At 46.7% G+C, this 72,089-nt stretch overlaps 1 protein-coding gene across 3 annotated transcripts; it reads left to right on the forward strand.

Moving 5' to 3' along the window:
- Window positions 1-27,773: 27,773 nt before the first annotated feature.
- On the forward strand, window positions 27,774-58,269 carry LOC122941392 (zona pellucida sperm-binding protein 1-like). Of its 3 annotated transcripts, XM_044298613.1 has the most exons (7): window positions 27,774-27,974; window positions 28,954-29,011; window positions 29,717-29,906; window positions 32,314-32,431; window positions 53,374-53,455; window positions 57,381-57,461; window positions 57,535-58,269. In XM_044298613.1, exons 1-7 carry the CDS (start codon window positions 27,789-27,791, stop codon window positions 57,660-57,662), a joined length of 843 nt encoding a protein of 280 aa, XP_044154548.1. In that variant the 5' UTR covers window positions 27,774-27,788; the 3' UTR covers window positions 57,663-58,269. The 3 variants fall into 3 exon arrangements, with proteins under 3 accessions (XP_044154548.1, XP_044154546.1, XP_044154547.1); XM_044298611.1 differs by having other exon boundaries at window positions 57,381-57,661; XM_044298612.1 differs by having other exon boundaries at window positions 27,848-27,974; window positions 28,890-29,011; window positions 57,381-57,661.
- The last annotated feature ends 13,820 nt before the right edge of the window (window positions 58,270-72,089 follow it).

Here is a 72,089-nt window from a genome sequence, read left to right on the forward strand (position 1 = left end):
ATAATAGTGAGGGGACACAACCACCTACTCCCTACACTTGATACGGAGGGAGTCAGGGTCACCTGGGATCCAGCAAACAAGAAAACACAAATGAATGAACAAAACTTATCTGTAGAAGACTCAGTAGTAGCATCCAGCATGCATACACTCCAGGAAGTTGTATAAACCGCAAAGTAATGCAGTATGGGAAGGGATTTAAAGGGATGCAATCAGTGCAACTACATGACAGCTGAGAGAGGCTAACGAGATGAGAAAACTAAAGCAAAACAAAAGGAACCTCAAGGAGGAGGTTCTGAAGAACGTCTGTCAGAGCTTTTCAGATGTCTGGTGGTGACAATACCATACGATCATAGATGTGAATAGACTTGCTAGGAAAATGACATTAAAAAAACACTTTTCTTCCATTAATGAGGACACAAATACTGAAGTAAATTGTGTGTTAGAGTCACAGGAACATAACACACCTCATAATGACGTGGTAGAAAATGCATATCCTTGCTTTGCTTTTGCTGATTTAGCACAGATCTCCTCACTCCAGGAGGCGTGCAGGGACTCGGACAGGGATTTTGTATGTAATAGATCTGTTACATATAAAACCTCTAATAAGATTTTCTACCCCATACAGTTCCGGTCCGAGGTCCTCAACAGATTCCAGGAGTTGGATCAGAAGGATCTCTGCGCTTTAAAAATTAACACAGATGAAAAAATGTTTAAAAATAATCCCACAAGGGATGAATATAAAGCTTTTGAGGGGTTACAAAATATGCAGGATGTTGTAATACGCAGAGCTGACAAGGGAGGAGCGGTGGTGATCCTAGATAGTAAGTTATATAAAAACCAGATTTTGAACATGCTGAATGATCACAGTACCTATCTTGTATTGGATTGCAGTCCTCTCCTCCCTTGTCAGAGAATGCTTTGTGAAATCCTAGACAAAGGTTATTCCCTGGGTATTTTATCTAAAAAGGAAACTGAACTCATATATGTAGAGCATGCAATTACACCTGTATTCCATGCACTTCCTAAAGTTCATAAACCAGGTTTTCCTCCTCCATTACGTCCGATTGTGGCAGGCATCGGCTCTTACTCCGAAAATTTATCTGAGTGGGCAGATTCCCTGCTACAGCCACTTGTGCCATTAATACCAGGATATCTGAGGGACACAGGCACAGTATTAGAAAATTTATTTTCTTTTGATTGGCATATGAATTTTACCTGGGTAACAGCAGATATCACTGCATTATATACGAATATACCACATCAGTCAGCTATTGCTGCTCTAAACTGGTTCCTAGAGTGTTATAGAAATTATACTCCAGAGTTGCATGACTTTCTATGTTTATGTATAGATTTCTTGATGAGACATCATTTTTTTATGTTTAACAAAAAATACTATCTCCAGCAATCTGGAATCCCTATGGGAGCGAAATACTCACCATCGATCGCAAATATATACATGGCGTGGTGGGAAAGCAGGTATCTCTTCTCTGACAATAACCCGTATAGAGAGGATTTTAAATGGTATGGTCGATTTATCGACGATATGCTGTGGGTATGGCAGGGGGACAAAGAGAGAATAGTAAAATGTATAGAGTACTTAAATAATTGTACCACATCTATAAAATTAACCTTTTCCAGCGATCCGGACAAAATTGTTTTTTTGGATCTATTTTTGGAAGTGAACAAGGGCAATAATAAGGTGGTCACATATACCCACAGAAAGCCCACAGCTGGTAATACGATTCTCTCTGCCTCCTCCTGCCATCCACCACATGTTATTAACAACATCCCTAAGGGGGAAATGATAAGGGGGAAATGATAAGGGCGAAAAGAAACTGCTCCACCAAGGAATTATTTGAAAGAGAAGTCCAAAATATTGCAGCTAGACTCAAAATGAGAGGATATACTCAAACCAGCATAAATAGAGGTATACATTTTGCTAGATTAAAAGACAGAAAGACCCTTATTTATAAAGGAAATAATAAAAAGAATGAGAATAAAAAATGAAAAGAAAAGAAAAGGGAATAAACATAAAAATAAAATAAAAAATAGGAATAACAATGATCTGAATAACGATGAACCTATCACTTTTACTCCCAATTACAGTAGAGACTATTTTAGGATATGTAAAATTATACGGAAACATCTTCCGGTTCTGAACTTCAATGAGGAATAGAGAAATATAGCATCTACAGGGATAAGGTGTGTAGTGGAAAGAGCCCCCACAGTGGGTCAAAAAATCAGTCCCAGTCTGTGGAAAAAAATCCTAAAATATGTACTTGGCCTAAAACTAACGGAAACTACAAATGTGGTAGCAAAAAGTGTATCTGTTGTCGATATATGTTTATCGCAAAAGAGGTCACATCTACGGCTAATAATAAAAAACATGTGTTGAAACAGTATATTAACTGCAATACAGACCACGTAGTATATGTCATAACATGTGAAATATGTAGGCTGCAATACGTGGGCTGTACCACAAATGATTTAAAAGTACGAATAAGGAAGCATTTAAGTGATGTCCCTCATTTTATGTCCCGGAATGTTTCAGCGGCAACAATGCATTTTGCCACTGTTCACAAGGGCGATGTCTCTGCGTTTTCTGTGCAGGGCGTGGAGGTTGTATCCGCACCAACAGGGGCGTAGCTAGAAATGACTGGGCCCCATAGCAAAAAAAATTATGGGCCCCCCGGTGGTGACCTCTATGAACCTTGTAAAGAAACCAAGACAATGGGGACATAGCTTTCTGTAGCAGTTACATCTGACTCCGGTCCCCGAGGGGCCCAAAGGCACCAGCATTATAAATGGCACATGGTAGGCGGCGGTAGAGAGTTTACATTGGTGCTCGAGGCTGTGCTTATGTAAGGCTACTTTCACACTTGCGTCAGAGGATTCCGTCAATCTGGACGCAAACGGATGCATTTGTCAGGCGGATCCGTCTGACAAATGCATTGAAATACCAGATCTGTGTCTCCGGTGTCATCTGGAAAAACGGATCCGGTGTTTATTTTTTTCACAGATTTAAAGGTCTGCGCATGCGCAGATCGGAAGAACGGATCTGTCAATGCAGCAATTTTAATGCCGGATCCGGCACTAATACATTTCAATATAAGTTTAAAGCTGGATCCGGCAAGTGTTCAGGATTTTTGGCTGGAGAGAAAACTGCTGCATGCTGCGGTATTCTCTCCGGTCAAAAAACGTAAGAGGAACTGAACTGATGCCTCCTGAACGGATTGCTCTCCATTCAGAATGCATTAGGATAAAACTGATCAGTTCTTTTCCGGTATTGAGCTCCTAGGATGGAACTCTATGCCGGAAAAGAAAAATGCTAGTGTGAAAGAACCTGAGAGACCATCAGTATGTTAGTCCTGGAGGTTTCAGGTTGATAGATCCTGTGTATGCTACATTGTATCCACAATAACCATCCTCTCAGTAGGGACTGATACACGTGTGAAGGGGCTCTGATGGTGCAGGATCAGTAACTGTCAGTAAATCTGACACCCCAGCAGTTTCAGATCCCTGCCCTTAGCTGAGAGTTGTCAGTGTGGATCACCTCCTGCTGGGAGCAATCTCCTGAATAGTGTGAGATAAATGTAGACATTCCCAGACTGGCCACTAGGGGCCGCTGTTTGACAGCCTTTCATAGACCCGGAACCTAAAGTTCCGTCCACTGTAGACGGAGGGGAAGAATAAGAAGAGAAGAGACACAACCGGAAAAATAAAGAAGAAACATGGCGCGGGCAGGCAAAGGTATGAGAAGCGGCAATATGAGCTGTGTAGGTGGCAGGCGGTAGGTGTATATGCTGTGTAGGTGGCAGGCGCTTTGGAGGTAGATATTACATAGGTGACAAAACTCACCTCGCCGCCAGCCACCGCATGTCCGCACTGCCGTCTGCTTCTGAGTGTCTGACTGGGAGCCGGAGATGCGCGGAAACCACGCCTCCGGCTCCTCCTCACTCAGTCAGACCTGGCTCACTCAATGTTGCGGCCACCCCCTCTGACATGACAGACACGTGAGCGGCCAACAGCCTGCGCTGCGCCGTGCGCACTGCCCCCGGGGCGGGCCCTGGTCTGGATTTTGAATAGGAGGCGGTGGGGGCGCCGCGGGCCCCCCTGGCTCAGGGGCCCGGTCGCAATTGCGACCGCTGCGACCCCTGTAGCTACGCCACTGCGCACCAATTAGAGGAGGTGATCGCAAACAGAAGCTCCTAAGTAGAGAAACATATTGGATGTTCATTTTGGAAACCTGTATACCGAAGGGTTTAAACAGAAAACATGATCTAACATTGCAGTATATGTAGTTTATCAGATTGTGATTTCAAATACATGATGTTAAACTGTTGTCTCCCCTCCCATATGTTTTTGGCTGGACTTCTCACCTAATCCAGGAACACCTGGGCTTGGGGTGTGATCTCCAGCCAATTAAAAAAGGAGGAGGGACTTACCTGTGTTGTATATAAGTACTTGTTTTTAGTGCACTATGTATTGTCTTGATGAAGGGCTCAATACTATAGCCCAAAACGCGTCACAGTCACATTTTGCCTCTCCATGTGATGTATGTCGGATCTTAAACTTTGCAAGCCAAATAAAGAACAAACCATTTTTATACGTCAGAAGCTGGAATTGATCCTTTGTTTTCTAGTAGTAGAGACATTACACCACTCTGTCATTCTTAACTTGATACGTGTGTTACAACACCTTAAAGGGCCCTGTGACATTACCCTGCGCACACTGCAATTGGCGTCACAAACAAAACTATAGACTATTATACCCATATCCTGACCCACTGCATAATTTGGCATCCGTGTAACTTTACCCACGGTCCAGCTCATTAGTGGCGTCACGAACAGGACTATAGACTATTATACCCATATCCTGACCCACTGCATAATTTGGCATCCGTGTAACTGTACCACGGTTCTGCTCATTACACGTACAGGACAAACGCAGTGTGTCCGTTTCACTTTCAGCCCCCCATTCATGCCCAGAGCTTCAGGTAGATCAACTTCACAAAGCTGTTTCAGTGCCTGCGGTTTTACATGCTCTGGGACGCATATAAGACGTACATTATTACGGCGTGATCTGTTCTCTAGATCTTCAGTCCTTTCCATTAAGATCACTTTGTCTTTGAAAAGGTTCTTTTGTCCTCAATGAAATACACTCACTGTTCCACCTCATCCAGCCTCTGTCCTTGCAAAGATACTTCTTCTTGTATCTGGTGGAGTGCAGACCACACTGTATTCACTAGGGTGTCCTTTATATCTAGAGACAGATGAGTGCTAACTTTAATCTCCAGCTTCCTATAATCAAACAGGTTCCCCGATTTAGTTTAACTCTCAGAAGGCTGTGATATTGGAGGGCTGGGTGGGTCATTGCGCTGTGGAGAGCTGGATCGGGAGCCACCATCTTGCTCAACATGTATGCCGTCTCCTTCCCAGCACGCCTCGTGGTCTTACAGGAGCCGCTTTGGACACAGGGCTGATAGCTACAAGACAATCCCCATTCAAGCAGGTTGATGTCAACTGTGGAGTGGCGTCTATATGCAGGCTCAGCGCCGGAATCAGATATTTTGTTCATTCATTTGTATGGGTCCACCAAAAAAAAAAACAGACTGCACATGGATGACATCCATGTCTTTCTACGTACGTGTCTCCATTCCTCAAAATTATAGAGCATTTGGTCAGTATTTCAAAGCGAAAACGAGAAGTAGGTCCAAAACACAGAGGGTTCCAAGGATCACATTTATCAAGCTCACCTATTTTTAGTCATAAAATTAGGCGTATGTGCTTGTCCCAAAGCACTTCCTGAATTACACTAGGCGTATTGCTATTAGTCTGACCTCTGGTGGTTCTTTTTCAGTATGACAGATTCATATTCTCTAAGACTGGTCTAATTAGTATGCGCATGAAAATGTTACCAAGTGAGCTGAAAGTAGGTGCGCGTCTCCATGAAAGTATGACTTCGTAGGTAAAATGTGGCGCAAATCATCACTCAAAACAGACAAAGAAAAGTATGCCAGCTCTGGACTGGAGTAGAAATTAGATTGTTTTTGTGACTAAGGCCTCATCTTTGGGTCCGCATTTGAGCCACATTTTTTGCGGCTGGGATGCAGACCCATTCACTTCAATGGGGACGCAAAAGATGTGGACAGCACTCCATTCCGTGTCCAATTGTTGTCCGTTTTGCTTACCGCAAAATGCGGAACGGAACAAATACGGACCCAAACAACGGTCGTGTACATAAGGCCTAAGGGCTCATGCACACGGCCGTTTCCCTGCTGTAGTCGTATTGCGGCCCGGTTACAGCAGGTTCGCACTACACAGGGCACCGGTTGTGTGCACCCCGCATTACGGATGTGGACCCATTCACTTGAATGGGTCCGCAAACCCGGAGACGAGGTGCAGAACCACGGTTCGGAACGCCACGGAAGCACTACGGAGTGCTTCCGTGGTGTTTCTGGCTGTGCCTCCACACCGCAAAAAAGTTGTGCATGCACTACTTTTTTGCGGTGCGGACCGTCGGATATGGATCGCGGAACCTATTCAAGTGAATGGGTCAGCGATCTGCATGCAGCTGCCCCATGGTCGGTGCCCGTGCATTTCTGGTCCACAACACGGGTCTGGCCAGCACATGTTCGTGTGCATGAGCCCTAAGCAGGGCCGGACTGGGGATAAAAACAGCCCTGGAAAAAGTTGCATACCAGCCCCACAGAGGGGGGGGGGGGGGTGTCTTTACTATTTGGTGGAATAGAGGGGGGCCTGTACTATATGGCGGCACAGAGGGAGAGCTTGTACTATATGGTGGCACAAAGGGGAAGTCTGTACTATCTGGGGGCACAAAGGGGGAGTCTGTACTATCTGGGGGCACAGAGGGGGGGGCTGTACTATATGGGGGCACATGCGGGGGGGCTGTACTATATGGGGGCACAGAGGAGGGAAATTTTAATAAATGTAGTATGACAGACTTGTATGACTTTAAAGGAGTTATCCAGTAATTAAAAATGTATCCCCTATCCACAGGATGGGACTCCCCCAGCGATCTCCAGAATGGGGCCCGTATTTGTCTTGGCAGACAGTGGTGGACCACTCAGCGCTGTCCCGCTATAGCCGGTGATTGGCTGAGCGGACTCCACACGGATTGGCACTGTAAGATTCATGAAGTCACTATAAACACATTATGCAAGCAAGATGCAGCGTGTCTGAGCCTCTGCTACATAACGCACAAACATACAGCGCAGCCGGTTCCTACAGCCCTGACACAGCCGGTATTCTGCCAGATTCCTATACCTTAGCAGAATGCTATACCCGGAAGTGACGCAGCCGCACCGGAAGTGACGAGGCCGCACCGGAATCAGTTGGAGGAGGGCGTGTGTGGATTCGTAAAAATAATTGCACCACCGCGGGAGAAGCACCTACTTCATTTGCATGCGCAAAACCGTACTCCGCGCGTGCGCACTCAGCTCTGCTATGTGGTGATCCCACCACCCCAATATCCTGCAATCACCTCTGCTATGTGGTGAGGCTGAACTGCTCCAGATGATGTGTCCGCGCATGCGCACTCAGGGGTAGGGAGATCTGATAGAACATTTTGCACTGAAAAATCTACCTACCCCTGAGTGCGCACGCGCGGTATACAGTTTTGCGCATGCAAATGAAGTAGGTGCTTCTCCCACGGCGGTGCAATTATTTTTACGAATCCAGTGGATCTGCGCTTGCGCAGATCCACACACACCCTCCTCTAGCTGATCCCGATGCGGCCGCGTCACTTCCGGGTATAGCATTCTGCCAGGTATAGGAATCTGGCAGAACCCCGGGCCCAGTCATCAATCTTTTAAAGCTGTTGATAATTTTGGCTGGCTAGGGTTGAGAATTTATATGTGATCAGGATCATTTGTGATCAATGATAGAAAACTGTTGTCTGCCAAAAGTTTGATCTCTCAGGTTGGATTTGGCATTGTCAGTATGGCAAGACTGCTGAATGTGGCTGATCATTTGATTATATAATTGTGCCTCTAGCCTGAGACTGTGCATCCTCGATGCTGCTATTGAAGTATTTTCATTAGAAGCATCAGTGTGGCTACTAGACCTCAAGACCTCGTCAGCAAAAAACGGATCCGCAAAAAATACGGATGACGTCCATGTGCATTCCGTTTTTTGCGGAATAGAACAGCTGGCCCCTGATAGAACAGTATTATCCTTGTCTGTTATGCGGACAATATTAGGACATGTTCTATCTTTGAACGAAACGGAAATACGGAAATGGAAGGCATACGGAGTACCTTCAGTTTTTTTACCGGATCCATTGAAATGAATGGTTCCATATACAGTCCATATACAGAACGCAAAAAAAACGGAACGGAAACAGAAAAAAATTACGTTCGTGTGCAAGAGGCCTAAGGCCTCATGCACACGACAGTATTTTTTCACTGTCCGCAAAACGGGGTTCCGTTGGTCCGTGATCCGTGACCATTTTTTCATCCGTCTTCTTTGATTTTTGGAGGATCCACGGTGTCCGCCTGGCCGTGCAGAGCCAAACGGATCCGTCCTGAATTACAATGCAAGTCAATGGGGACGGATCCGTTTGACGTTGACACAATATGGTGCAATTGCAAACGGATCCGTCCCCATTGACTTTCAATGTAAAGTCTGGAGTCCCTTTTATACCATCGGATCTGAGTTTTCTCCAATCCGATGGTATATTTTAACTTGAAGCGTCCCCATCACCATGGGAACGCCTCTATGTTAGAATATACTGTCGGATATGAGTTACATCGTGAAAACTCATATTCGACAGTATATTCTAACACAGAGGCGTTCCCATGGTGATGGGGACGCTTCTAGTTAGAATATACCACAAACTGTGTACATGACTGCCCCCTGCTGCCTGGCAGCACCCGATCTCTTACAGGGGGCCGTGATCAGCACAATTAACCCCTCAGGTTCCGCACCTGAAGGGGTTAATTGTGCGTATCATAGCCCCCTGTATGAGATCAGGGCTGCCAGGCAGCAGGGGGCAGACCCCCCTCCCCAGTTTGAATATCATTGGCGGCCAGTGCGGCCCCCCTCCCTCCCTCTATTGTATTAATAACATTGGTGGCAGTGTGCGGCCTCCCCCGGCCCCCCTCCCTCCGTCTATTGTAATAAGAACATTGGTGGCAGCGTGCGGCCTCCCCCGGCCCCCCCCCCCCTACTGCAGTCCTGGTTGCCATGGTTACTTAGCAATAGTAGAAGCATCATAGTTACCTGCTGGCTGCTGCGATGTCTGTGTCCGGTCGGGAGCTCCTCCTACTGGTAAGTGACAGGTCTGTGCGGCGCATTGCCAAATGAACTGTCACTTACCAGTAGGAGGAGCTCCCGGCCGGACACAGACATCGCAGCAGCCAGCAGGTAAGTATGATGCTTCTACTATTGCTAAGTAACCATGGCAACCAGGACTGCAGTAGCGTCCTGGTTGCCATGGTTACCGATCGGAGACTCCGATCGGCACTCCGCTGCCACCAATGATCGGGGGGGGGGGCCGGGGGAGGCCGCTCACTGCCACCAATGTTCTTATTACAATAGAGGGAGGGAGGGGGGGCCGGGGGAGGCTGCACACTGCCACCAATGTTCTAATTACAATAGAGGGAGGAAGGGGGTGGCCGGGGGAGGCCGCACACTGCACCAATGTTCTAATTACAATAGAGGGAGGGAGGGGGGGCCGGGGGAGGCACACACTGCCACCAATGTTCTAATTACAATAGAGGGAGGGAGGGGGGGCCGGGGGAGGCCGCACACTGCCACCAATGTTCTAATTGCAATAGAGGGAGGAAGGGGGGGCCAGGGGAGGCCACACACTGCCACCAATGTTCTTATTACAATAGAGGGAGGGAGGGGAGGGGAGGAAGGGGGGGCCAGGGGAGGCCACACACTGCCACCAATGTTCTTATTACAATAGAGGGAGGAAGGGGAGGAGGGGCGCACACTGTGCTACCAATGTTATTAATACAATAGAGGGAGGGCCGCACTGGCCACCAATGAAATTTAAACTGGGGACGGAGGGGGTCTGCCCCCTGCTGCCTGGCAACCCCGAATCTCTTACAGGGGGCTATGATACGCACAATTAACCCCTTCAGGTGCAGCACCTGAGGGGTTAATTGTACGGATCACAGCCCCCTGTAAGAGATCGGGTGCTGCCAGGCAGCAGGGGGCAGTCATGTACACAGTTCGTTGTATATTCTAACTAGAAGCGTCGCCATCACTATGGGAACGCTTCTGTGTTAGAATATACTGTCGGATCTGAGTTTTCACGAAAACTCAGCTCTGAAAAATCTTTTATGCAGACGGATCTTCGGATCCGTCTGTATGAAAGTAACCTACGGCCATGGATCACGGACACGGATGCCAATCTTCTGTGCATCCGTGTTCTTTCACGGACCCATTGACTTGAATGGGTCCGTGAACCGTTGTCCGTCAAAAAAATAGGACAGGTCATATTTTTTGGACGGACAGGATACACGGATCATGGAGGCGGATGACAAACGGTGCATTTTCCGAGTTTTCAACGGACCCATTGAAAGTCAATGGGTCCGCAGAAAATCACGGAAAACGGAACAACGGCCACGGGTGCACACAATGGTCGTGTGCAAGAGGCCTAAGGCTGAGTTCACACGTCAGTTATTTGGTCAGTTATTTCCATCAGTGATTGTGAGCCAATACCAGGTGCGGGTCAAAAACACAGAACAGGAGCAGATCTTTTCATTATACCTTATCTCTGAGTAGATTTCACTGCTGGCTCACAATAAGGGCTCATGAACATGACCGTGTGCCAGCCGGGCCCATGCTGCGGACTGCAAAATGCGGTCCGCAATGCACGGGGACCGACCGTAGGGCCTCCGCATGCGGATGCAGACCCATTCACCTGAAAGGGGTTTGTGATCCTCATCTGTCTGCACCGCAAATATAGTAGTGCATGCACTACTTTTTTGCGGTGCAGAGGCACGGACAAAAACCCCACAGAAGCACTCCGTAGGTAATCCAGCTCAATACGCAGACGGTTCAACTGTACTTTATTTAAGCGGTTAAAAATCAAGCATCCAGTTAAACAAAATCCTCGGCATTCAAATGAATGGGTCCGCATCTGTGATGTGGTGCAAAAGTGTCCGGGGCCTGTATTTTGTGGACACGCTGTTTGCGTAAAATCTGGTGCAAAAAAAGGTGTACCTTCTTAATTAGGTTGGAAAATAGGCTCAAAAGTTCGAAAACATCTGAATTAGGCCTCTTTCACACTGGCGTGTGCGGCCCGTTGCCATATTGCGGCCCGAAAAATGCGGGCCACAATACACAGGCGCCATTCCGTGGGCATTCCGCATCACTGATGCGAATCCATTCACTTGAATGGGTCCGCAAATCCGGAGATGCGGAATGGTGAATGGATCCGCAATCCGCTGCGGCTGCCCCGCGGACTGTGCTCGTGCATTGCGGCCCGCAAACGCCAGTGTGAAAGAGGCCTTAGAAGCACTTCAGGGCCAAAATAGGCGAACGAGACACAAATGCCTCAAAAACAGGCGTGTTTGCAGTAAATGCGACAAAAAAAATAAGACAGTCTAAAGACTTATTCACACGTCAGTGTTTCATGGACGTGTGCTGTACGTCTTCTCCACGGACAGCTTTTTAATGGGTGTATTCAGACATCAGAGTTTTAGCACGGTCCGTGGGTCCGTGTTTTTAGCACAGATACAAGCTCTATTTTGTCCATGTTCACGGATCCATCACACCCATTATAGTCTATGGGTCCGTGAAAACCACGGATGTAACACTTATGCCATGCATGTTGCATCCGTGTTTCACGGATCATTAGGAAGAGATGCTTTGAAAAGAATTTTTCAGCTGTTCAAGGTCAGTAATACACGGATGGCACACGGACAGCACAAAATGGACACACAGACCACACACGGATGCATCACTGACCACCTTCTCACAGATTTGAGTACGGACACGGAATGGGAATTCACTTGAATGGGTCCGCAAATGCGGAGATGCGGTGCGGAACGGAACCAATACAGAGTGCTTCCGTTCCACACAAAAAATATTGCAGACGGATCGCAGACCCCATTCAAGTGAATGGGTCCTCGATCCACATGCGGCTGCCCTACTGTCGGTGCATTGCGGTCCGCAGCACGGGCATAGTTGTGTGCAAGAGGCCTAAAACCACTATTTACCTGGAAAACATGGAATCATTAACAATCAATATGAAAACCACATTGACCTGGTTTTTGTCTACTTGCAGTACCTCAAGGCAGCCACAAGGGTCCTGCCAGTTCTCCATCTGATTAACTGCAGGTGAGTTAAAGACTGGGGCATGTGATCAGGCTAATTGAGATTGTGATAATTGATTATCTTCCCTGCTGCAGACCTGGTGGGCACTAACCCTGTGACAGCCTATTCTATATCTATGACCCATAGTTGGGAGTCATTCCTCTAATACACAAGCATTTTTCAGGGATACGTGGTACCCCCTCCCAAACTATAGAAACCCCCTTTGAGGACAGCTGTGCCCCTCCCTCCACAGAATGGTGGCCTTGCAGTTTTTAGATGGTTTATGGTTGCTCCTCTTCTCTATGTGGCCCCTGTTTGGATCTTGTAGTAACTCCACTGGCGCAGACTATAAGTGTGGGGAGGAGGGGGTACAACTTTGGGTGGCCCCAGGTTACTTAGGCGGAGAGATCTCTTTCCAAATTCGAGGTGAGTTTTTGCATATCTTTATTAGGTGGTTGTGGAATTATTTTTTTGACTTGATGGTTGTTTTCCATAGAAGTCAATGGGAAGTAGAAAAACCTCACTCAAAGACAATTGTAAAAAAACATAAGGCTCCTTTGTAGAAGAGCGCATGTCCCAGCACTGAAGGGGTCACATAGCATTATATTGATTTATGATGCGATGTAACCCTTACAGTTCCGGAATGTATTAGATGACACTGACCTAATGCTGTTGGCGTTATCCAATACATTCCAGAACTGTAAGGGTTACATCGCATCATAAATCAATATAATGCTGTGACCCCTTCAGTGCTGGGAGGTCAGGCCGGGAGCGGCGCTGCGGACTCAGTGTGACACGCTCTGTTCAAGTTCTATTTTTATAGCTGCAGATTTTGCCATGTGAACAGTCTTGGGGCTCATGCACACAACTGCTGGATGTTTTGAGGTCTGCTAAACACAGACACCGGCCATGTGTGTTCCGCATTTTAAGAAGGGACCTGCCGGCCCCTTATAGAACAGTCCTATTCTTGTCTGTAATGCGGGCAGTAATAGGACATGTTCTATTTGTTTTGTGGCACGGACACGAGATGCACATGGGGTCATTGTTTATTTTATTTTTTTGCTGCCCCATTGAAGTGAATGGTTCTGCATATGGGCTGCAAAAAAAACTGGAATGGGGGGGGGGGGGGGAGTTTGCATGCATGAGCACATAGGGTACCTGTGCACAGTGCAGATTTTTTATGCTGAAATCTGTATGAAATCTGCACTATTTATTGCCGTTTTTATGCGGTTTTTGTTGTGGATTATTTAGCGGATTTTCTCTGTTAACAATTGACATTGAGCAGGTTTTAAAATCTATACAAAAGGTCAGTTTCTACAAAGAAGAAAAAAATCCGGTATACATGAGAAACGTGGCTTTTCCACACACGGAAAAACCTCACGTAATCTGCATCACTTGCAGGTACCCTTGGGGTGCGGCCGCCTCATGGCAGAGTACCATGCGCCTGTATAAGCCGCAGCGGGCTGAAATTAACCAGTTAGGACTGCATTATTATTCTGTCTACATTAAGGGCTTGTGCATGCAAATGTATTTTTGGTCCGCATCCGTTACGCATTTTTTGTGTGTCAAATGCGGACCCATTCACGTCAATGGGTACACCCATATGTCCGTTTCGCTGCCCCGCAAAAATATAGAGCATGTCCAATTCTTGTCCGTTTTAGGCCGAATGCACACGGCCGTGTTTCACAGCCGTGAGCGGTCCGTGGAACAGCGGCCTGGATTCCTGCTGACGTGGGGTTTTGTTCCGTACTTCGGTTCCGCAAAAAGATAGGACATGTTCTATCTTTTTGCGGAACGGCCGGATCGTGGACCCATTAAAGTGAATGGGTCCGTGATCCACTGCGGCTGCCCCACGGACTGCGTTTGTGCATTGTGGGCTGCAGCATGACCACAGGGTGCACACGTTCGTGTGCAGGGGGTCTAAAACAGGATTTTACCCCTAAAAACAGGTGCAGACACTAAGTAAATGTGTCCCAATATCTGGTGTAGATCTTAAAAGACATGTTATAAGATGTTCCAGGTAGTGTTGAAGGTGTGGTAAATGGCGCATCAGAAAAATCACATGGGGTCGCATTTACTAAAGTGTCGCCACCTGTTTTCAAAAGCCTGTTTACGACTCTTACTTTTTTAAGTCTCATTTACCAACTGTTTTTGCACCTGTTTTTGAGTTTTAAGACAAATTCTGAAGTTTTCTAAGTTTTGTGCCTTATTTTGTGCCAGATTTTGTCTTAAAAACACTCTAGTTTCTGAACCACCCCAGGTCTGGCATTCTGTCTGTTTTGAGTGGTGAGTTGCGCCACAATTTTCCTACATTAATACTTTCATTGAGATGTGCGCCAAAATTCAGCTCGCTTGCACCACATTTTCATGTGCATACTAATTAGACCAGTTTAGTGAATTTGAATCTGTCTTAGGTCACCTAGGTGTTTGGCATCTAGATGGCAATGCTAGCGGTTATAATCCCAGGCAGAGGCTTTGTACAGTAGTTAGGACACCTTGATGGCATGGTTATACTCACGCTTATGACACAGACGGCAATGTCGGAAAATGCTTGCTATTTGGGAGACCTTGATGGTAATGTTCTGTATTTGACATTTAGAATAGGATGTCCAGAAATAAACGCTAGGTGCCCTAAATAGAAGGTTGTGGATATGCTCTCCATTAAGGACGCCTAATTGGCAATATTGTCATAAATGCTTGCCATTTAGTACATCTAAATGGTAACGTTGGGGATATGTTCTGTATTTGATATTAAGAAATTTTTAGGAATTCTGTCCATTTAGGACCACTTAATGGCAGTGGATATGCTCTCCATTTTGGGCACCTAGGTGCCAATTGTAGGAATATTTTCCTTTAGGACAGCTAGATGGTAATGTCAGGGATATGTGTTATAAATTGTAATGTCAGGTGATATGCTTCTTTTAGGACACTTAGATGGCAGTCGGGATATGCTGTCCATTAAAGGGGTTCTCCGGGAATTAAGAAAATGAAAATTCTTAGATATTATTCATTATAAATATATTCCGAAATACCTTACATTAGTTATAAAGACTCGTTGTGTCTGGGGAGCAATCATTAGGAGAAACAAAATGGCCCCTGTCCTATTAGTACACACAAAACCTGTCCTAATCACAGAGGAGGACAAGTTACTTCACAACACTGAGGTAAAGAGCTGCCTCATCCTCCTCTCTGCTTGTCAGGGATTATGATCCTGAAGACAGATATCTTTAGCTGAATCTCTGTTGGAATTGAGTTAATGAGCAGCAGCACTTGTATGCAGTCTCTATTACCACAGTCTGTCCTGTCAGTCCCCTCTATACTTTGTCTCCTCATGAACTCCATTCCCACAAAGATTCATCTAAATATCATATTAAACTGTATTCAGGATCATAATTGCTGATAAGTAGAGCAGAGAGGAGGGTGAGACAGCTTTTTACCTCAGTGTTGAGAAGTAACTTGTCCTCCTGTGTGATTAGGACAGGTTTTGTGTGTACTGATAGGACAGGGGCCATTTTGTTTCTCCTAATCATTGCTCCCCAGACAAAACGAGCCATTATAACTAATGAAAGGTATTTATAATAAAGTAATATTTACTAATTTTAATTTTCTTAATTCCCGGAGAACCCCTTTAAGGCTACCTAGATGGCATTGTTGTAGAATATGCTCTCCATTTTGGATACCTAGATAGTAATATAAGGGTTATGCTCTGCATGTAGGACATTTAGATGGGAATGTCTAGGGATATGCTCTCCTTTAAGGACACCTAGACAGTAACGCCCTGTATATGCATTCTGTTACCTACATATTTTTCTTTTCTCTGCAGATGAGTTTGGTATGGGGTATGATCTACATGGTTGTCTGTCGAAATGTCTTCTCTCAACCCAAGGTCCAAATGGAGAGAGTTTTTTTTACTCTCCTTACACAATATGCTTATCTGTCCAGAAGGTGGGTTAAACCGTAATGGCCCGCTAAACAAATAAATCTTCTGTTAAACGCTCCCTCTGTCCACTAATCCATACCTACAGGAATGCTGATTAGGTCCATGATCAGCCATGGAGATGCTCATTCAAATCTTATTGCAATCTACATTAAAGCCTTAGGCCTCATTCACATTTCAGTGTCAGTTGCACATCCGTGAAAAAAGTGTCCGTGTTTCGTCTTTGAAGGATCCATGTTTGGTCCATGTCTGTTTTTACCCTCCGTGTGTCTGTGCTCAGCTGAAAATGTATTTCCGAAGCATCTATCAGTCTTTAGTGAAAAATGGATGCAACAAGGATGTCATCCGTGTTGTGTCCATGATTTTTATGGACCCATAGACTTCAATGGGCATGTTTGGTCTGCATTACTAACAAGTAGGGCATGTCTTTGCAATCATGTATTTTTTTTAATCAGACCCACGGACAGTACAAAAAAATATATATTATATATGCACAGACACATTAAAATAAATGGAGTATGTGTGCTGCCTGTCGAAAACAGACAGCACACGCCAATGGAAAACAAATGTGAATGAGGCCTTATTCAAACGTCAGTGTTTTGGTCAGTGATTTCAGTGATCAGAGATAGGCCTCATGCCCCCTTGCCGTTTTTGGGGGTCCTCAAACCGTTGTAGAAACACCTATTCTTGTCTGCAAAACGGACAAGAATAGGACATGCAATATTTTTTTTGCGGGGCCACGGAACGGTGAAACGGATGCGGACAGCACACGGAGTGCTGTCAGCATCTTTTGCGGCCCCATTGAAGTGAATGGGTCCACATTGGAGCCGTAAAAAATGCAGCTCGGATGTGGACCACAAAAACGGTTGTGTGCATGAGGCCATAGTAAATCAAAACCAGGATTGTAGCCTACACAGGGATAAGGTATAATAGAGATATCTGCACCTGTTTCTGACCCACATCTGGTTTTGGCTCAGTCAACAATGGTAATCACTAACCAAACACTGAGGCCTTGTTCACACGTCGGTGATTTCAATCAGTGATCGTTGGCCAAAACCAGAAGTGGAGCCTACAGAGTCAGACATGAGGTATAATGGAAAGATCTGCTGCTGTTCTAGGTTTCTGACCTGTGCTTTCTTTTGGCTCACAATCACTGACCAAATCACTGAAGTGTGAATTGGGGTCCATTCACACGCCTGTGGTGTATTGTGGATCCGCAATACACACGGCCAGCACCCCCCATAGAGTTGCCTATTCCTGTCCGCAAGTTGTACAAAAGTAAGTTGCAGACAAAGTAATACATGCTATTGGTCTCTGTATAGCCCCAGCCTAAAAACCAGCAAAATTTTAGAAAAGTAACAGGCAGTCACATGAGACTTGCTCTGTGGTCAGTGATGGCAAAGTGTTGGTTTTCTCGCAACTGTCCAGTGTCTTATTGTGACCCTGATCTTTGTCACACTACACGTCACCATGTAGTCCCAGCCTTAGTCCTCTTGCACACGACCGTACGGCTTAAGTATTTTGCAGTCCGTCTTCAACAGATCCATTCCGTTTTTTGTTACCGTTCCATAGTTCAGCGAAAAAGGCGGATCGCAAACGGAAACATAACATTTTTAATTTATTAATGTAATGTGTCTTAACAGTATACACATGGGGAAAGTGGGCATGAATCCGCAAAAAAAATGTTCCATATGCATTCTGGATTTTTTGCGGACCCATTAACTTGAATGGAGCCACAGATCATTGTTTGCGGGTAATAGGACAAGGTCTAGCTTTCAGCGGAACGGATATACGGAATGCATATGGAGTACATTCCTTCTTTTTGAAAACCATTAAAATGAATGGGACCGCAAACAGAATCCGCAAGAACGGAATGGAAAAAATAAGTGTGCGCAAGAGGCCTTATTCTTGTATACAAAACCTTATGTAACCACTGGTGGAGGCAGATATATTCTGTAGGTACTGGTGTATCAATGTTCTTACTTTCTAAAAGTATGAATAACTAAAAAGTCCTCTAAACAGAGGTGTGTTTTTTTGTTTCGTAAGAAAATAGGTTCAACAACCTTTGGCTTTTTCTTACCTTGTAGAAAGACGAGTGGCTTCTTCGTGTCAGAATTGTTGGTCGTACAAAATCTGAAAACATGGATTTAATTTGCCCAAAGCCAAAAAAGAAACGTCCAAGAGGAATGCATCATACGCCCAGACCCCGTAGTACAAAATCGTCTACACTTACTAGTCACTATTCTTGGAAAATCACACAGTATGGAACAGTTGAAAGTACAACCGTTCCAACATTGCTGTTAGACGCCCCTACAATTACAACTCAGCAAAGCACAACAACCAGTAAAGTCAAAGTTACAGCGCAACCATCTGAAAAGCTTAGAACTATTGATCACCAGACTGAGAAATCTCCCAAGAGAGTCACATCACCGGGGCCTACAGATTTTGTACCATCCACAGAACCTTCCGGTAGTATTCAACACAATTGATATTTTTGTCTACCTATTGCTGCTATCATCTTCTAATACTTGTTTCTTACTTTTCCTTGCTCACAGATAAGTTGACTCCTTCTCAGTGTGTAGTTCCAACAGGAAAAATAACATGTTTGAATTCTACAGTCTCACGTGATACGTGTTTAGGTTATCGTTGCTGCCATGATGCCACAGACTCAATTAGTCCTTGCTACTATGGACATACTGGTGAGTAATAAGGTGGTGGTCTTCAAATTAAAACTTTTGATTACTGCTATACTAGTGCTGTGTCTCAGGGTACTAGAGTACTTTTGTGAAGTTTGGCCGAACCTGAACATCCAGGTGTCCGCTCAACTCTAATAATATGCACAGGAGCTGCAACAATATCCAGCTAATTTGAAGTGTTTACCCAATTGTTATAGGTCATCTAGTATCCCACTAGTAGCATACTAGTGGGTTACTTGATGACCTATAACAATTGGGTATACACTTCAAATTAGCTGGCTATTGTTGCAGCTCCTGTGCATATTATTAGAGTTGAGCGGACACTTGGATGTTCGGGTTCGGCCAAACTTCACAAAAGTTCGAGTTTGGGACCCAAACTTGACCCAAACTTTTGAGCACTAAATGGCTCTAAAAATGTCATGGAAAGGGCTAGAGGGCTGCAAATGCCAGCAAAATGTGGTTAAGAGCATGGCAACTGCTCTGCAAACAAATGTTGATAGGGGAATGACTTAAAAAAAACGTTTAAAAAAAAAAGAATCTTGATCTAGAAGGACGAGGTCCATATGGAGTAGGAGGTTGAGGAGGCAGTGGATGTGGCGGTGGAGGAGAAGGTAGCCTACACAGTTTTTTTGTTTTAATTTTATTTAAATATAACCTGTGATAACCCCCTCCAGCCATGCCAAACAAATGTTCAGACAATACACTGGCTGCAGGGCAGGCCAGCACCTCCAAGGCGTAAAGGGCAATCTCAGGCCATGTGCCCAATTTGGAGACCCAGAAGTGTGAAGGGGGCAGACCAATCAGTCAGTTCATGTAGGCGTGTGCACACATACTTCTCCACCATGTCGCACGTCCCTGTGATGTCCGCATTCCAATTGCAACTTTCAATGTTCTTTTCTGCGCCTACCATGTTGATCACAGTTAGCGGCGAATTGGGGTTCCACGCCGGAGCGTGAGAAAGGGAGACCACATCCAAGGGGGGTTAATTGTTTGAAATGAAATATGATTGAGCGGAAAAGTGGGACAAATTATTGAAGCGCAAATATGGGCTAGGTTGTTAAAGTTTAAGCATTGAATGAAAGGATGGGCCGCGCATCAATTAAAGATTTTTTTAAATTGAATTCCCTGTCACCTATGCAGAGCAAGGGTTTGTATACGGCAAAATTTGTAAAATATCACCTGACAATGTAACAGGCAATTATTTTTTTTTTTATAAAAAAAAAAAAAAAAAAATGTCACCATCACCTATGCAGAGCAGGGGTTTAATCACGGCAAAAATGGTCAAATGTCACCCAAGAATGTAACAGACGAATTAGTGAAATGTTTTTTTTACCTGTCTACTAGGTATAGCAGGGATATACAGGTCCTTCTAAAAAAAATTAGCATATTGTGATAAAGTTCATTATTTTCTGTAATGTACTGATAAACATTAGACTTTCATATATTTTAGATTCATTACACACCAACTGAAGAAGTTCAAGCCTTTTATTGTTTTAATATTGATGATTTTGGCATACAGCTCATGAAAACCCAAATTTCCGATCTCAAAAAATTAGCATATTTCATCCGACCAATAAAAGAAAAGTGTTTTTAATACAAAAAAAGTCAACCTTCAAATAATTATGTTCAGTTATGCACTCAATACTTGGTCGGGAATCCTTTTGCAGAAATGACTGCTTCAATGCGGCGTGGCATGGAGGCAATCAGCCTGTGGCACTGCTGAGGTGTTATGGAGGCCCAGGATGCTTCGATAGCAGCGTTAAGCTCATCCAGAGTGTTGGGTCTTGCGTCTCAACTTTCTCTTCCAAATATCCCACAGATTCTCTATGGGGTTCAGGTCAGGAGAGTTGGCAGGCCAATTGAGCACAGTAATACCATGGTCAGTAAACCATTTACCAGTGGTTTTGGCACTGTGAGCAGGTGCCAGGTCGTGCTGAAAAATGAAATCTTCATCTCCATAAAGCTTTTCAGCAGATGGAAGCATGAAGTGCTCCAAAATCTCCTGATAGCTAGCTGCATTGACCCTGCCCTTGATAAAACACAGTGGACCAACACCAGCAGCTGACATGGCACCCCAGACCATCACTGACTGTGGGTACTTGACACTGGACTTCAGGCATTTTGGCATTTCCCTCTCCCCAGTCTTCCTCTAGACTCTGGCACCTTGATTTCCGAATGACATGCAAAATTTGCTTTCATCCGAAAAAAGTACTTTGGACCACTGAGCAACAGTCCAGTGCTGCTTCTCTGAAGCCCAGGTCAGGCGCTTCTGCCGCTGTTTCTGGGGAATGCGGCACCTGTAGCCCATTTCCTGCACACGCCTGTACACGGTGGCTCTGGATGTTTCTACTCCAGACTCAGTCCACTGCTTCCGCAGGTCCCCCAAGGTCTGGAATCGGTCCTTCTCCACAATCGTTCTCAGGGTCCGGTCACCTCTTCTCGTTGTGCAGCGTTTTCTGCCACACTTTTTCCTTCCTACAGACTTCCCACTGAGGTGCCTTGATACAGCACTCTGGGAACAGCCTATTCGTTCAGAAATTTCTTTCTGTGTCTTACCCTCTTGCTTGAGGGTGTCAATGATGGCCTTCTGGACAGCAGTCAGGTCGGCAGTCTTACCCATGATTGCGGTTTTGAGTAATGAACCAGGCTGGGAGTTTTTAAAAGCCTCAGGAATCTTTTGCAGGTGTTTAGAGTTAATTAGTTGATTCAGATGATTAGGTTAATAGCTTGTTTAGAGAACCTTTTCATGATATGCTAATTTTTTTTGATAGGAATTTGGGGGTTTCATGAGCTGTATGCCAAAATCATCAATATTAAAACAATAAAAGGCTTGAACTACTTCAGTTGGTGTGTAATGAATCTAAAATATATGAGAGTTTTAAGTAGAGGTGGCTCACTCCCTGAACAATGAGTAGGATGGGTGCACCTACAGAAAAAGATTTCACCCAATCTTCAAAAATAGTGACAGTATAGAAAGAAGTAGTAGGGCACACCTACAGTTGGGTACACATGGAAAATTTAATAGACGTTTATTCGTACAACGATATATAATATCACATAAAAACAAATTAAACAACTATTAGCATGCGGTTACTGCGTATGTAAAATAGTAAAAAAATTATATAAAATCACTTGAAAATTGTGCAAAATGTCACTGAGTAAAATAATCCTGAAAGTCTTTTTACTGAGTAGTTCTCCAAGTTATGGATATTATTATCGCAGGTTTAATTCCTCAGTCTATATGGAGTGAAGTTCCCAGAGCAGTTTTCAATACAATGGAAGAGTAATTTTACTACTTATATTTCCTTTACTCCTTCATCAGTGGCTGATGAAGGAGTCACAGCCAACTCCGAAACGTGTTTGGTGAGAGAGGATCCCATAAGACTGGATATGCAGCTCTGAACATTGAAGCGCTTTAAATCAACTACCAGGAGAGGGATCGGTACTAAAAAGAATTGGCAGGAGTTAGCAAAGCTTGATTGCCGGAGTGAGTACAAACCTGCAGCTTGATTCAAGCACCTGGCAGTGTTTCTCGCATACAGATCCTTATCCACGGCACCCCTGCAATTCACTACCGAGGATCCCTGGATTCACACTTTGGAAATAATACCGCTGACTACAAGCAGAATATACGTGGGACGCCACGATAAACCGCAATACAGCCAGCACAAGTGTGAGTAGACAAGTAAAAGTTTAATCGATATACACACAGAAAGTGAATCAAGTAAAGGAAATATAAGTAGTAAAATTACTCTTCCATTGTATTGAAAACTGCTCTGGGAACTTCACTCCATATAGACTGAGGAATTAAACCTGCGATAATAATATCCATAACTTGGAGAACTACTCAGTAAAAAGACTCTATTTCAGGATTATTTTACTCAGTGACATTTTGCACAATTTTCAAGTGATTTTATATTATTTTTTTACTATTTTACATACGCAGTAACCGCATGCTAATATTTGTTTAATTTGTTTTTATGTGATCTTATATATCGTTGTACGAATAAACGTCTATTAAATTTTCCATGTGTACCCAACTGTAGGTGTGCCCTACTACTTCTTTCTATACTAAAATATATGAAAGTCTAATGTTTATCAGTACATTACAGAAAATAATTAACTTTATCACAATATGCTAATTTTTTTTAGAAGGACCTGTATTACAGCCAAAAATTGGTCAATTTCACCCGAATATGTAACAGACAAATTAGTGAAATTTTACCAGTCTACTAGCTAGAGCAGGGGTATATCACACCCAAAAACTTGGTGAATTTCACCCGAAACAAATTAGTGAAATGACATAAAATATGTACAATTTAAATTTAATTTGAGGTGGAGGTCCATATGGAGTAGGAGTTTGAGGAGGCGGTGGCTGCCCAGAGGCAATGAAAAGCTGTCCTCTGTGGGAGGTGTATCGTCTGTGTCCTCTGTATCCCCCCAATCCTCCTCATCCTCCACCTCATCGTCCTACAGAACTGTGCCCTGGCTGGACAATTGTGTACCTGGCGTTTGTGGGTGCAGGAACCCACCCTCAGAGCCACTTGTAAATGACTTGCCGTAAAACCCTATGAAATGATCCCTCTTCCTCCTCCTGTGCCACAGTCTCTTCCATCATTGTCAGAAGCGTTTTTTCAAGGAGGCATAGAAGTAGAATAGTAACGTTGAGAACTGCATTATCGGCACTGGCCATGTTGGAGTACTAGAAACAGCGCAACAAGGAATACGGGTCTCGCATGGTGGTGAAGTGGTGCTGTTCTGCCGAGCGACTCACCCGTGCGTGCTGCAGCTGAAACTCCACTATGGCCTGCTGCTGTTCGCACAGTCTGGCCAGCATGTGCAAGGTGGAGTTCCACCTTGTGGGCACGTCGCATATGAGGCGGTGAGTGGGAAGTCTGCTGCAGCGCTGACGGGGTTGCCACCTTTCCCAACAAAAAATACCAGGCAAGTTAAGCCACACCCCAAATGGGGTGTGGTTGTGGGGGCATGGCTTAACACAGGGTGTGAAGTCGCTGTCATACTGTGGCTCCCCAGGAATATTTAAGCCCCAATTAGCGTCCCCGGTAATAGTAATGCCCCCATTAGTGTGCCCTAGTAAGAGTAATGGCCTTATTAGTGTGCCCCAGAATGAATAATGCCCCCCAGTAAGAGTAATGGGCCCCATTAGTGACCCCCAGTTAGAGTAATGTGGCCCTCATCCCCCGGAAACCATCACTCGGGGCCGGCACACTGACTGTAGAGTGTTGTGTAAGAGTCCGGCAGCTTTCCTGGGCTCAGTAACGGAGACCGAGGGAGAGGGGAGGTGATAGAAAAGGGGCGCAGCAGAAGAGCTGGGGACGGGAGGAGTGCAGGGCCACGGCTCGTCTCATCGTTATCCAGCCTGATCGAGAAGTGAGAGCGGCACAGTCCAGGTGCGGCCGCCATGCTGCGGGGCGAGGGTTTGCTGCTCTCCTTCAGTAGCGTCTTCGTTCTCCTTCTTCTCCTGACCACCCACAGCCCCCAGCTCTCCAACTTCCAATACATCCTGACCGGCGGCCTCATCCTCTTCAGGTTCAAGCCAGTCCTTGAGTGCCGGCCGCTCACAGCTCGCCGCCGCTCACCTCACAGCCAGCTGTCCGGACCGTGAGCAAGCAAGTCAGACAGTCTGTACTGCAGTTTGAAATTAATCCTGTGTCCAGGTCTGAGAAAGGCTTGTACCCGGACACTGGATTACAAACCCGGACTGTCCGGGTGAGAATGACAAAAGCGCGCACAGACGGCCCACACTTTCTGCAGCAGCTTTGACATATCAGGGTAATTTTTAAGGAACCTCTGCACCACCAAATTCAGCACATGCGCCAGGCAAGGGATTTGCGTCAAACCAGCTAGGCCCAGAGCTGCTGCAAGATTTCGCCCATTATCGCACACCACCAGGCCGGGCTTGAGGCTGACTGGCACCAACCACTCATCGGTCTGTTGTTCCATGCCCGTTCACAGCTCTTGCGCGGTAAGGGGTTTGTCCCCCAAACAGATACGTTTTAAAAGTGCATGCTGTCGTTTACCCCTGGTGAAGGCGTTACGCTGACCGGATGAGGAGGCAGTAGAGGATAAGGAAGCTGAGGAGGAGGAGGAGGAAGCAACAGGAGACAAAGAGAAGCGCCCTGCAATCCTCAGTGGTGGAAGGACATGCGCCAAACTGCGATCTGCCTCAGGCCCACCCGCCACTGCATTTAACCAAGTGTGCTTTTAGGGAGTTATAACATCCATGACCGTGCTTACTGGACCACGTATCTGTAGTTAGGTGGACCTTGCCACAGATGGCGTTCCGCAATGCACACCTGATTTTGTCCTCCACTTGGTTGTGCACGGAGGAATGGCTCGCCTGGAAAAGTAGTGGCGGCTGGGCACGACATACTGTGGGACAGCCACCGCCATAAGGCTTTTAAAACTGTCTCCACCAGACGGAATGACAGAATTTCAAAGGCCAGTCATTTTGAAATGCTGGCATTCAGAGCCAAGGATCGCAGGTGGGTAGGATGGTACTTCCTCTTCCCAGTGTTTGGGAGATGGAGAGCTGAACGCTTCTGTGGGACATTGTGGAGATGCTTGGTGACCCAGGTGGTGGTGTTGCTGGCAGATCCTCTGTTTGCAGGGTGGCAGGTGGCGCTGTCACTCCAGAGGTGGATGAAGAGGTTGAGACTGCAGGAGGAGCCAGAGACCTTTCTTGGTTCTTGAGGTGTCTACTCCACTGCAGATCATGCTTTGCACTTTGATGCCTGGTCATGCAGGTTGTGCTCAGGTTGAGAACGTTTGTTTATGCCTCGCTTCAGGCTCTGATTGGACAGCGTGCAAACCACTAGTGTCTTGTCATCAGCACATTGTCTGAAGAACTGCCACGCCAGGGAACTCCTTGGAGCTGGCTTTGGTGTGCTCGGTCCCTTGCTGCGTTGGGCAGTAGCAGGCGTACTGTCTAGGGGACAGTGCTGTGCTGGTGGCTCTGTGCGACCACCGCCTCTTCTTCCGAACTACACAGGTCACTTGCATGACCTTCATTCCATGTGCGGTCGAGGACCTCATCGTCCTCCACATCATCTTCCACCCAGTCTTCACCCTTGCCCTCCTTGTCGGTCTACACACTGCAGAAAGACACAGCAGTTGGCACTTATGATTCGTCATCATCGAGACATGCTGCGGTGGTTGTTCCATGTACTCATCCTGAAACAGAAGTGGTTGGGCATCGGTGCACTCAATCTCTTCCACTTCTGGTGCAGGGCTATGTGGATGGCCCTGGGAAACCCTGCTAACAGAGTCATCAAAAAGCAGAAGAGACTGCTCCACAACTTGGGGCTCAGACTGCTTGGCTGATTTACAAGGGGGTGAGGTGAAAGACTGATGGACATCGGCTGCAGGTTGCTAACTCTGATCTCTCAGCAGGAGACTGGGTGGGAGACAATGTGAAGGAACTGGAGGCACTGTCAGCAACCCAATCTACTATCGCCTGTACTTGTTCTGGCCTCAACATTCGTAGAGCCGCATTAGGCCCTACTGTCTCCTACTCGCATCTGAGGAAGGTGTTTCACTTGTGCGTGTAGCTGGCACAGATCGACCACGTTCTCTCCCTGCAACAGGAGCTCCACCAGCAGCACCATGACCAAGGCCACATCCCGTATTTATGCTCTCCTCATATTTCTGAAATTGAGGATCTTGCCCAAAATTTTTATTTTTTTTACCCAGATATTATTGCTGTATTTCAAGCTTGTATCTCACACTGACTAATGCTGCTTAGGCCCCAGTATTTAAAAATGACAGATGCAGCCAAGGCCGCAAATTTAGTATTTTGCCCTAAATGGGTGTTTTTTTTTTTTTTTTTTTTTTTTTTTTTTTTTTTTTTTATAACAGGATATGACAGTAGTATTTAACGCTTGCATTTCACACTGACTGATGCAACATGTGCTGTAAAAATTTTTCTTTTGCCCAAAAAGGGTGTTTTTTAAAACGCTGAAAATTGTTGCAGTATTTCAAGCTTAAATTGCACAGACATGCTGCAAAGGCCACAGATGTAGGGTCTTGCCAAAAATGAGTGATCATTTTTATTTTATTTTTAAACCCAGAATATAATTGCAGTATTTCAAGCTTCTATTTGACTGTCACAAATGCACATATGCTGTGCTGGTGCACAGAACTTGCATAAAATGGCCGCCGCCGCCCACCTAACTAACAGACGGATAAAATATTTTTCTGGGTCACTGGGCATAGGGCAGGGTAAAAAGATTGTGCACTGCACCCAAAAAACAAAATCTAGGTAGATCGCTGAGTTATAAGCACTTCAGATTAAAGATTCTGTCCTGTTCTCTCCCTTACAACAGCACCATCCTTTCCCTACACTAGTAACAGCAGAGTGACGTGCAGCGCTATGTGACTCCAGCTTATATAGAGGCTGCGTCACATGCTGCACTGGCCAATCCCAGCCATGCCATTAGTAGGCATGGTTGTGATGGCTTCTAGTGGCACACGAGTTAAAGGATTGTTGATTGGCTGCTCTGCAGCCTTTCAAAAAGCGCCATTAACTCGCCGAACACCGAACTTTTACTGAAAAGTTTGGGTCTTGGGTCCAAAAATCTTTACAGTTCGGGTTTGCTCACTACTACATAGTACATATAGAAGAACTGATAAAAAAAAAATTGAATTTAATATTTTTTTTGCCTCAACTTTCTTTCCTTCAGTAACCGTTCACTGCTTCGCTGATGGACTTTTCCAACTGATCCTGTCTCGTTATATAACCAGCCCTCCACTGCAGTTATCTTCAGTTATTCTGGGCCCTGGCTCTTGTCCCTCCTCTACAATCATGGGAGACTTCCTGGAATTTAAAGGTTACCTATCGTCATGCAGTACCCGCCACGTGAGAAGATATTTATGGCCTTTATAAGTCATCTTATATTGAGACTATTGAGTCAGTTTGTGTCTTTCTCAGTTTCTCCAAGGACGTATGGTGTATCAACTGTCTCTAACAGCAAAGGCAGATGTTCTTGTGTCTCCTTTAGGGTCTATCACTCGAGACAGCAGCCTCACGTAAGTGTTTTGTAAAGATGTGTATGGGCTTCTATTGTAACTTGATAAGGCCTTTGATAACCGCAAGACTACAGGGGATGCAGACTGTGGCACAGGACTCTGTTTAGTCTGATTCCACGGTCACTTTGCCATTCATTCCCTACCTCTTACCAACCTTTCAAAGGTAAGTCAATAGTAACAGGGTGATAGATGGAAGCAGGGACGTAGCTGTAGGGGCTGCAGAGTTAGCAGTCGCTACCGTGCCCAGGAGCCTAAGGAGTCCCAAAGACCCTTGTGCCACATAAGAATCCACCGGTATTGTAGAAAGTGCATGCTGGTAAAGTTATTCCTCTAGCTAGAGGGAAGGGGTTAGGTTAAGACTTTGGCATGGGGGGAGGGGTGTCGTTTAAATTTTTGTCTCGGGCAGCACAAAGGCTATGAGCTTCCCGGCTCCTGGCCACAAAGCACTGAGTGAAGGGGGGCCCAAGCTGAACTCTGGCACCAGGGCCCATGAATCTTTAGCTATGCCCTGGGATGGAAGTAAGGCTTCAGAGTCAGACTGCACAGGATTTTTTTGTAGTCTGTTGCCATGGTAACATGTCCGCAAAGGAGCTATAGATAGGAAATATAGATTTCTAGTTATGAGTTAGGTACATTAGGGCAATGCTTGCAAAGGTGGCCCTTACCTTTATGTAAACAAACTGATACTTGTGACTGGAACTAAAAAGGATATGTGGAAATAGGGCTAGATCTAGGTTAAATTAGACATATAGGCAACTGTCGGTTTGGTCCCTTGTCTCATTTACACTCTAAAGGTTTATTTGTATGGATCAAGGGTCAAGACGAATTATCGCAACAAGAAACAAATGCTTGTTTGACATTGATCATTTCTCTTATGTGGGCATAACAATCATGTATTTTTGTGACCTCTTCTAGGGTTTTGTCTCAGTGCCTGTACAATAACACCCTGTCCAATATCTCTCTGGTTGTATTGGCCCAGGAAATTCCTACAGTGACCAGTACTGGAGTTCTGAGTGTGGAGCTGCGCATATCTAAAGGTGACCCAGACCTTGGACATGACCTTGTCAATATTTACTTATTTGATCCACTGAATTCTGAGCTGCATTTAAAAAAAAAAAAAATGTCTAATGAAATGAACATATTCTTTAAAAGAAGCCATCCCACTGATCAGCCAATTGCCATAGGGTCCAGTTCCTGGAATCTGCTGTGGATGAAGTACAGTTCCTCTGCCATGGCAATACAGTATATATTTATATATGGAAGCATTGAGTCCTTCAGCGTTGAGAACCCCATGTTGTGGTCCATATGACTAACAGAACATAAAGCGTGGGGTTGTCTTTGAGGTGGTCTCTGCAGAAGAACAGGTTGTCGATGTTATTGTCCCTATGTTTTTCTCAAACTTTCAGGACTCTAATCGTGAATTTTTTTTTCTGCCACGATTACTGTAAAGGGAGTATAGCATTTTTGCAAAGCCCCTTTAAATTGGGACATTTGCAGAGATGCCTTTTAATGAGGTTGTAGAGATTAGAAACATTTTCTCCCCAAAAAACACTGCTGCACTGGTCTATGGGTTGTATCTGATATTCCATTTACTTCCATGGACATTATTGCTTACAACCCATGGACTGGCGGCGGTGCTGCGGTTTCTGGAAAAAGCCTTTTTTTTTTTTTTTTTTTTTTTTTTCTCTAATCCTGGTCAACCCCTGTAAACAGAATCCCTTGTATTTCATACTCTGATGCAGGTTCATCATTTTCTTCATTCTACGCATTAGAGGACTTTCCATTACAGATTCCACTTCGGGAACTTGTGTTCTTAGAGGTTAGACTTCTGCAACCTTCTGATCCCAGGCTACACCTCCGTCTCCACCAATGCTGGGGAGCCCCAAACATGGATCCAGCATCTACTTTGCGTTGGCCTGTAATCTCTAATGGGTGAGTCACCAAATAGTTATCAGAATTTTCCATGGTGGTTATTTATGGAATGAAAATGTTATAGAAGTGAACTGGTGGATCCTTTCAAGAAGGTGTTCAGGGACATAGCTACAGGATAGCCGTGTAGTGTTATATCTGGGACCTTGTGCCTAGGAGGCCAATGTCCCTTCTGCCATCATATGATACCATTATTATCATCGATGAAAAGGGTAGGGGCATGTTGTTTTTCTTTTGTGCCTAGTTGCTTCACGTTACACAACTGAAGGTATTCTCTAAACTTGGGTTACCGAAACATGCACTACAGTAATTGCAGTACTTTTCCCATTTCTTCCAATCTGCCAACTAAAAGATATATTTGTGGTCCTAAATGTGAAAAAAGGAAGACTGAGCATAGTGGTTTATGTTGGGATCCACCACTTTATGCTGGTTTCATACTAGTGCAATTCGGCCATATTCTGTGCCCTTATGACAGCAAAAGGTCGTATGATACAATGTAACAGCATTCCCATGCACACTATCAGGATTGCGTGTGGAAAATCTGTACCATAGGTCATGTACATTGTCTTATATGAGAATTTGAAATTCTCAATGCACACAATGTGGATTGTTTCCGGTGGATTTTGACCTGCGGTGCATATTTAAAAATCCGGAGCATGTCAATTTATTTTATTTTTTGGGACCGGATTTTCTCCATTCACTTAGTAAAATCTGCATGCGGAAAATCCGCACCAAATCCGCATTCAAATCTGCACCAGTTGATGCAGATTGACCGCACAGATCTTCCTGCGAACACCTGCGTTTATCAGTGCAGATTCTCCGCACATAAATCCTGAACGTGTACATGTACCCTAAAGACATTCATGTATGGCAGAGTCTGAAGAAATGGCTGTCAGCTGAATGCGTGTAAGTCCAGTTTCAAGGCTGGACTAGTATGCTACCCTAGTGGGCCATTCCCTGGTGGGCAGTTGCAGTTAAGTGGTTTTGCTGTGATTTGCGCAAAATTGGATTGCAACGTCCACAGGTTTTCTGTGGGTTGCATAGAACAGTGTTATTTCTAAGATTTTTCTATGTGAGCTGCAGCAAAATCATGGCAAAATCTCAATTAAAATGGGTGCAGGATATTTGGTGACATTGTAGTCACATGGCAAAATTCCTGAACCTGCATCAAATAAGGTGGATTAGAACTTAAAGGGGTTATCCCACTTAGCGTTTCTTTACTTACCTGCTGCCACCGCGCGTTCACTTCCTGGATTCTGGCTGGGGGCGGGCTTCATCTTGATTGAAGTCTTCTCCCGGCCGTGCCGCTCGCTGGAATGAATGTGCATGCGCAATGGTGACTTATTCCTACAGAGCCGGTGTGCGCGTTCGCAGCTCTGTACTATTCTGGCCGGGAACAGCGTTCAGAACAGCGAGCGGACCGGCCGGGAGAAAAGGAGTCTTCTTCTGGGCAAGCGCGACCTTCCGGCTTTTCAAGAAGAACAGTGGTCGTAACCAGGGGAGACCGAGTCACAACAATCAGGTAAGTGGGTATGAATTTTATCAGTGGGGATTTGTTAATAAAGTATATTTACAAAAATGATCACTGTCAAATCATTAACAGATTTAACAGTGATCATTATGATGGGATAACCCCTTTAAGAAGGAAGGTGGTGAAAAGGAAGAGGAGTAGGAAATGCTGGATGAGGTCACCACAACCACAGGGACCATGTAAGAGTGGGGTCAACATAGGGAGCAGTAAAAAAAACATGGGAAGCAGTGTGGGAGAAAGGGGGGGGCATGGGAAGGAGTATGGACAATAGAGAGGAACAATGGGGGAGCGGTCAGTTTAGAAGGGTGGCATTGGGAGTGGTCTTTGTGAGGAAAAGGGCAGCATGGGGAGCAATATCAGACTCTGCCTGCCTGTTTGCAACAGAAAGTAGAGGCGATGCTGTTTAGTGAATTGCCAGAGCTGTATGGCCGTTGCCTCACAGTACTCTGACAACACTAAAAACCTCTGAGTAAATTACCAGTAGGTTGCACGGTAAGGACACGAAGCCGCCGGGCTCAAAACCTGCCACAGTTCACCAGGGACTGGAGGCAAAATATGCTACAGTATGTAGTGTGTTCAGTTTTCTTACATAGAAATATTTCTCTTTTGTGTGAAGACAACCCAATAAATCAGAATGGGTTGGCAAAGCATAGGATTGCAAGCATTCTTGGTCTGCAGTGTCAGCCATGTATAGAAGTGTTTATGCTATAGCTATTTTGCCTAGTTTAATAGGGAATATTTTCTGTGCTCTTTGTAATGTTAGTTAGCATGCATTTTGATGATCATCTTTGACAGTAACTTTATCTGGGTTTTCATTTTAATTCTGCTCGATTTCCACTTGGAGACCGGATAAGTTTGACAGATATTTTTGTCTTGCAGATGTCCATTTTCAGAAGACGACACACTGACACAAATTCTGCCAGGCTCTGTCCCCTCGAGTTATCAAAGATTTGTTGTGTCTGCCTTTACTTTTGTTGGCTTCTCAAATAACACAGAGGTACAACTGCTGATAAAACGTGACAAATTGGAAATCCCAAATTACTATAGGTGGTCAATGCACAATAGAGAAGTTAGCGGAACCTTGAAGGAATGGGCATATTGTCAGAAGGGTCTTCATCTTTTCCTATTGAAGATAAAGATGCACACTCAAGCCATTGCTTGTGTATGGCCAGCTTTAAAGTTTACACTTGAAGGGGTATTCTGGAGTGAATCTTTGATTTATTTATTTTTATTTAAATTTTCAATTTAGAGTTTTACTCCCACCAGGCGCTGTCGTTCCAAAGCTGGTTTTATTTTGGCTTAACACGCCAGTAATGATAGGCTGGGCAAGCCTTTCCTAACGTTACCTGTGTGAATCAAGCTGGGACAGGAAGTGCAGAGCAGCAGGACCTGGAACAGAGCCTGGATCAGTGCGGTTGAGTAAAGCTTTCTTAAAGGGGTTCATGTGTATTGATGACCTGATCGGCTGGGGTCTGACACCTGGCATCCCCATCAATCGGCTGTTTTGCGATCTGCTTACTGTTCATTACGCTGCATGTAGTCTCATGTAGAGCGGTGGCATATTGCAATTAAAAGTCCTTGCTCCATTCAAGTGAAAGGAGAGTACTTACCATTACACTGCACCGCCAAATGTTTTATCTTCTAAGACGACAGGCAGTGTAATGAACAGGAAGCAATGCTCATATGGAGTGCCACCTCCTCTTTAAACAGCAGATCTGTAAGGGTGCAAGGTGTTGGACCCTCACTGATAAGATATTGATTACCTATCCTGACGATAGGTCATAAATATAAACCCCTTTAAGTTTAACAAATTCCTGTCCCCCACTTCATGCAAATCTATGGGCCTCCTGGAGATAGCTGAGTGCTTGTACTCTCTGGCATCCCTATAGAGTTGAATGGCACAGCAAAGACAACTCCTTTTTTCTATTGTTCCTTCTCTGCATTTCAGAAGCAGCTTTTTATTTTTCTGTCAATATAGCCATATGAGGGCTTGCTTTTTGTGAAGTTGAAGGAACTAAAAACTTACATTATGCTATTTAAAAAAATCTTTGATCACTGGAGTAAAAAAAATTGGACCACAACGTATGGGTTGTATGGATGCGGCGATACCATTTATGTATAGGCGTGTTTTTTGTTTTTTACATTTTTCTAGGGGACTTGAACTTCTGATTCCCAGGAGTGCCAGCTACCAAGTGATGGCACAGGTCCTTACTATTATGGATCAGGGTGTTAACTTACTAATTGCATGGCACTAAACAGGAAGGGGTTAATGTGTAATGTGCAAAGATACCCTTGATACAAAACTTAATAACCTGGTGCTAAAGTTGGTCCCTGTCCAGCACGCCTAGTATTTGATAACTATTGAACATTTGTTGCTCCTTCTCGTAGAGATCTCCCCTCAGCGCATATTGGTACAGCACTGCGGCACTTTACTCAACTGTCCTCTCCAATCTTCACTGCTCTAACCTTTTTATATCTGGCAATTATATAGATCCCTGAATACACATATAGTTTGAGTGAGGCCGCCTTTAGAGTGTAATGTCACTACTCTGCAACAATCCCCTCACCACTGATAATTAAAGGCTATGGACACCTTTGTGCACTAAAAATCAATAAACCCATATCTTACCATAATGCATCACATAATAAAATTGCACTTGTTTGTTTACTGGTTTTAGCTTTGCTTCACATGCTCTCAGAAATGCTCTTCTGAGTCTTTCTCACTGCTGTCTTCTCCTGTGAGGCTCTGTGGGCGTTCCTGTTGATTTCACATGCACCAGCTCTGCTGCCCCGCCCATGTCCTGTTGCACAGCTAGCAGCCACTTGCATATAGGGTGCTAGAACTACAAAGTAACTTGGTAGTAAGATTTCATTCCAATCCACAACATGGTGAATCTTACAGTATGCTACAACCTGTAATCAGATCATTTTCTCACTTTCCATTCTGTATAAAGTCCATTATTTGTAGACCTTTATAGACTGACGTTCTCACTACATGCACTCTCTTCTGAAAACAGTATTGTGTGCAGTCCGCACAGTGAGCGGTCACTATTCACACACAGTTTAGTACAGTGTGACGACACACAATTCTATGTACACATAGAAGTACACAGTGGGGGAGATTTATCAAAACTGGTGTATGTGTATACAATTTTATTCAGGAATCTCAAACACTTTATTCACCCCTGTGGTCGCAATGTTTTCAGCTCATTCACGGAGTCTCTTTTCCCTGGTGCCTCCACAACAGCACTCACAGGACGGTGTCCTCGCCCCAAGTACGGGAAACAATGCAGATGCACATGATTTAAAAAGGCCTCCTTCCCTTACCTATTCAGTCGTTGTTTCCTGCCCTCGGGTATGCGCGGAAGCCTCTCCTGGAGTACCAGGCCTTGAATCCTTTTCCCCACAAGGTGGGAGGGCTGGAGCAGGGAACAGGAACGAATCGCCTCCCTTACCCGTTCCTAGGAGTAAGCCCTGCGTGCTGGCTTCCCCAGGCTTGCGATACTCCCAGGTAAGGGGAAAGTGCACGGGGGTCTGACGTAGTGACGTCACCAGGCGAGATTCTCTTTGGGCAAGAGAATCTTGCGCTCAAGTGACAGGTCTACTTCCGGGGGCAGGACTTCGGATGGCACGGCATGAAGGGACATTTAAAACTGAGTAAGAAGAGTTGTATTATGTCTTTCTCTCAACGCTTGCAATCATTCTTGCTCCGGTGGATGCTTACTCGGCAAAGAAGCCTGGAGATTTTGCTACCTCAGCCCAGTAAGCTGCCTCCACAATGGGGCTTATTATGCTGTTCCTTTTTTAACACTACTGTGTGTTTCTTACTAGGGCTGCTATGGAGAAGCAGATCCTATTTCTTATCACATAGTGGCAGTGGTGTTTTAACCAAATATCCAACCCTGGTTTTTCCTGGCCCTATAAGTTTATTTAATCTTTTTAGGGCAGAGAGACCATGACACCTAAGCTAGCCGGTGGAAATTCGGGGCGCAAAAAATGCACTATCTGCAAGGAGACCTTTACTTTTAGATCCTTTGCTTCTGATATGGCGTTTGATCTGGATGAAGGGGAACTAGTATCTGACCTAGACTCTTTCTCAGATGACTGTTCCAATAAATCATTTTCTCCCTGAGGAGATAGAAGGCCTTCTAAAGACCAGAGGTCAAAGAAACACACTCTGTCCAGGATCAAAGGTTCCAGGGGTTGTGGAAAAGAGGAAAAATGATCCATAACAATATCAAGTCCCTGATTTCCAAGGAGTGGAGAGATCCCTAGAAAAGAACAGCTGTGACTAATTCCTTAAAAAAGAATATCCCTTTGCGGAGTCTGAGTCTAATCTGTGGGACAAAACGCCAAAAATTGATGCCCCAGTAGCCCGCATTTCTAGGAAAACCTCTCCCGTTCGAAGATATGGGTCTCTTGCGAGATTGTATGGACAAAAAATGTTTGTTTATGGAAAAAAGCTTAGTAAACAAATACGGCTATGTTGCATCCCAGTATTGCGTCTACCTGAACGGCCAGAACGTTATCAGTTAGGCCTCTTTTACACGAGTGTGTCTGGATTAGGTCCGGATGCGTCCCGGTGCATTGCGGCAAACCCACGCAAGTAGGTACCCAATTGCAGTCAGTTTTGACTGCGTTTGCGTTCCGTTCAGTTTTTATCGCGCGAGTGCAATGCGTTTTGCACCTGCGTGATAAAAAAACTGACTGTGGTACCCAGACCCGCACTTCTTCCCAGACAGCTATTGGGCTATCTGCAGCCAAAGGGCTTCCTCCATAAGGAATATCAAGGTTGTGTAGATTGTATTATTTCCCCTTATAACATGGTTATAAGGGAAAATAATAGCATTCTGAATACAAAATGCATAGTACAATAGGGCTGGAGGGGTTAAAAAAATAAAAAATATAAATTTTTACTCGCCTTAGTCCACTTGTTCGCGCAGCCGGCATCTCTTCTGTCTTCGAGGAATAGGACCTTTTTGTTGACGACGTCACTTCGCTCATCACATGGTCCATCACATGATCTTTTACCACAGTGATGGATCATGTGACCGATCATGTGATCACAGTGACGTCATCAAAGGTCCTTTTCCTCACAGATGAAGACAGAAGAGATGCCGGCTGCGCGAACAAGTGGATTAAGGCGAGTTAATTTTTTTTTAACCCCTCCAGCCCTATTGTACTATGCATTCTGTATTCAGAATGCTATTATTTTCCCTTTATAACCATGTTATAAGGGGAAATAATGATTGGGTCTCCATTCCGTTCTTCTCCTAGCAACTGTGCGTGAAAATCGCACCACATCCGCACTTGCTTGCGGATGCTTACGATTTTCACACAGCCCAATTCACTTCTACGGGCCCTGCGCTGCGTGAAAAACGCACAAAATAGAGCATGCTGCGATTTTCACGCAGCGCAGTGATGCGTGAAAATCACTGCTCATGTGCACAGCCCCATAGAAATGAATGGGTCTGAATTCAGTGCAGGTGCAATACATTCACTTCGCGCATTGCACCTGCGCGGAAAACTTGCCCGTGTGAAAGGGGCCTTAGAAGAACACTTAGCAGCAGATACCCCCCAAAGAGGAGATCTTAGGCTCCTTGCCTACGTTTAAAAAAAAAGTGTCAAATTTCTTAGCAAAGAGGAATGGGCAGAGTTCGTTAGATTCTCCGCCAGGTCTGCTGCAATATCAAATGCGACCAGAAGAGCTATTTGGCTTCGTACATGGTTCGGTGACGTAAGTAAAAAAAAAAAAAATCGCCTGTGCTCGATCCCCTGTGAAGGAGATTTGGCTCGACCTTAAATGACATTCTGGACAAGGCCTCGGATAAGAAAAAAGGATTTTCTCTTGAGTCGTTATTTTCATCAAAGACAATACTTTCGAAACCAGAACAAAAAAAAAACTGGACCAGAGGAAGAAAGAGGGATCTCTGAAGTGGCAGCCATCCAGGGGTAGAGGGAGAGGATTTCTTTTCAATCCTGGGTAGTAACTACTTTGAGGGCTTAAAACTAAAGTTCTCATCCCTTCCCACAGATCGGTTCATCATAAACAAAAAGCTGCCTCAAAAAGTAAAACAAACATGTCTAGAATTAGAAATCTCATCTCTTATAGACAAAAAGGTACTCCATCCAGTCCCAGAACATCAATATGGCAAAGGTTTCTATTCACTGATATTTCCCGTACAAAAACCAAACTGATCCTTCCGTATGATAATAAATTAAAAATTGCTGAATAGATCCATCTACAAAAAAATTCTAAATGGACTACGAATCGCTGTCTTCGTAGGGGATCAGTTACACCATTTTCAGTTCGGAGCCCTCCTATTCGAACTCTCCTCGGCTCTAAGATTATTTTCAAAAATCATGTCAGAGGTCGCAAAACGCCTTCACCTAAAGGGGATTCAAATTGTGCCATATTTAGATGACTTCCTGATTTCTTCACCCTTAGAGGAAGTTCTACAATCTTACCTTTCCCAAGTGCAAGAATGCTTTACCACCTTGGGGTGTATTATAAATTTCAAAAAATCAGACCTGTCTCAAGATCAGAGGAAGCTCTTGCTGGGGGTACTCCTAGACTATCATCTGCTGATGTCTTTTTTTACCTCTAGAAAAATGGAACAGTCTAGTATGGAAAATCTCTCAGTTCTGCAGCCAAAGGGCTTCCTCCATAAGGAATATCATGACTATCCTAGGTCTAATGGCAACAATCCCATCGGTCATATGAGTCACACGAGGATCCTTCAACCTTTCCTCCTGTCGTCCTGGGACAGAACCAATTCTGCTCTAGAAAAACATGTTCTCATTCCCAATTCTGTAAAATAATCTTTGTGGTGGAGAAGAAAATAACTTGCAAACAGGGGTCTGTTGGTGCCAGGAAAAACAGATGATCGTAACCAGATGCCAGCAGTTCCGGATGGGGTGGTCACTCAGAGGAAAAAGTAGTTCAGGGCAGATGGGGTAAAAATAGTTAGATGCTTCCTCCAATCTGAGAGAACTCAGCCATCTACAAAGTCATTTTCTCCCTTCATACACACATCTCCAAAACATATAAAAGTGTTGTCTGATAATACCACGGCAGTAGCTTACCTGAACAGACAGGGAGGGACCAGAAGCCGTTCCCTAGTGCAGTGTCTAGAGACATTTTTCTTTGGGCGGAAAATAATAATATATCCTTGACAGCAGTTCATGTGAAGGGAGTGAACAATGTAATAGCCAACTTTCTCAGCTGCCGGACTTTGAAGGAAGGAGAGTGGTTCCTGAATTATCAAATATTTCAGCAGCTCTGCGAAAAGTGGGGAGTTCCGGATCGAGATCTACTTGCCACAAAGGACAATAGGCAGACCAAAAAATTTTGCTCCCTCTCCCGATGGGACCAGCAGTTATGCGTAGATGCACTATCCCAACTTAGGCTGAAGACTCTTCTTTATGCTTTTCCTCCCTTCAGTTTGATTCCAAGAGCTCTAATGAAGGTGGAGGAAGAAGGGGCTCAGGTAATATTTATTGCTCCATTTTGGCCAAGTAGCTCTTGGTTCCCCCTTCTGCTCAGGCTGTCTGCAGGGATATTCTGGACTTTTCAATCAACCTTGGACCTTCTCCACCAGGGTCCGCTATTTCATCCCAAAATAAACCAACTCAACCTGGTGGCTTGGAGGCTGAACGCCTCACTTTAAGATGAAAAGGTTTGTCTGATGCAGTAATTTCCACGATGATGAGTCGTAAGTAGGGATGAGCGAACTCGAACTGTATAGTTCGGGTTCGTACCGAATTTTGGGGTGTCCGTGACACGGACCCGAACCCGGACATTTTCGTAAAAGTCCGGGTTCGGGTTCGGTGTTCGTCGCTTTCTTGGCGCTTTTGTGACGCTTTCTTGGCGCTTTTTGAAAGGCTGCAAAGCAGCCAATCAACAAGCGTCATACTACTTGCCCCAAGAGGCCATCACAGCCATGCCTACTATTGGCATGGCTGTGATTGGCCAGAGCACCATGTGACCCAGCCTCTATTTAAGCTGGAGTCACATAGCGCCGCCCGTCACTCTGCTCTGATTAGCGTAGGGAGAGGTTGCGGCTGCGACAGTAGGGCGAGATTAGGCAGATTAACTCCTCCAAAGGACTTGATTAACTGATCGATCTGCAGCTGTGGATCATTGAGCTGCTGATCCTCAATTGCTCACTGTTTTTAGGCTGCACAGACCGTTTGTCAGTCTCATTTTTCTGGGGTGATCGGCGGCCATTTTGTGTCTTGTGGTGCGCCAGCACAAGCTGCGACCAAGTGCATTTAACCCTCAATGGTGTGGTTGTTTTTTGGCTAAAGCCTACATCAGGGTGAAGCTGTCACACCAAGTGCATTTAACCAGCAATAGTCTGTTCATTTTTTGGCCATATACAAAATCAGGGGCAAGCTGCGCCTGTCACCAAGTGCATTTAACCCTCAATGGTGTGGTTGTTTTTTGGCTAAAGCCTACATCAGGGTGAAGCTGTCACACCAAGTGCATTTAACCAGCAATAGTCTGTTCATTTTTTGGCCATATACAAAATCAGGGGCAAGCTGCGCCTGTCACCAAGTGCATTTAACCCTCAATGGTGTGGTTGTTTTTTGGCTAAAGCCTACATCAGGGTGAAGCTGTCACACCAAGTGCATTTAACCAGCAATAGTCTGTTCATTTTTTGGCCATATACAAAATCAGGGGCAAGCTGCGCCTGTCACCAAGTGCATTTAACCCTCAATGGTGTGGTTGTTTTTTGGCTAAAGCCTACATCAGGGTGAAGCTGTCACACCAAGTGCATTTAACCAGCAATAGTCTGTTCATTTTTTGGCCATATCCCAGTCTAATTCTGTCACTAAATCCATACCGGTCACCCAGCGCCTAAATACTAGGCCTCAAATTTATATCCAGCTAAATCTGTCCCTAGTGCTGTAGCTGGGCGAGTTATTTAGTGTCCGTTCAAGCACATTTCTTGTTCTGGGTTGAAATACAATTCTCAATTTAGCAATTTCATAATTTAGTGGTTCCTGCTATATCAGAGCTCTTTGAAATCTATCCCAAAAAGGGTATATAATATTGAAGGTGCACATAGGGTCATTCAGAGTAACTTCACACACACCCGCTACTGTGTATTTCCAAGTCTAATTCTGTCACTAAATCCATACCGGTGACCCAGCGCCTAAATACTAGGCCTCAAATTTAATTCCCTCTAAATCTCTCGTTACCCACCGCTGTACTGTTGTTGCTGGGCAAGATATTTAGTGTCCGTCAAAGCACATTTTTTGTTCTGGGTTGAAGTACAATTCCCAATTTAGCAATTTCATAATTTAGTGGTTTCTGCTATATCAGAGCTATTTGAAATCTATCCCTAAAAGGGTATATAATATTGAAGGTGCACATAGGGTCATTCAGAATAACTTCACACACACCCGCTACTGTGTATTTCCAAGTCTAATTCTGTCACTAAATCCATACCGGTGACCCAGCGCCTAAATACTAGGCCTCAAATTTAATTCCCTCTAAATCTCTCGTTACCCACCGGTGTACTGTTGTTGCTGGGCAAGATATTTAGTGTCCGTCAAAGCACATTTTTTGTTCTGGGTTGAAGTACAATTCCCAATTTAGCAATTTCATAATTTAGTGGTTTCTGCTATATCAGAGCTATTTGAAATCTATCCCTAAAAGGGTATATAATATTGAAGGTGCACATAGGGTCATTCAGAATAACTTCACACACACGCTTCTGTGCATTTCCAAGTCTAATTCTGTCACTAAATCCATACCGGTCACCCAGCGCCTAAATACTAGGCCTCAAATTTAAATCCCTCTAAATCTCTCGTTACCCACCACTGTACTGTTGTTGCTGGGCAAGATATTTAGTGTCCGTCAAAGCACATTTTTTGTTCTGGGTTGAAGTACAATTCCCAATTTAGCAATTTCATAATTTAGTGGTTTCTGCTATATCAGAGCTATTTGAAATCTATCCCTAAAAGGGTATATAATATTGAAGGTGCACATAGGGTCATTCAGAATAACTTCACACACACGCTTCTGTGCATTTCCAAGTCTAATTCTGTCACTAAATCCATACCGGTGACCCAGCGCCTAAATACTAGGCCTCAAATTTAAATCCCTCTAAATCTCTCGTTACCCACCGCTGTACTGTTGTTGCTGGGCAAGATATTTAGTGTCCGTCAAAGCACATTTTTTGTTCTGGGTTGAAGTACAATTCCCAATTTAGCAATTTCATAATTTAGTGGTTTCTGCTATATCAGAGCTATTTGAAATCTATCCCTAAAAGGGTATATAATATTGAAGGTGCACATAGGGTCATTCAGAATAACTTCACACACACGCTTCTGTGCATTTCCAAGTCTAATTCTGTCACTAAATCCATACCGGTGACCCAGCGCCTAAATACTAGGCCTCAAATTTAAATCCCTCTAAATCTCTCGTTACCCACCACTGTACTGTTGTTGCTGGGCAAGATATTTAGTGTCCGTCAAAGCACATTTTTTGTTCTGGGTTGAAGTACAATTCCCAATTTAGCAATTTCATAATTTAGTGGTTTCTGCTATATCAGAGCTATTTGAAATCTATCCCTAAAAGGGTATATAATATTGAAGGTGCACATAGGGTCATTCAGAATAACTTCACACACACGCTTCTGTGCATTTCCAAGTCTAATTCTGTCACTAAATCCATACCGGTGACCCAGCGCCTAAATACTAGGCCTCAAATTTAAATCCCTCTAAATCTCTCGTTACCCACCACTGTACTGTTGTTGCTGGGCAAGATATTTAGTGTCCGTCAAAGCACATTTTTTGTTCTGGGTTGAAGTACAATTCCCAATTTAGCAATTTCATAATTTAGTGGTTTCTGCTATATCAGAGCTATTTGAAATCTATCCCTAAAAGGGTATATAATATTGAAGGTGCACATAGGGTCATTCAGAATAACTTCACACACACGCTTCTGTGCATTTCCAAGTCTAATTCTGTCACTAAATCCATACCGGTGACCCAGCGCCTAAATACTAGGCCTCAAATTTAAATCCCTCTAAATCTCTCGTTACCCACCGCTGTACTGTTGTTGCTGGGCAAGATATTTAGTGTCCGTCAAAGCACATTTTTTGTTCTGGGTTGAAGTACAATTCCCAATTTAGCAATTTCATAATTTAGTGGTTTCTGCTATATCAGAGCTATTTGAAATCTATCCCTAAAAGGGTATATAATATTGAAGGTGCACATAGGGTCATTCAGAATAACTTCACACACACGCTTCTGTGCATTTCCAAGTCTAATTCTGTCACTAAATCCATACCGGTCACCCAGCGCCTAAATACTAGGCCTCAAATTTATATCCCGCTGAATTTGAATACAATACATTGGGCCAAATAATATATTTGTTGTTGTGGTGAACCATAACAATGAGAAAAACATCTAGTAAGGGACGCGGACGTGGACATGGTCGTGGTGGTGTTAGTGGACCCTCTGGTGCTGGGAGAGGACGTGGCCGTTCTGCCACATCCACACGTCCTAGTGTACCAACTACCTCAGGTCCCAGTAGCCGCCAGAATTTACAGCGATATATGGTGGGGCCCAATGCCGTTCTAAGGATGGTAAGGCCTGAGCAGGTACAGGCATTAGTCAATTGGGTGGCCGACAGTGGATCCAGCACGTTCACATTATCTCCCACCCAGTCTTCTGCAGAAAGCGCACAGATGGCGCCTGAAAACCAACCCCATCAGTCTGTCACATCACCCCCATGCATACCAGGGAAACTGTCTCAGCCTCAAGTTATGCAGCAGTCTCTTATGCTGTTTGAAGACTCCGCTGGCAGGGTTTCCCAAGGGCATCCACCTAGCCCTTCCCCAGCGGTGAAAGACATAGAATGCACTGACGCACAACCACTTATGTTTCCTGATGATGAGGACATGGGAATACCACCTCAGCATGTCTCTGATGATGACGAAACACAGGTGCCAACTGCTGCGTCTTTCTGCAGTGTGCAGACTGAACAGGAGGTCAGGGATCAAGACTGGGTGGAAGACGATGCAGGGGACGATGAGGTCCTAGACCCCACATGGAATGAAGGTCGTGCCACTGACTTTCACAGTTCGGAGGAAGAGGCAGTGGTGAGACCGAGCCAACAGCGTAGCAAAAGAGGGAGCAGTGGGCAAAAGCAGAACACCCGCCGCCAAGAGACTCCGCCTGCTACTGACCGCCGCCATCTGGGACCGAGCACCCCAAAGGCAGCTTCAAGGAGTTCCCTGGCATGGCACTTCTTCAAACAATGTGCTGACGACAAGACCCGAGTGGTTTGCACGCTGTGCCATCAGAGCCTGAAGCGAGGCATTAACGTTCTGAACCTGAGCACAACCTGCATGACCAGGCACCTGCATGCAAAGCATGAACTGCAGTGGAGTAAACACCTTAAAACCAAGGAAGTCACTCAGGCTCCCCCTGCTACCTCTTCTGCTGCTGCCGCCTCGGCCTATTCTGCTGCTGCCGCCTCGGCCTCTTCCTCCGCCTCTGGAGGAACGTTGGCACCTGCCGCCCAGCAAACAGGGGATGTACCACCAACACCACCACCACCACCTCCGTCACCAAGCGTCTCAACCATGTCACACGCCAGCGTTCAGCTCTCCATCTCACAAACATTTGATAGAAAGCGTAAATTCCCACCTAGCCACCCTCGATCCCTGGCCCTGAATGCCAGCATTTCTAAACTACTGGCCTATGAAATGCTGTCATTTAGGCTGGTGGACACAGACAGCTTCAAACAGCTCATGTCGCTTGCTGTCCCACAGTATGTTGTTCCCAGCCGGCACTACTTCTCCAAGAGAGCCGTGCCTTCCCTGCACAACCAAGTATCCGATAAAATCAAGTGTGCACTGCGCAACGCCATCTGTAGCAAGGTCCACCTAACCACAGATACGTGGACCAGTAAGCACGGCCAGGGACGCTATATCTCCCTAACTGCACACTGGGTAAATGTAGTGGCAGCTGGGCCCCAGGCGGAGAGCTGTTTGGCGCACGTCCTGCCGCCGCCAAGGATCGCAGGGCAACATTCTTTGCCTCCTGTTGCCACCTCCTCCTTCTCGGCTTCCTCCTCCTCTTCTTCCACCTGCTCATCCAGTCAGCCACACACCTTCACCACCAACTTCAGCACAGCCCGGGGTAAACGTCAGCAGGCCATTCTGAAACTCATATGTTTGGGGGACAGGCCCCACACCGCACAGGAGTTGTGGCGGGGTATTGAACAACAGACCGACGAGTGGTTGCTGCCGGTGAGCCTCAAGCCCGGCCTGGTGGTGTGTGATAATGGGCGAAATCTCGTTGCAGCTCTGGGACTAGCCAATTTGACGCACATCCCTTGCTTGGCGCATGTGCTGAATTTGGTGGTGCAGAAGTTCATTCACAACTACCCCGACATGTCAGAGCTGCTGCATAAAGTGCGGGCCGTCTGTTCGCGCTTCCGGCGTTCACATCCTGCCGCTGCTCGCCTGTCTGCGCTACAGCGTAACTTCGGCCTTCCCGCTCACCGCCTCATATGCGACGTGCCCACCAGGTGGAACTCCACCTTGCACATGCTGGACAGACTGTGCGAGCAGCAGCAGGCCATAGTGGAGTTTCAGCTGCAGCACGCACGGGTCAGTCGCACTACAGAACAGCACCACTTCACCACCAATGACTGGGCCTCCATGCGAGACCTGTGTGCCCTGTTGCGCTGTTTCGAGTACTCCACCAACATGGCCAGTGGCGATGACACCGTTATCAGCGTTACAATACCACTTCTATGTCTCCTTGAGAAAACACTTAGGGCGATGATGGAACAGGAGGTGGCCCAGGAGGAGGAGGAGGAGGATGAGGAAGAGGGGTCATTTTTAGCACTTTCAGGCCAGTCTCTTCGAAGTGACTCAGAGGGAGGTTTTTTGCAACAGCAGAGGCCAGGTACAAATGTGGCCAGCCAGGGCCCACTACTGGAGGACGAGGAGGACGAGGATGAGGAGGAGGTGGAGGAGGATGAGGATGAAGCATGGTCACAGCGGGGTGGCACCCAACGCAGCTCGGGTCCATCACTGGTGCGTGGCTGGGGGGAAAGGCAGGACGATGACGATACGCCTCCCACAGAGGACAGCTTGTCCTTACCCCTGGGCAGCCTGGCACACATGAGCGACTACATGCTGCAGTGCCTGCGCAACGACAGCAGAGTTGCCCACATTTTAACCTGTGCGGACTACTGGGTTGCCACCCTGCTGGATCCACGCTACAAAGACAATGTGCCCACCTTACTTCCTGCACTGGAGCGTGATAGGAAGATGCGCGAGTACAAGCGCACGTTGGTAGACGCGCTACTGAGAGCATTCCCAAATGTCACAGGGGAACAAGTGGAAGCCCAAGGCCAAGGCAGAGGAGGAGCAAGAGGTCGCCAAGGCAGCTGTGTCACGGCCAGCTCCTCTGAGGGCAGGGTTAGCATGGCAGAGATGTGGAAAACTTTTGTCAACACGCCACAGCTAACTGCACCACCACCTGATACGCAACGTGTTAGCAGGAGGCAACATTTCACTAACATGGTGGAACAGTACGTGTGCACACCCCTCCACGTACTGACTGATGGTTCGGCCCCATTCAACTTCTGGGTCTCTAAATTGTCCACGTGGCCAGAGCTAGCCTTTTATGCCTTGGAGGTGCTGGCCTGCCCGGCAGCCAGCGTTTTGTCTGAACGTGTATTCAGCACGGCAGGGGGCGTCATTACAGACAAACGCAGCCGCCTGTCTACAGCCAATGTTGACAAGCTGACGTTCATAAAAATGAACCAGGCATGGATCCCACAGGACCTGTCCGTCCCTTGTCCAGATTAGACATTAACTACCTCCCCATAACCATATATTATTGGACTCCAGGGCACTTCCTCATTCAATCCTATTTTTATTTTCATTTTACCATTATATTGCGATGCTACCCAAAGTTGAATGAACCTCTCCTCTGCCTGTGTGCTAGGCCTAAATATATGCCAATGGACTGTTGCAGTGGTGGCTGACATGAAGCCTGATTCTCTGCTATGACATGCAGACTAATTCTCTGCTGACATGAAGCCAGATTGTCTGTTACGGGACCTCTCTCCTCTGCCTGGGTGCTGGGCCTAAATTTATGACCATGGACTGTTGCAGTGGTGGCTGACGTGAAGCCTGATTCTCTGCTATGACATGCAGACTGATTCTCTGCTGACATGAAGCCAGATCGTCTGTTACGGGACCTCTCTGCTCTGCCTGTGTGCTAGGCCTAAATATATGCCAATGGACTGTTGCAGTGGTGGGTGACGTGAAGCCTCATTCTCTGCTATGACATGCAGACTGATTCTCTGCTGACATGAAGCCAGATTGTCTGTTACGGGACCTCTCTGCTCTGCCTGTGTGCTAGGCCTAAATATATGCCAATGGACTGTTGCAGTGGTGGGTGACGTGAAGCCTCATTCTCTGCTATGACATGCAGACTGATTCTCTGCTGACATGAAGCCAGATCCTCTGTTACGGGAGCTCTCTCCTCTGCCTGGGTGCTGGGCCTAAATTTATGACAATTGACTGTTGCAGTGGTGGGTGACGTGAAGCCTGATTCTCTGCTATGATATGAAGACTGATTCTCTGCTGACATGAAGCCAGATTGTCTGTTACGGGACCTTTCTCCTCTGCCTGGGTTCTGGGCCTAAATTTATGAAAATTGACTCTTACAGTGGTGGGTGACGTGAAGCCTGATTCTAGGCTATGATATGAAGACTGATTCTCTGCTGACATGAAGCCAGATTGTCTGTTACGGGACCTTTCTCCTCTGCCTGGGTTCTGGGCCTAAATTTATGAAAATTGACTCTTACAGTGGTGGGTGACGTGAAGCCTGATTCTCTGCTATGATATGAAGACTGATTCTCTGCTGACATGAAGCCAGATTGTCTGTTACGGGACCTCTCTCCTCTGCCTGGGTGCTGGGCCTAAATTTATGACAATGGACTGTTGCAGTGGTGGCTGACGTGAAGCCTGATTCTCTGCTATGACATGCAGACTGATTCTCTGCTGTCATGAAGCCAGATTGTCTGTTACGGGACCTCTCTGCTCTGCCTGTGTGCTAGGCCTAAATATATGCCAATGGACTGTTGCAGTGGTGGCTGACGTGAAGCCTCATTCTCTGCTATGACATGCAGACTAATTCTCTGCTGACATGAAGACAGATTCTCTGTTACGGGACCTCTCTCCTCTGCCTGGGTGCTGGGCCTAAATTTATGACAATGGACTGTTGCAGTGGTGGCTGACGTGAAGCCTGATTCTCTGCTATGACATGCAGACTAATTCTCTGCTGACATGAAGCCAGATTGTCTGTTACGGGACCTCTCTCCTCTGCCTGGGTGCTGGGCCTAAATATATGCCAATGGACTGTTGCAGTGGTGGCTGACGTGAAGCCTCATTCTCTGCTATGACATGCAGACTAATTCTCTGCTGTCATGAAGCCAGATTGTCTGTTACGGGACCTCTCTGCTCTGCCTGTGTGCTAGGCCTAAATATATGCCAATGGACTGTTGCAGTGGTGGGTGACGTGAAGCCTCATTCTCTGCTATGACATGCAGACTGATTCTCTGCTGACATGAAGCCAGATTGTCTGTTACGGGACCTCTCTGCTCTGCCTGTGTGCTAGGCCTAAATATATGCCAATGGACTGTTGCAGTGGTGGGTGACGTGAAGCCTCATTCTCTGCTATGACATGCAGACTGATTCTCTGCTGACATGAAGCCAGATTCTCTGTTACGGGACCTCTCTCCTCTGCCTGTGTGTGTGCTGGGCCTAAATATATGCCAATGGACTGTTGCAGTGGTGGCTGACGTGAAGCCTCATTCTCTGCTATGACATGCAGACTAATTCTCTGCTGACATGAAGACAGATTCTCTGTTACGGGACCTCCCTCCTCTGCCTGGGTGCTGGGCCTAAATATATGCCAATGGACTGTTGCAGTGGTGGCTGACGTGAAGCCTCATTCTCTGCTATGACATGCAGACTGATTCTCTGCTGACATGAAGCCAGATTCTCTGTTACGGGACCTCTCTCCTCTGCCTGTGTGTGTGCTGGGCCTAAATATATGCCAATGGACTGTTGCAGTGGTGGCTGACGTGAAGCCTCATTCTCTGCTATGACATGCAGACTGATTCTCTGCTGACATGAAGCCAGATTCTCTGTTACGGGACCTCTCTCCTCTGCCTGTGTGTGTGCTGGGCCTAAATATATGCCAATGGACTGTTGCAGTGGTGGCTGACGTGAAGCCTCATTCTCTGCTATGACATGCAGACTAATTCTCTGCTGACATGAAGACAGATTCTCTGTTACGGGACCTCCCTCCTCTGCCTGGGTGCTGGGCCTAAATATATGCCAATGGACTGTTGCAGTGGTGGCTGACGTGAAGCCTCATTCTCTGCTATGACATGCAGACTAATTCTCTGCTGACATGAAGACAGATTCTCTGTTACGGGACCTCTCTCCTCTGCCTGGGTGCCGGGGCCTAAATATCTGAGAATGGACTGTTCCAGTGGTGGGTGACGGGAAGCCAGATTCTCTGCTATGGAACCTCTCTCCAATTGATTTTGGTTAATTTTTATTTATTTAATTTTTATTTTAATTAATTTCCCTATCCACATTTGTTTGCAGGGGATTTACCTACATGTTGCTGCCTTTTGCAGCCCTCTAGCTCTTTCCTGGGCTGTTTTACAGCCTTTTTAGTGCCGAAAAGTTCGGGTCCCCATTGACTTCAATGGGGTTCGGGTTCGGGACGAAGTTCGGATCGGGTTCGGATCCCGAACCCGAACATTTCCGGGATGTTCGGCCGAACTTCTCGAACCCGAACATCCAGGTGTTCGCTCAACTCTAGTCGTAAGCTTATAAATCTAGAATGTATTTCTAGAATGTATTTAAGAACCTGGAATGCTTTCCTGTCCTTTTCAAATAATGACTTCTCCAGACATTCTACAAATTTTAAGTTTTTTTTACAGACAGGTTTGGATAAAGGTCTCCCACCTGCAACGCTCAAAGTGCAGGTTTCAGCTTTAAGTGCTTTTCTAGATGTAAAACTAGCAGAGTCCCCACTAATAAAGCGTTTTTTTGAAGGGGGCTACCAGAAGTTTGCCCACCTTCCGTTCCATCATTCCACCCTGGGATTTAAACTTGGTCCTCTCACCTACAAAACAGTTTTTCTTGTAGCTATAACGACCGCTAGGAGAATTGGAGAAATCCATGCTTTCTCTTACAAACTTCTATATCTTACAATTCTGGAGGACTGCATAATCCTCAGGCATTGCCCTTCCTTCCCAAGGTTGTTTTCAGGTTTCATTGTGAACAGGAAGTTGTTACCTTCCCTCTGCCTATCTCAGACTATGGATAAAGATAGAAAATTCCACAACATGGATGTTAGGAGTGTTTTATCTTGCCTGAACACCACCGGTAACTTCAGACGGTCAGATCATCTCTTCCTCCAATATCGGGGTCCTACTAAGGGACAGGCAGCCAGCCAGCAAATCATCTATAACAAGATTGATCAGAGATATGATTGCCTTTGCCTATGTCCTGAAGAATCTTCATCCCCCTACCGGAATAAGAGCTTACTCTACTAGGGCGGTGTCATCCTCATGGGTGGAGTCTTCTTAGGTCTCATTAGACCAGATTTGCAGGGAAGCCACGTGGGCAAGCTCTATGACTTTATTCAATCATTACAAATTGGATATTCCCAAAAAACAAGACTTGTCTTCTGGTCGCAGGATTTTCTGCTGTGGTCCCTCCCTAGAGCTGATTACTCCTGTTAATCCTCCTGTGAGTGCCATTGTGGCGGTGCTGGGGAAAAGGGTTAATTAATCTTACTGGTAATTTGTTTTTCCAATAGCCTCCACAACGGCACTGGGATTTTCCCTCCTTTTTTTTTTTTTTTTTCTGTTTTTTTAATGATGTAATTTGTTTTTAATATATTTTCTTGAATCACTTCCGTGTCCTCTTATTGACTGAATAGGTAAGGGCCGGAGGAGTTTTTAAATCGTTGTTTCCTGTCCTGGGGGCAGGGACACCCTCCTGTGAGTGCCGTTGTGGAGGCCATTGGAAAATCCAATTACCCGTAAGAGTAATTTAACTCTTTTCAAGCTATGAGCTAAAACATTGCGACTAGTGTTAAGTGAACTTGTGTTTCTAGTTCGGCATACAAGGTTCAGGTTATCTAAAAATTCCGTTATGGATTCGGCTACTACATGTCTGCAACTGTTTTGCGGTCCGCAAAACACTGACACCGGCCATGTGCGTTCCTCATTTTGCAGACCGCACATGGCCAGCACTCTGATAGAAATGCCTATTCATGTCCGTGGCTGCGGACAAGAATAGGACATGCTCTATTTATTTTTTATTTTTTTCAGAAGTGCGGTGGTGGTTCTGTCTGCATCTTTTGCGGCCCAATTGAAAATAAATGGTTCCGCACCCCTTCCGCAAAATTGCAGAACGAATGTGGACCCATTATGCGGACGTGTGAATGGACCCTTAGTTATGGTCCGTGGTAGCAGAATCCATAACGGAATTCTTACATAACACGAACCTGAATCTTTTACGCCAAACTTGAAAGTTTGCTCATCCCTAGTTGCGACCACAAGGGTGAATAGTGTTTTTCTTTCCACTTACTTTTTGTGAGTGCTGCCAATTTTTTTAATTCTTAGGCGGGTTTCACACGGGCGTTGCGTATTGGGGCCGGATGCGTTCAGTGAAACTCGCACTATTTTGCAAGCAAGTTCAGTCAGTTTTGTCTACAGTTGCGTTTAGTTGTTCAGTTTTTTCCACGTGGGTGCAATGTGTTTTGATGTGTTTTTCACGCGCGTGATAAAAAACTGTTTACAAACAACATCTCTTAGCAACCATCAGTGAAAAACACATCGCACCCGCACTTGCTTGCGGATGCAATGCGTTTTTCACGCAGCCCTATTCACTTCTATGGGGCCAGGGCTGCGTGATAAACACAGAATATAGAACATGCTGCGATTTTCACGCAACGCAGAACTGATGCGTGAAAAACGCTCATGTACACAGACCCATTGAAATGAATGGGTCAGGATTCTGTGCGGGTGCTATGCGTTCACGTCACGCATTGCACCCGCGCGGGAAACTCGCTCGTGTGAAAGGGACCTTATATTGTCCTGGATTTGTTGCCGGATCCGGAGGCAAGGCAACAAGAAATGGCTGTTCCGCCACAGTTTTTTAGTTTTTTTAGTGTTCACCTGACAGATTAGATAATGTGATATTTTTTGCAGCAGGTTGTAACAATGCGGCGATACTTTTATTTTGGATTTACACAATTAAAAAAAAAATCATGTTTTTTGTGTTTCTATTAGGGGTCTCATTTTTTGCAGGATGAGATGATGATTTGATTAGTACCATTTTGGGGCACATATGACTTTGATCGCTTGGTATTACACTTTTTGAGATGTAAGGTAATAAAAAAAAAAAAAGCGATTGTTTTTTGTTTTTGTTTGCTTTTTACGGCGTTCACCAGACGGGTTGGATCACATGCTATTTTTATAGAGCAGGTTCTTACGGACACGAATATATATGTATATGTATAATGTATATGTGTATGTTTTACACAATAAGAGCATTTCTGAAACAAAAAAATTCATGGTTTAGTGTCTCCATTTTCAGCGCCATATTTTTTATTTTATTTTTTTGCGGGATGAGATGACAGTTTGGTACTATTTTGTTGTACATATGACTCTTTTGATCACTTTTTATACCATTTTGTGAGACGTGCGGTGGGCAAAATTGCAATTCCATCATAGTTTTTCTTTTTGGCGTTCACCGTGCGGTAAAAGGACGTGTGATCCGTTTGTAAATCGGGTCCAAATGGACGTGGCGATGCCAAACATGTTTAGTGTTTTTTTTGTTTGTTTTTACCAATTATATGTGCCGATATAGGAAGAAGTTTTTTGTTTGTTTTTTTACTTTAAGTTTTTGACTCGGACCCACTTGGTTCTTGAAGATCCAGTGGGTCTTATGCCTCTACCATACACTGAAGTACACTGTATAGTGTATTGCAGTGCATTGTCATTCACAGTAAGCCTGAACAGGCTCCGTTGCCATGGTAACCATCGGGACCGCTGCCACAGAAGCGCAGCGGCCTGATGGGGGAGGGAGCTCCCTCAAGTTATCCTTCAAGCATCAGGCCTCTGCCACAACAGAGCAGCGGCCCGATGGTTATCCCCTCCATGCAGCAATCCCTAAGGTCGATGGCATAGAAGGGGTTATGTCTGCAGTTTGAAGCAGACTGTCATGTTACTGCTCTGCCAACCTGGGGGGAGAGACTGTGCCCGCTCCCTTGTGCACACAGGAGGAGTTACAGAAAATCTGTCAGATGAGGGATTCTCTGTAAACTCACTGAGAGCAGTCTGCTGTGCATGGGAAGCACAGCAGGCTGTAGAACAAAAACAAAAAAAGATAGATAAAACTAATTGTAGAAATTATTTTTTAATATTTTTTTTTTGGGTGTACAACCAGACCTGTACCTCACATGGATCCAGAGGTCTCCTCATCCATTGCTCTGCTAGATTTATGTCAAGTGGAGTGTCTTTTCTACAGCAGCTCAGGGGGCGTGTCTCAGCTCTCCCTATCACAGCTCAGGAGGCAGTTGAAGGATGAAACTGAGCATGTGCGGCCATCTCAGTGAGCAGGTCAAAGAAATAAGAAAAAACAAAGAGCAGGTGGCTCAATGCAGATGTATTTTATTGAATAAATCAGTAGCTATACAAAAATTGTAATTACATGCAATGACAAAAGTATTCAGATCCAGGTGCTGGTTTCAAAACTGTAGAATTGTTTAATAAATTGCCCTGTAATATTAGAACCAATTTAATGAAAGCTCTAAATCATGAGACTCCAGTTTTATTTTATCCTTCTCTTTCAGGTTTATTTCTTCTGCAGCATCTCTGTGTGTGTGCCATCCTCCTCTGAAAGCTGTACAACGGATTGTGCTAATCACACACGCAGTAAGTTAAGGCATTAAAGGGAGTTGTCAAGAACAAGAAAAACATGGCTGCTTTTGTTCTGGAAATGGTACCATATCTGTCCACAGGTTGTGTGTGGTATTAAAGACACGACATAGACAGGTGTGGTGTTCTGGTAGAAAGCAGACTTTTCTAAGCATGGGTAACCATTAGAGATGAGCGAAGTTCTGAAAAATGTGATTCGGCTGCTTTTCTGAACTTTGTCAAGAAATTTATGAATTACTTAGTCATTGTATGTAGTGAGCGCAATGACTGGGAACAGCGATCAAGCCGCCCCTATCATTTAAGCCCCCAGATGCCGCTTTCAACGCTGATCGTGGCATCTGAGACCCACATTCAGGTGCTCAGCAGTTTATTATACTCTCCTCGTTCACTTGCTCATGGAGAGGCCATTCTCTCACTACTTGATTAAAGAAAAGCTGTCAACGGACCTGCAGCGAGCACAACTATGTCACCACGTGATCATGCTGGCCGCGCAATGTTGTCATCAGTGTGATCATGTGGTGATGTCTTCACGCTCGTCGTAGGTCCTTTGATTGAAGAAGACGCACCAAAACTGGGGCGGACGGCCTCTTGGTGATCAAGTGGATGAGGAGAGTATAATTTTTTTACTTTTAGCCACCATTTTAGGAAAAATGTATTGGTTACCATGAAGCATAAGGAAATTTTGGTTCGTGCAAATCAAAATTTTCCTGAAATTCGGATCAAAGTCCACTTTGGTTACTTCGATTCACTCAACACTATTAACTATCGTGCCCTGTCATTCATCCCATGCACCCTGTTTCCTGTTATGCCCTATGGGTAACATCCACAAATTTCAAACGCTACTAGGAGCATCCAGCCATTACTGTGAAGGCTAATTATACCCTATATATATTATACCCTATATCAGGGGCGTAGCTAGAAATGACTGGGCCCCATAGCAAAAAAAAATTATGGGCCCCCCCCCCCCCCGTCCCGAATCTCCCACATACCTCTCAGACCTCACCGCCACATCCGCAGCTCCTCATGCACTTGCGATGGTTACGCGTAGGACTGAGCACAGACAGTTGGTCACTGGCAACGCATTTGTGTCAGTGTAGGAAATGTATGAATCTAAGTGTGGGTTCACACCCGAGTGTACTCTGTATGCACTTTTTTCAGGCGTTTTTATCGTGCGTTTACAGACGCGCGAGGAAACAAACAAATGCCCATTGTCGCGCGTTCCCGCTAAGTCTATGTGCGGGAACGTGCGACAATACGCCCCAAAGAAGCTCCTGTACTTCTTGGGGCGTAGGGCTTTTTACAGTGCGTTCGTACGCGCTGTAAAACGCTCAGGTGAGAACCATTCCCATAGGGAATCATTGGTTTTTGCCTGTTGAGCGTTTTACAGCGCGTAGGAACGCGCTGTAAAACGCTCAGGTGTGAACCCAGCCTAAATGTCTGTGTACTAAAGAAGATTGTTAAATTGTACAGTGGTCTGTAACACAGGAAGGTGAAAGTACATATCGTGGGGTGTGTATGTGTATTAGACAGAAGGTAGGGATGTGTATCTTGTGTAGTTTAGGTATTAGGGAGAGTAAGGGGTATATATCTAGTGCTGATACACGTGTAGGTGAAGAGTGGCTCTGTATCAGCAGTAGATATATACCCCTTACTCTCCCTAATACCCAAACTACACAAGATACATATCCCTACCTTCTGTCTAATACACATACACACCCCACAATATGTACTTTCACCTTCCTGTGTTACAGACCCCTCAGATAGGATTCGGTGGCTGTGTCTTTGCCAAAATCCCACTAACCATTACCACAAATGCAGCTGTGCCTGCCAGGCTTGAGCAGGTATATGTGTGAATATGGACTAGGGAAGATGCTGAGATCCGGCGGTAGCTCACTGTAAGGTACAGCCGGATCTCAGCATCTTCCCTATTCACACATATACCTGCTCAAGCCTGGCAGGCGCAGCTGCATTTGTGGTAATGGTTAGTGGGATTTTGGCAAAGACACTGCCACCTAATCCTACCTGAGGGGTCTGTAATACTTGTCCACTCTAGTCTCCAGTTACAGTACTCCACGTCTGACTCCATTCACTGACTGACTGACGCTGCCGCCTGCTGCTTCGGTTGGACACACATCGCAACAGGGACGGACTCAGTCCCACTCCCCAGCCAGCCCTCACCTCAGCCACTTGAACCGAACGACACGGTGAAGCCGTACCGTACTGCGCGCGCCGCCAAGCCACCCAGCCACCCACACTCCAGCTTCCTTGTACATGCCACTTCCGCCTCCTACACTTCCGGCAAACCACAGCCCATACTGCCTCTCTGCCTCCGGCTCCTAGTCCGACCGCCCCCTATCACAGCGCCACGCCCGGGCCCGGCCCACTCGCCACATGGTTTTATATTATTATTTTTTCATCCTCAGTCGGCGGCGGGGGCCCAGTGGCGTAGGGCCCCATAGCCATTGCTATGGCGATCCCTACGCCACTGGGCGCATGGGTGCTTGCCCTGTAAGAGCCCAGGGAGCTGTTCATACCCTGAGGACTAGGGGAGAGGCCTAGCTAACAGCAGGTTGCAGCATGCGAGGAGAGACAAAACAGAATTGTGGTGGCCTGATCCAATGCAAGGAAGCTGAGGAAGATCGACGGGTCCAGGTCAACAGAGGAAGAGCAGATGGGCAAATGTAGGGTTGACTGTCTGAGTGACTGGAGCAGTGTCGGCCATGGTCCACCATTATAATAGTCAAATTTCACAAATCTGGTGCCCACTCACTTTTAAAAGTGACATAAAAACAAAGTTTTGACCCAAATTTATTTTTTTTACTTCATTTTTGTTAACATTATACTGTTTAGTGAGTAGAAAGCTGTATTATGAAAAGCAACATGATCTATCCATGGGGGAGGGGGGGGGGGGTGACATATCTTTCATTTGATGGATCAAAATGAGGAAAACGCTTGCATTTAAATGTAGTAATGATCCAGAACAAGACGGATTTTGTTAACGATTGGTAATTATTTAAGTTGAGATCTGTTGAGTGAAAACAAGAAAGCGCGCAGTCTAGGTTAATGTGGTTATTTGGTGCATGATCTTCTGATGTGGTTTCAGCCACTGCTGTTTGTCGATGCAGCACAGTGATGTTCTATCTAGCTAAGGTCAGACACACTTTGCAAGAATTCATTCACTGTTGCATGCTGCTGTGCTACTGTTTCTGCCATTCCTGAGTCTGCAGCAAGAGGGGAGATGAGAGGGGACTTTACGGCGGCACATCTGTATTATAAAGTACTGTAGAGGCTAGAGGGCCCGGCGGCCGGCCAGAGGCTATTCAAAACTCACCTCGCACCGCCAGCCACCGCACGTCTGCAGGACCACACAGTCACTGCCGTCTGCTGCTTCGTTCTGAGTGTCTGACTGGGAGGGAGCCGGAGATGCGCGCAAACCACGCCTCCGGGCGGCTCCTCCTCACTCAGTCCTCACCTCACTCAATGTCTGCTTCCTTGGCCGCCCCCTCTGACAGTCACGTGAGCTGCCTACTGCGCTGCGCCGTGCGCACTGCCCCCGGGCCCCGGCACTATTAGATCACAATTTGAATAGGAGGCGGTGGGGGGGCTGTGGGCCCCCCTGGCTCAGGGGCCCGGTCGCAATTGCGACCGCTGCGACCCCTGTAGCTACGCCACTGCATATACAGGGGATCACAAGAATTGTGGTTTTGTTCCCCCCATATGAATTGAATGGCAGGTTGCGTATTCTTTATCTATGGGACTGCTGGAGATAAGTGGTAATCTGACCATTGCTTCTATTCATTTCAATCTTTTGTAACTTTCCGTCATATGCATAAGTCTATGCCTGACCCCCAACTTCACCCATGACTCCTTCCCTTCTGGCTAGTTGGATTTCCTCATAACATGCTTGCTCTCTCTCTTCAAGGTCGGCGAGATCAGCCTGATATTTCTCTGTACTTGGTGGGCACCACTGGACCCCTGGTTTTCCAGCAGAAGAAAGAATTGGGTAACAAAATTTTGGCTCAGGTTGACCTTTGTTTAAAACCCTGCCATGGTTCTTACAAATGTTGTCTTCTTAGGAATGGCCAGTCTCCAGCACCTGACCTCAATTCTTCCAGGAATTGGCTTTGCCGTCACATTTCTCTTCATAATGTTGCTTCTAGTAGGCACTCTTAAAGTTAAGTGGTATTACAATGTTGAAAAATGAATCCTAAATAAATATCATTATTGTCAAATGTCATGGAGTCAGTTTGTATTTTAATTGGTAGAAGCAGTCTAAGCTCTGCTGGAGAAGCAAAAATGGAGTGGCTCTTTCCTCAACGCTATGCTCTTCCACATCTGAATCTTGTATGGGAAAATGGTTGTGGTCTCTAACACTGTAATGCCATTGCAGGGACTTAAAGGAACATTCTGGGCTGAAAGGCTCCTTTTAAGCAGAACATTCCGCGACTGAAAATCAGTTCTTCATTTGAATGGGGCAGCAAGCACGTGGATTTCTGCAAGCCTTGTTAAGGTGAATGGAACCAATTTTCAGTCGTGGAATTTTCTGTCACCATCACTCTTCCGTATTACAGATCCTTATTTTCGTCCATTGAAAAAATAGTGACTTAAATGGCTTTATTCACATTTCTTTTCTACCTTTTTTTTTTTTAATGAGCAGCAAGTTTCAGTAGATTCTTTACTGGTACCATTTTTAGCCATAGTCAATGGGTCGAAATTATACAGTTGCCTAGTACAGATGAAAAAGACATCAAGTTCACCCTGGGGGGGGGGGGGGAGGGGGGGAATTTTGGGAAAGGTAAGTAAAACGCAAACTTTTACCCATTTTAGGCTACTTTCACACTAGCGTTCGGCTAGCGTTCGATCGGATCCGTTCTGAACGGATCCGATCATAATAATGCAGACGGAGGCTCCGTTCAGTACGGATCCGTCTGCATTATTTTAGCAAAAAAAAGCTAAGTGTGAAAATAGCCTAGTACGGATCCGTCCAGACTTTCAATGTAAAGTCAATGGGGGACGGATCCGCTTGAAGATTGAGCCACATTGTGCCATCTTCAAACGGATCCGTCCCCATTGACTTACATTGAAAGTCTGGACGGATCCGCACGCCTCCGAACGGCCAGGCGGACACCCGAACGCTGCAAGCAGCGTTCAGCTGTCCGCCTGTCCGTGCGGAGGCGAGCGGAGCGGAGGCTGAACGCCACCAGACTGATGCAGTCTGAGCGGATCCGCCTCCATTCAGACTGCATCAGGGCTGGACGGCTGCGTTCGGGTCCGCTCGTGAGCTCCTTCAAACGGAGCTCACGAACGGAAACCCGAACGCTAGTGTGAAAGTAGCCTTAATGTTATTTCATTTTAAGAATTCATAAAAATAAAAAAAACACCTGTTCCTGCTGTGACCAGATCCTGAGGTAGATTACTCTACAGATTTACATTTGTATGCATAGTGCAAACGAGCAAACTCCTCCAGAGAGTTGCTGCCAGGTACAGTAGACTAACAAATGACTCCTCACAGGCCCAGTGGTCATGCGTCACACCCCTCACAATTCTCCTCGTCACTGACGGAGAATGTGCAGTTTTAATCCAGGACATCTTATGACAACTAATGAGATCTTCCTGGTTTAAAGTGGTTCTACAGTTTTAACTGATCTATCCTCTGGATAGATCATCAGCATCTGATCGGCGGGGGTCCGACACCCGGGACCCCCGCCGATCAGCTGTTTTGAGAAGGCAGCGGCGAGGCCTTCTCACTGTTTACCGCTGGCCCAGTGACGTAACAACTAGTATCAACCTGCCTGGGCGCGGCTAAACTCTGTTTTAACTGATGAAATATCCTCTGGAGTGAACAAACTGCAGAACCCCTTTAAGAATAAAACTTATGGATCAATTGGTCCGGAGATGCGGAATGGTGCGGAACGGAAACCCACGGAAACACTACGGAGTGCTTCCGTGGGGTTTCGTTCCGTACTTCCGTACCGCAAAAAGATAGAACATGTCTTATCTTTTTGCAGAACGGGCGGATCATAGACCCATTAAAGTGAATGGGTCCACGATCTGCTGCGGCGGGTCCACGATCGGTGTTCGTGCATTGTGGCCACAGGGCGCACATGTTCGTGTGCAGGAGGCCAAAAAGTGTAATACAGTATGTTTTTCCATCCTGCAGATTCTAGTAAAAAAATGTTATGTCTCATCATGGACAATGGGGGCACATCGCTAGGATATACCCCATTGTCCTGCTGGGACCCGCCCCTTTATCGAGAACGGAGCCCGACAAGGTGCTGGCTGGAAGACTCTGGTCCAGCCACCACTAAGCTGGCTCCCCATAGAAGCGAATGGGAGCGTACCGTGCATGCGCCGCCTCCGCTTCCATTAATTTCTATGAGGCCAACGGAAATGGCTTAGCCAGCGCTCGGCTATTTTCGCTGGCCCCATAGAAAATTAATGGAGGGGTGCTGTGCATACAGTGTGCCCTCCTTCGCTTTCGGGGCTCCGTTCTTTTCGTCGGGACCCTAATCTATAAGACAATGGGGGCATATACTAGCGATATGCCCCCATTGTCCATGATAAGACAACCTCTTTAACATATACTTTTTTTTTTTTACAATGGAAGCCTATGGTGACAGATGGCATCCGTTTAATGTATATTTAGTTTTTGTATAGGTTAAACGCAAGACAAGAACATGATGTGAACCCAGCCTTGGTCATGAGACAGATCCACCACAGCTTGAATTTCTGACAGCACTGGTGTCAGTCGTTCCCTATTGACTTATGATGGGTTCTGTTGGTTTACCCAAAACAAGTGCTGCATTCTGTGCTATTAACACCCCCCCCCCCCCCCCCCCCCCCCACCAAATATAGTGAACACAGCCTATATTGTGTAGTGGAGCTAAGGGCCGTAGCACTGTAAGGAGCATAAGAACTTGTGCAGGAAAACAAATGACAGCTTGAGATGCCCAGATCCTCTTGTTGAGGAAGAAAAGGGGGGGTTGCTCTTTGGAGTGGGCATATTGGTAGTTGCTCTGTTCCTGAGGACATCTAGCAGGGTCCAATGGCAGCAGAAGTGAAGCTCTTTCAGATCATGAGGTGGCCAATAGCTGATTATAATATGAATGGCTGTCTAGAGACTGAGCCTCCTGGGGCCAAAGTTCTCTCATGATTGTATTTAGTCATTATGCTTCTAGAGGTAACCTTCAATGTTTGGCTAGATTTACTTCTTCCCCGCTGAAATATAATATATGAAGTCAATGGGAGCAGTGCTAGGCTTTGACTACCGCAAAGTAGATAGAGCTATTACCAAACACTTGATCAGTGTGGGTGCAAGGTGTCTGACCCTCCACTGATAGGCTAGGACTAGCCTATCTTGAGTACAGGCTGTGGGAGGCCTCTCTGACTTTGGATTACTATATAAAACCGGATTCAACTTTTTGTTCAGCGGTTGCTGGTTCGCCCAGATCAGAGCTATCCAGGGATGTGTAGTTTATGGAGATATGTGGGGTTTTGGAGGTTTTCTGTGTTTTGGGAAAGGTGTGTGTGTGTGTGTGTGTGTGTGTGTGTGTGTGTGTGTGTTTTCTTCCTGTGAGTGATTAAGTTAGCTCATTGTTTAATTATATCAGAGGCAGAGCCCATTATGTTTGCTAATTGTGTCACTGGCAGAGCCCATTGTTTTTAATTAGTCAGGTCCATAAACGAACAAGATGTGCTTTAACTGTAGACTGTCATCTTTAATTTGAGAGTATTTACATCCAAATCAGGTGAACGGTGTAGGAATTACAACAGTTTGCATATGTGCCTCCCACTTAAGGAACCAAAAGTAATGGGACAATTGGCTTCTCAGCTGTTCCATGGCCAGGTGTGTGTTATTCCCTCATTATCCCAATTACAATGAGCAGATAAAAGGTCCAGAGTTCATTTCAAGTGTGCTATTTGCATCCAGGGCCGTCTTTGCCGCAGGGCAAAAGGGGCAGCTGCCCCGAGCCCAGTTGCTCCTGGGGGCCCATGAGAGCTCCGTTTCCCGACTCCCATTCACTAGTGGGCATCGCAAGGTTAAAACATTCAGGGCCTGGGCCCCGGATGTTTTGTCCCAGGCCCCGAATGTCCTGCCTGCTAGATACAACTGTATTGCCGTACACAGAACGGCAATACAATTGAATCTAATACGGTAGTGTCTAAACTCCAGACACCAAACGGACCTTCTGACGTCACACTATCACGTGACATTTCTAGGTCACGTGGGTCGGCAGCCAGCGCGCGCTTCAGAAGTTATATTACAGCAGGAACTTGGTCAGGCATGGCTGCTCTCGCTCTGCGCACCAGCGTCTTTAGCACTGACAGGGGAGAGTGTCTGCCTGAGAGGTACATGTGAAGCCTGTGGAGGGGGCCTGACAATTCTAGGAGGTGTGAGGAGGGGCTGCCATGTGGGATGGGGGGTACTATGGTGTGGGATTGTAGGATGGGGGGTACTATGGTGTGGGATTGCATGATGGGGGGGACTATGGTGTGGGATTGTATGATGGGGGGTACTATGGTGTGGGATTGTATGATGGGGGGACTATGGTGTGGGATTGCATGATGGGGGGGACTATGGTGTGGGATTGCATGATGGGGGGGACTATGGTGCGGGATTGTATGATGGGGGGGACTATGGTGTGGGATTGTATGATGGGGGGGACTATGGTGCGGGATTGTATGATGGGGGGGACTATGGTGCGGGATTGTATGATGGGGGGGACTATGGTGCGGGATTGTATGATGGGGGGGACTATGGTGCGGGATTGTATGATGGGGGGACTATGGTGCGGGATTGTATGATGGGGGGGGACTATGGTGCGGGATTGTATGATGGGGGGGGGACTATGGTGCGGGATTGTATGATGGGGGGGGGACTATGGTGCGGGATTGTATGATGGGGGGGGGACTATGGTGCGGGATTGTATGATGGGGGGGGGGGGACTATGGTGCGGGATTGTATGATGGGGGGGGGGACTATGGTGCGGGATTGTATGATGGGGGGGGGGACTATGGTGCGGGATTGTATGATGGGGGGGGGGACTATGGTGCGGGATTGTATGATGGGGGGGGGACTATGGTGCGGGATTGTATGATGGGGGCGGGACTATGGTGCGGGATTGTATGATGGGGGCGCTGCGGTGCGGGATTGTATGATGGGGGCGCTGCGGTGCGGGATTGTATGATGGGGGCGCTGCGGTGCGGGATTGTATGATGGGGGCGCTGCGGTGCGGGATTGTATGATGGGGGCGCTGCGGTGCGGGATTGTATGATGGGGGCGCTGCGGTGCGGGATTGTATGATGGGGGCGCTGCGGTGCGGGATTGTATGATGGGGGCGCTGCGGTGCGGGATTGTATGATGGGGGCGCTGCGGTGCGGGATTGTATGATGGGGGCGCTGCGGTGCGGGATTGTATGATGGGGGCGCTGCGGTGCGGGATTGTATGATGGGGGGGGGGGGGCGGTGCGGGATTGTATGATGGGGGGGGGGGGGGGGCGGTGCGGGATTGTATGATGGGGGGGGCGGTGCGGATTGTATGATGGGGGGGGCGGTGCGGGATTGTATGATGGGGGGGGCGGTGCGGGATTGTATGATGGGGGGGGCGGTGCGGGATTGTATGATGGGGGGGGCGGTGCGGGATTGTATGATGGGGGGGCGCTGCGGGATTGTATGATGGGGGGGCGGATTGTATGATGGGGGGGGCGGGATTGTATGATGGGGGGGGGATTGTATGATGGGGGGGGGCGGTGCGGGGATTGTATGATGGGGGGGGGGGGCGGTGCGGGATTGTATGATGGGGGGGGGGCGGTGCGGGATTGTATGATGGGGGGGGGGGCGGGATTGTATGATGGGGGGCGCTGCGGGATTGTATGATGGGGGGGGGCGGTGCGGGATTGTATGATGGGGGGCGGGATTGTATGATGGGGGGCGGGATTGTATGATGGGGGGGGGGCGGTGCGGGATTGTATGATGGGGGGGGGGCGGTGCGGGATTGTATGATGGGGGGGGGGCGGTGCGGGATTGTATGATGGGGGGGGGGCGGTGCGGGATTGTATGATGGGGGGGGGGGGCGGTGCGGGATTGTATGATGGGGGGGGGCGGGATTGTATGATGGGGGGGGCGCTGCGGGATTGTATGATGGGGGGGCGCTGCGGGATTGTATGATGGGGGTGGGCGCTGCGGTGCGGGATGTATGATGGGGGGGGCGCGGTGCGGGATTGTATGATGGGGGCGCTGCGGTGCGGGATTGTATGATTGGGGGCGCTGCGGTGCGGGATTGTATGATGGGGGCGCTGCGGTGCGGGATTGTATGATGGGGGCGCTGCGGTGCGGATTGTATGATGGGGGCGGTGCGGGATTGTATGATGGGGGGGGCGGTGCGGGATTGTATGATGGGGGGGGGCGGTGCGGGATTGTATGATGGGGGGGGGGCGGTGCGGGATTGTATGATGGGGGGGGGGCGGTGCGGGATTGTATGATGGGGGGGGGGGCGGTGCGGGATTGTATGATGGGGGGGGGCGGTGCGGGATTGTATGATGGGGGGGGGGGGGCGGTGCGGGATTGTATGATGGGGGGGGGCGGTGCGGGATTGTATGATGATGGGGGCGGGATTGTATGATGGGGGGGGGGGCGGTGCGGGATGGGATTGTATGATGGGGGGGGCCGTGCGGGATTGTATGATGATGGGGGGGGGGGCGGTGCGGGATGGGATTGTATGATGATGGGGGGGGCGGTGCGGGATTGTATGATGGGGGGGGGGGGCGGTGCGGGATGGGATTGTATGATGATGGGGGGGGGGGGCGGTGCGGGATTGTATGATGGGGGGCGGTGCGGGATTGTATGATGGGGTGGGGCGGTGCGGGATTGTATGATGGGGGGGGGGGCGGTGCGGGATTGTATGATGGGGGGCGGTGCGGGATTGTATGATGGGGGGGGCGGTGCGGTGCGGGATTGTATGATGGGGGGGGGCGGTGCGGTATTGTATGATGGGGGGGGCGGTGCGGGATTGTATGATGATGGGGGGGGGGCGGTGCGGGATTGTATGATGGGGGGGGGGGCGGTGCGGGATGGGATTGTATGATGGGGGGGGGCGGTGCGGGATGGGATTGTATGATGGGGGGGGGGGGGCGGTGCGGGATGGGATGGTATGATGGGGGGGGGGGGCGGTGCGGGATGGGATGGTATGATGATGGGGGGGCGGTGCGGGATGGGATGGTATGATGATGGGGGGGCGGTGCGGTGCGGGATTGTATGATGGGGGGGGGCGGTGCGGGGTTGTATGATGGGGGGGCGGTGCGGGGCGGGATTGTATGATGGGGGGGCGGTGCGGGGCGGGATTGTATGATGGGGGGGGGCGGTGCGGGATTGTATGATGGGGGGGGCGGTGCGGGATTGTATGATGGGGGGGGGCGCTGCGGGATTGTATGATGGGGGGGCGCTGCGGGATTGTATGATGGGGGGGGGGCGCTGCGGGATTGTATGATGGGGGGGGCGCTGCGGGATTGTATGATGGGGGGGGGGCGCTGCGGGATTGTATGATGGGGGGGGGCGCTGCGGGATTGTATGATGGGGGGGGCGCTGCGGGATTGTATGATGGGGGGGGGCGCTCTGCGGGATTGTATGATGGGGGGGCGCTCTGCGGGATTGTATGATGGGGGGGGCGGTGCGGTGCGGGATTGTATGATGGGGGGGGGGGGCGCTGCGGGATTGTATGATGGGGGGGGGCGCTGCGGGATTGTATGATGGGGGGGGGGGGCGCTGCGGGATTGTATGATGGGGGGGGGGCGCTGCGGGATTGTATGATGGGGGGGGGCGCTGCGGGATTGTATGATGGGGGGGGGGCGCTGCGGGATTGTATGATGGGGGGGGGGCGCTCTGCGGGATTGTATGATGGGGGGGCGGTGCGGGATTGTATGAGGGGGGGGCGGTGCGGGATTGTATGATGGGGGGGGGGCGGTGCGGGATTGTATGATGATGGGGGGGGGGTGCGGGATTGTATGATGGGGGGGGGGGGCGTGCGGGGATTGTATGATGATGGGGGGGGGGGCCGTGCGGTGCGGGATTGTATGATGATGATGATGGGGGGGGGCGGGGCGGGATTGTATGATGATGGGGGGGCGGGCGGGATTGTATGATGAGGGGGGGGGCGGTGCGGGATTGTATGATGAGGGGGGGGGGCGGTGCGGGATTGTATGATGGGGGGGGGGCGGTGCGGGATGGGATTGTATGATGATGGGGGGGGCGGTGCGGGATTGTATGATGGGGGCGTGCGGGATTGTATGATGGGGGGGGCTGCGGTGCGGGATTGTATGCGCGGGGGGGGGCGTATAATATTGGATGCGGGGGGGGGGGGGGGGGGTAGGGCCCCGTATAATATTGGATGCGGGGGGGGGGGGGCGCTGTGTGATTTTGTTTGCGGGCTGCTATCTGGGGGGCCACGTTGTATGTCACATGTTTTACTGAATAGAACAGGTTTCCATCCTCTCCGCACCTGATATTTATTCTTATATATTTTCTACTGTACAAGTCGAAGTGAAAGCTGCAGGTTTTACTGTTTAATAAAAACTAATTGTTGAACCCCAAAAAAAGGTATTCTATATATTTATGTTCATTTCTCTATTTTTATTATTTTTTATTGCAGTCCTGCTGTATTCTCGGCGCTTGTAGCTGTGCATACGTCTGTAATGGTCAGTGTTGAGTTAAGCTTCAGATGCTTCATTCAAAACTTGTGAGTAATACTGTACAGTGATTCGTCTCTGTACAGTCTTAGAATGTATGGGCTCCGAAGAGCCAAAGTCAGTTATTAACAAAGTTGCGCGAGACCCCATTGAATAACTCGAGTAGTGGATTTTTAAAGTGGAAAAACACTTTGACCCTGGGTTCACACCTGAGCGTTCTGAAAGGAGCGCTCTGTATGCGCGATTGTACCGGCGTTTGCAATCGCGCATACAGAGACAAGCGAACGCCCATTGTCGCGCGTTCCCGAAAGTCTATGTACAGGAACGCGCGACAAAACGCCCCAAAGAAGCTCAAGAACTTTTTTGAGCGTAGGGAGTTTTACAGCGCGTTCAAACGCGCTGTAAAACGCTCAAGTGTGAACCAGGGCCATAGGGAAGCATTGGTTTTCATGTGTTGAGCGTTTTACAGCGCGTTTGAACGCGCTGTAAAACGCTCAGGTGTGAACCCAGCGTAAAACTTTAAACAGAACTCTGCTTCGGTTCAGAGGTTCTAGACGGGACCGAAGCAGAGTTCGGTTTCAAGTGCTTTTCCACTTAAAAAATCAACTACCTGAGTTATTCAATGGAGTCTCGTGCAACTTCATGAATAACTGACTTCGGCTCCTCGGAGCCCATACATTCTAAGACTGTACGTAGTCTAATCACTGTAGTGTACAGTATTAATCCGAAGTTTTAAACAAAGTGCCTTCGGATGAAGCCTCCAACGCTCACTGCGCTTGACACTGACAATGGCCTAACGGACGCTCACATTACACCGCCCTGCTGATCTGTGAGGAACAGCATTTACTGCTACAAGGGGGACTCCCTGTACAATGCTTTAACCCCTTTCTGACCACCCAACGTAAATATACAGTCCTGATCAAAAGTTTGAGATCACTTGAAAAATGGCAAAAAATCCTTTTTAGCATGGCTGGATCTTAACAAGGTTCCAAGTAAAGCTTCAGCATGCAACAAGAAGAAATGGGAGTGAGACAAAACATTTTTTGAGCATTCAATTTAATGAAAACAACGAATAATCTGAAACCGGCTGTTTTTCAGCTGATCAAAAGTTTAGGACCACACCTCCAAAAACAAACAGAAATCCAACTTCCAAACATGAGCTCAGTAATGAGTAGCTCCGCCGTTATTGTTTCGGCATGCTTGATGCAAGCGTTTCCATGAGGTGAGTGGGAACATTTCTCCAAGTGGTGAAGACGGCCGCACGAAGGCCATCTACTGTCTGGAACTGTTGTCCATTGTTGTAAACTTCCCTTGCCATCCACAAAGGTTCTTAATTGGATTTAGATCAGGGGAACACGCAGGATGGGCCAAAAGAGTGAGGTTATTCTCCTGGAAGAAGCCCCTTGTCCTGCGGGCATTGTGTACTGCAGGCATTGTGTACTGTAGCGTTACCCAGTCGTTACCACACAGACGAGGGCCCTCAGTCATGAGGAATGCTCTCTGCAACATCTGGACATAGCCAGCGGCCGTTTGACCAGGGCTGTGGAGTCGGTAGATAAATGGTCCGACTCCTCCGTTTTTGGTACTTCCGACTCCTACTCCTTTGTATTTAATATGCGAATGTCATTACCACAGAACTACTGGCCAGGAAGCCGCTGCCTTCTCCGCTGTGTGCTGATCTTCTGCTGAAGATCAGGCAGTGCGAGGATCCAGGACGGGGCATTTATTGTAAAACATGATTTCCCCAGTAGAATCCCATAGTCATGTTTAAGCTAACAATCGAGTTTACAAGGTTTTTATAGCCTTAGCTGAATGGCAGCAGTTTTTCTGATGGTTTACAGCTTCAGTCTTGAGCTATTGACCATCCATTCCCTTATACAAGTGTCTCTAGTCCTGCAAAAAACATATTTACTTAATCAGTTATCAGTGAGAGGCTAGGTTAACCATGGGCGTTGCGTTCCCTGTAACAGCGGAACACAACACAATGGAAAGTATAAGTATTGCCGCTCCTTAACTGTGCGTTGCCGTGCCATATAGTGAAGCATATGAAAAGCATGCTTCTTCACTGGTCACTTAACGTGTTCGTTTTGCGGTAACGTGACGCACTGCATGCATTGGCCTTTATTCTTACAGTAGAGAAGTACCAGTATTTATCACAAAAGTGGGGGGAAAATAGCAGTGCGTCTTATGGGGCGAATGCTACGACCGTCCGGTGAATAGGCTGAGAGGGAGGAGGGGCTGGGGCCAGGCATCTGTTTCTGTAATGGCAGCGGGGCCCGGTGCAGTCACTGTATTCTCCTACACCGGGCCCCGCTCACTGTAGTATACGGTAATCATATCTAACTTGTGGGTATTGTTAAAGTATTCCAATCATCTTAAAAACTTCTTGGCAGTCAGGAGGCCGGGCGGGCGCTCGTAGCGTAGCTCACTGCGTCACGCGCCTGCTCTGCCCACTTTATGAATGAAGCAGGCACAGGGCCCCGCTGCCATTACAGAAACAGATGCCGGCCCCATTCACTACACAGGGAGACTGTTATGGGGGGGATCTGTGGATGACACATAAGATAAGATGCTATATATGTGTCATCCACAGATGATCCCCCATAACAGTGCCACCCACAGACCACCATTAGTTCAAAAGCACACCTTTTGGTTAAAAATATTTTTTTTCTTATTTTCCTCCTCAAAAACCTAGGTGTGTCTTATAGGGTGAAAAATATGGTAATTAATTATAACTTTTTGTGAATTGGGACATTTAAACTTGCTTTTTTTTATTTTTATTCCAATTTAAATCTAGTAGGGATCGGAGTCGGTTCATTTTTTGCCAACTCCGACTCCAGGTACCCAAAATTGCCTCCGACTCCACAGCCCTGCATTTGACGCCCCTGCACTTCCTGAAGCTCCATTGTTCCACTGAAGGAAAAAGCACCCCAGACCATTATGGTGCCCCCTCCATTGTGGCGCGTAGAAAACATCTCAGGTGGGATCTGCTCGTCATGCCAGTAACGTTGGAAATCATCAAGGTTACATTTTTTCTCATCAGAGAATAAAACTTTCTTCCACCTTTGAATGTCCCATGTTTGGTGCTCTCTTGCAAAAGTCCAAACGAGCAGTTCTGTGGCGTTCAAAGGAGACGAGGTCTTTGAAGCCCTTCAGTCTCAGATGCCGTCTGATGGTTATGGGGCTGCAGTCTGCACCAGTAAGGGCCTTAATTTGGGTCGAGGATCGTCCAGTGTCTTGACGGACAGCCAATTGGATCCTCCGGCTCAGCTGCTGATGAAATGCTTTTGGGTCTAACACTTGACTTTTTTTTGTTCCATAACCCTCCGGATCATAAAAAATGATAATTCCAAATGACTGTCTTACTGCGTCCCACCTGTGTCCCCCCCAGCTTATGCAGTTCAGCAACCCGACCACATTCAAAAAGGGAGAGTTTTTTTGCCTTTGTCATCACAACGTGTGACTACCTGACAGAGAATGACAATGAATCCACATCTTGCACAGATTTGGCCTTTTAAGGCCCCTTTCACACGGGTGAGATTTCCGCCCGGGTGCAATACGTTCACCTCACGCACTGAATCCAGACCCATTCATTTCTATGGGGCTGTGCACACGAACAGTGATTTTCACGCATCACTTGTGTGTTGCGTGAAAATCGCAGCATGCTCTATATTGTGTGTTTTCCACGCAACGCATTCCCCATAGAAGTGAATGGGGCTGCGTGAAAATCGCAAGCAAGTGCGGATGCGGTGCGATTTTCACGCACGGTTGCTAGGAGACGATCGGGATGGAGACCCGATCATTATTATTTTCCCTTATACCATGGTTATAAGGGAAAATAATAGTATTCTGAATACAGAATGCATAGTATAATAGGGCTGGAGGGGTTAAAAATAATAATAATTTAACTCACCTTAATCCACTAGATCGCGCAGCCGGCATCTCTTCTGTCTTCTTCTTTGCTGTGTGCAGGAAAAGGACCTGTGGTGACTTCACTCCGGTCATCACATGATCCATCACCATGGTAAAAGATCATGTGACGGACCATGTGATGACCGCAGTGACGTCATCACAGGTCCTTTTCCTGCACACAGCAAAAAAGAAGACGGAAGAGAAGCCGGGCTACGCGATCAAGTGGATTAAGGTGAGTTAAAAATTATTATTTTTTTAACCCCTCCAGCACTATTGTACTATGCATTCTGTATTAAGAATGCTATTATTTTCCCTTATAACCATGTTATAAGGGAAAATAATACAATCTACCGAACACCGATCCCAAACCCGAACTTCTGTGAAGAAGTTCGGGTTTGGGTACCAAACATGCAGATTTTTCTCACGCGCGTGCAAAACGCATTACAATGTTTTGCACTCGCGTGGAAAAATCACGCATGTTCCCGCAACGCCCGTGTGAAAGAGGCCTAAAGGCATGTGGTCCGAAAATTTGGATCAGCTGAAAAACAGCCTGTTTCAGTTTAATCGTTATTTTTAATTAATTGAATGCTCAAAAAATGTTCTGTCTCACTCCCATTTCTTCTTGTTGCATGTTGAAGCTCTACTTGGAACCTTGTTAAGATCCAACAATGTAAAATATGATTTTTTGCCATTTTTCAAGTAGTCTTAAACTTTTGATCAGGATTGTACCTCGGTGGGTGGGTATTTAAATATGGTGGCCGCTCGTGAGCACCATAGCTGCTGGGTGCTGTTGTAACCCCTTAAGGACCCATGACGTACATGTACTTCATGAGGTCTGGGGGAAGATCGGGGTGGAATCGCTGCACCATGGGTGCTCTTACCGGCAGGCAGCTATGCCCTGCAGCTCCAAGTGCTGCGATTGGATGATCAATGTGTCGTCACATCGCAGCACAGGAAGCTGTCAGCAGCTGCTGGGAGGAGGTCAGAGGACAGTGGCCGGTGCTGAACTGGTCAGCACCGGTCACCTCCGAGGTGAGGCAGGGAACACCAGTGTTTTGGGTCCCCTGCCAGCGCTGCGATTGGCTGAAACAACGCTCCAGCCAATGGCAGCGCTATAGCTGCACAGGAAGAGGCAGAACGTCCCTGCATGCAGCCATTCTAGCTAGTGACTGCTTGCAGATAGGTTCTGTGGCTTGCTGGGACTTGTGCTGTACCACCACTACGAATTTAACGCCTTTGCTGCTGAAAAGAAGAAAGAACAACAACATCTGGAATAGCTGCACAATTTTTGCAGTCCCCCCCATCCTTTTTTTAAGGACACCATTTGGTCCGTGCATTTATTTATTTTTTTAACCATTTTCCAGCTCTGCATCACTTTTTCTGTGTGCAACCTGTGACCGCCAAGTGCTTTTCAGTGCGTACCTGCCTGATCAGCACCTGCGGACTATTTGTGCAGATTTTTTGGCAAATTTTTTTCATATAAAATTTTTGGGGGTTAAAAAAGAACTGGTAGTTAGGGCTTTATATAAATATATATAGAGTTATATATTTCTATATAGATATAAGTAAAAATTTTAGCCAATGTAGTAACGTTTTTATACGATCTTTGGTGCTCTGCAGCGCGCACAATCAGTCGTGTGCTCAGTAGCATTTGCACATTTGAGGGTTTTTTTCTTTTTCACATTTGTGTGTGAAAAAATAACTGCAGTTAGTGGTAGTTAGTTTAAGTTAGTTAGTTAGATAGATACATAGATATCTCTCTCAATTTCAGTTAGTGGCAGTTTAGATTTCAGCACGAACGCACCATCTGTGTACGTGCATTTTGCAACCACTGAGCACCGATCAGTAGTGTCCATTACTGATCGCGTCTGCTCAGTTTGCGCTGCAAGTAATTTTTTATTTTTTTTTGCTGAAAATGTTTTTATTTTTTTAGAACTTTTCTTCTAAATTTAAATTTCAATTATTACAAGCCCCTTCACGTGTGAAAACACTACATACACTCCCCACACTAAATAAAGGTGTACACGTTTCACACCTCA

The sequence above is a fragment of the Bufo gargarizans genome, chromosome 6 (genome assembly GCF_014858855.1).
Source record: "Bufo gargarizans isolate SCDJY-AF-19 chromosome 6, ASM1485885v1, whole genome shotgun sequence".
Taxonomy (NCBI): Eukaryota; Metazoa; Chordata; class Amphibia; order Anura; family Bufonidae; genus Bufo; species Bufo gargarizans.

Bases quoted from the DNA above. Each gene is read 5' to 3' on its own strand.
- LOC122941392 (XM_044298611.1), top strand. From the start codon at position 27,789: ATGCAGTACCCGCCACGTGAGAAGATATTTATGGCCTTTATAAGTCAT. The intron at 32,432-53,373 runs GTACAACTGCTG...CTTCTCTTTCAG, and splicing joins GCTTCTCAAATAACACAGAG to GTTTATTTCTTCTGCAGCAT. The intron at 53,456-57,380 runs GTAAGTTAAGGC...TCTCTCTTCAAG, and splicing joins TTGTGCTAATCACACACGCA to GTCGGCGAGATCAGCCTGAT.